This window comes from Tiliqua scincoides, chromosome 1 (assembly GCF_035046505.1).
Source record: "Tiliqua scincoides isolate rTilSci1 chromosome 1, rTilSci1.hap2, whole genome shotgun sequence".
Lineage (NCBI taxonomy): Eukaryota > Metazoa > Chordata > Lepidosauria > Squamata > Scincidae > Tiliqua > Tiliqua scincoides.
In genome coordinates, this window is record NC_089821.1 from 69376127 (window position 1) to 69447887 (window position 71761).

A 71761-nucleotide genomic window follows, 5' to 3' on the forward strand; every position below is an offset into this window, starting at 1 on the left:
AAGCAGTTGGCCCTCTGGATGGTGAGGGAGGGAAAGGGGAGATAAAAGGAGACTTAGAGATGGCAGAGAAATTAAATGAGTTCTTTGCATCTGTCTTCACGGCAGAAGACCTCGGGCAGATACCGCTGCCCGAACGGCCCCTCCTAACCGAGGAGTTAAGTCAGATAGAGGTTAAAAGAGAAGATGTTTCAGACCTCATTGATAAATTAAAGATCAATAAGTCACCGGGCCCTGATGGCATCCACCCAAGGGTTATTAAGGAATTGAAGAATGAAGTTACAGATCTCTTGACTAAGGTATGCAACTTGTCCCTCAAAACGGCCACGGTGCCAGAAGATTGGAGGATAGCAAATGTCACGCCTATCTTTAAAAAGGGAAAGAGAGGGGACCCGGGAAACTATAGGCCGGTCAGCCTAACATCTATACCGGGTAAGATGGTGGAATGCCTCATCAAAGATAGGATCTCAAAACACATAGACGAACAGGCCTTGCTGAGGGAGAGTCAGCATGGCTTCTGTAAGGGTAAGTCTTGCCTCACGAACCTTATAGAATTCTTTGAAAAGGTCAACAGGCATGTGGATGCGGGAGAACCCGTGGACATTATATATCTGGACTTTCAGAAGGTGTTTGACACGGTCCCTCACCAAAGGCTACTGAAAAAACTCCACAGTCAGGGAATTAGAGGACAGGTCCTCTCGTGGATTGAGAACTGGTTGGAGGCCAGGAAGCAGAGAGTGGGTGTCAATGGGCAATTTTCACAATGGAGAGAGGTGAAAAGCGGTGTGCCCCAAGGATCTGTCCTGGGACCAGTGCTTTTCAACCTCTTCATAAATGACCTGGAGACAGGGTTGAGCAGTGAAGTGGCTAAGTTTGCAGACGACACCAAACTTTTCCGAGTGGTGAAGACCAGAAGTGATTGTGAGGAGCTCCAGAAGGATCTCTCCAGACTGGCAGAATGGGCAGCAAAATGGCAGATGCGCTTCAATGTCAGTAAGTGTAAAGTCATGCACATTGGGGCAAAAAATCAAAACTTTAGATATAGGCTGATGGGTTCTGAGCTGTCTGTGACAGATCAGAAGAGAGATCTTGGGGTGGTGGTGGACAGGTCGATGAAAGTGTCGACCCAATGTGCGGCGGCAGTGAAGAAGGCCAATTCTATGCTTGGGATCATTAGGAAGGGTATTGAGAACAAAATGGCTAGTATTATAATGCCGTTGTACAAATCTATGGTAAGGCCACACCTGGATTATTGTGTCCAGTTCTGGTCTCCGCATCTCAAAAAAGACATAGTGGAAATGGAAAAGGTGCAAAAGAGAGTGACTAAGATGATTACTGGGCTGGGGCACCTTCCTTATGAGGAAAGGCTACGGCGTTTGGGCCTCTTCAGCCTAGAAAAGAGACGCCTGAGGGGGGACATGATTGAGACATACAAAATTATGCAGGGAATGGACAGAGTGGATAGGGAGATGCTCTTTACACTCTCACATAATACCAGAACCAGGGGACATCCACTAAAATTGAGTGTTGGGTGGGTTAGGACAGACAAAAGAAAATATTTCTTTACTCAGCGTGTGGTCGGTCTGTGGAACTCCTTGCCACAGGATGTGGTGCTGGCGTCTAGCCTATTTAAAAGGGGTTTGGACAAGTTTCTGGAGGAAAAATCCATTATGGGGTACAAGCCATGATGTGTATGCGCAACCTCCTGATTTTAGGAATGGGTTAAGTCAAAATGCCAGATGTAGGGGAGGGCACCAGGATGAGGTCTCTTGTTATCTGGTGTGCTCCCTGGGGCATTTGGTGGGCCGCTGTGAGATACAGGAAGCTGGACTAGATGGGCCTATGGCCTGATCCAGTGGGGCTGTTCTTATGTTCTTATGTTCTTATGTTCCTTGCCCACTGCCACCAACGCCTGCCTGGGGGCCTTTGCAGAGAAAGGAAGGCTGCATGTTCTCACCCTGGCCCTCTGAAGGCCTTTCGAGGGCTACAGAAGGCCAAAAATCACTACTGGTTTACAGCCTTCTGGAGGCCTCAGAAGGCCTTCGGAGGTCCAGGGAGGTGGTGTGTGGCCTCCCTGTCGTACACTTCGTACACTCCCAGGGTTTTGTGGTGCTCAGAGTTCTTGGTTCTCGAACCCTAGAGCCCTCAAGGACCCCTGTTCAGTAGTACTGCCACCACCCTGTATGTGCCAGTGTCTCAGTCCAGGGACACTGAGACCCTCTAGGCTTAACTCTATCCCTTGCAGGCACTGAGCACTTTCTTTAATTAAAGCCTCAGTCCTCAAGTTACTAGTCCTCAATGAGTATTTGGTAGCTTGCTGAATGGCTTGGCAGGATTCTGAAACTTTGTCCCCAACAGACAATGAAACAACTTAGTAAAAGGATTTTTACTTTATTAAGTACACAAGGTTACATAAAGTTACAAAAGGCAGCAAATGCTAGAGGCATAAAACTTCTAGGAAATATCTCAGCATTAAATTAACAAAGCTAACTGGCTATCTCTATTATTCCCTAACTCTCACCTGGGTCAGCTTCCCTTTGTAGATCTTTCAGCCAGGTTACCTAAGAGGCCACATGGCCCTGGTGGAGCAGGCTCTCTCTGCAGGATGTTGCACCCACAACCCTTTTCTACCAACAAAGACCAAGACCCAGACACACCCCTTGGGCTTTGTTCTTATACTTCTTATGCTAACAGGTCTGAGGTGACTCTGTACTCATTTAAACTGTCCAATCAGAAGCTCTTGGGGACAGAATCTTCCCAAAGTGGGGCTGGATGCTAGCCCTCTCAGCTCTCCCTTCCCCACTGGAGGTCCATGGGCGCCTTTCTGTCTGCTACATTATCACCTTCCATGGAGTTGTAAATTCAGTTGGCTGTTGTAACTCACATCCTTGCAGCTAGGAACTGCAAGCCACTTCTTTGTTACTGGTTTAGCTTGGTTCAGGCTTTACATGCTATTAGGCCTAAACGGGACATATTCATGACACTTCCCAGCTCTCCAAAGGCCCCCAGATGGCAGTGGTGGTACTTGACAAGGGGGCAGCACTTTGTAGTCCTGGACCCAGGTGACCCAGGGATCAGCATCACCAGTGGATGGCACCCTCCTGCACTTAGTCACAGTGGCGTAGTTAGCAGGGGGTGGTCCGCCCTGGGAACCACCTTTGGGGGTGTGTAACACCACAAATGCCCCAACATCGCTAACAACGCAAAGGTTAGGAGTAACCCCATCGTGCTATATACCGTTGGATGCAGAATTTCTGGAGGAATGCAGTGCAAACAACTGGACTGAAATATCTCCTTTCCATCAAAAGTTATTGCCAGAAAACCAGAAACAAAACAATGCATTGAACCCTAAAGAAAACGAAACTGAGTCATATTGCACGTTTACTCGTGAGTAAGCAAACTTGCCATAGTTCATCGGAAAGGGTAGGCCGAGAGGAATCCAATGACACCAGAATGGTTCCTATCCAATGAAAGTAGCCCCCAAAAAACACCCAAGAAGAAAGTCCCTCCCCCAAGCAGATGGATGTATTGAGCCCTACGGAAAGCGAAAGGAAGCCACACGGTTGCGTTTATTCGTGAGTAAGCAAATGTGCCTTGGCTCCTGGTCAAGTCAGGCAAAGAGGAATGCAAGGCTAGCAGCATGGTCCCCCGCTAATGAAAGTGGAGCTCAACAAATGCTCCAGAAGGCAGCACCTCCTCTCCCCAAAGAATAAACCAGAGGCTTGAGTTGGTAAGGTGGGCACTGGGGAGGGCTGAAAACCTCACTGCTTTATTTGTGAAGGGGTGTTATTGCAGGTAGCAAACCCCCCCCCCCCGCCCAAAGAATAAACCAGAGGCTTGAGCTGCTAAGGTAGGCACTTGGAAGGGCTGAAAACCTCACTACTTTATTTGTATATGTGTGTGTGTGTGTGTGTGTGTGTGTGTGTGTGTTGGGGGGATGTTATTGCAGCAGCAATGCCCCCACAAAAAATAAAACAGGCTTGAGCTGGTAAGGTGGGCACTAGGGAGGGCTGAAAATCTCACTGCTTTATATGTGTGTGTGTGGGGGAGTGAAACCGGCACTTAGGCTGGCATGGGTGCCCTGGGAGGGTCACAAATGTACCTCCGGAGTTTGCACCTCCGTGGGAGGAAGCTGCATCAGCGCATCTAGATGCGTCGATGCACGGAGGCTAGCAGAAGCCTCCGTGGCGGCTTCCACGCCACCGCACCCACGCCAACACAAGCAGCGAAGGTAGGTGTGGGGGTGTGTGGAGGAGGTGGGAGGGAGGCGTTTCTGGGTAGGGGGAGGGTGCGCAGGGAGCTGGGGGCGGGGCTGGGACCCTGCGGTTATGCCAGATCCCAACCCCCATCCCCTGGGAGAACAGAGTGGCTTCAAGCCGCTCCGCTCTCCTCGGACCTGCGCCACCTCCAGACGTGGTGCAGGTCCGAGGAGACCCATTGGGGCAAGCAGCCCTTACCCAGGGTAAGGGGAAGAGCTTTATCTTGCCTCTGGCTGAGCTGCTGCAGCCAATGAACCTGCGTTGGATGCAGCACAAGCCCCTTGGCTTGCTTGCTCCAGCACAGGTTTGGATTGTGCCCTTGGTGAAACAGGGCTGGCTTCCCCTTATTTATGTGTTTTTCTTTAATTATTTATAATTTTTTTTTGCTTGATGATGTCACTTCCAGCCATAACATCACTACTGGTGGGTCCTGGACAGATTGTCATTCTAAAAAGTGGGTCCCAGTTTTCAAAGTTTGAGAACCACTGCCTTAACTCAAAACAGGCCAATGAGACATCAGGGGTGGGGGTGGGTGGGGGACATCCTAGTGACCAAAATTCTGGAAATCGTGGCTTTTAGGAATAATACCATCATGTTATATACCATTTCATGCAGAACTTCATCCATTGCTTGTGCGGAAATATTCACTGCACTTATTTTTCTGGCCATTATTATTATTCATTCCATGTCATGACTATTTCTATCTCTGTCTCACCTACCTCACAGGGTTGTTGTGAGGACAAAAGAAGGGGAGGAACCATGTACACCACCCTGAGCTGCTTAGAGAAAGGGCGGTATAAAAAGTGAATTAATTAAACAATATAATTAATCATTAATTAATAATCATTAATTAAATCATGTGGAGTGACACAAATTTATGGGCCCTGGGTGTCAAATGACCTAGCTACGCCTCTGCTTAGTCGAGCCCTTCCTCTTTTGTGGTATTCACTTCAGCTAAGCCTCTCTTACTGTTGTTTTAAACAGCCCCTGTATACCCTGGAGGAATTGGACTCTTTACCTCCCCTTCCAGCTTCTTTCTAACTAGTCTCCTCATTTCAGGGAAGTCTGTCCTTTGGGTTTTCCTTTCAGATTTGCTTGGCTCTCTTCCTCCAACATACAGGGCAAAACAGATCACAGCACAGTCACAGCTCCCCAATGGCTCAGTAACATTTACATCCCTAACCAGTCCTGAGTGCCACACCATATCAAATCCAGAGTCACCTGACTTCTGATGGGTTCAGTGACTAGCTGCTGTAAGTCACAGCCATTTAGCTTACCAAGAAATCCAGACTTTCTTTCTTGACCTGAGCACAAATTGACTCAAGTGATATAAGGATAATCAAGACCCTCAAGATTACGAACTTTGTCTCTCACTGACACCTCCCTTACTTCTTTCCTCATCTCAAGCCTCCCTTCAGGTTTTTTTATGAGGAAGATGACTTTGCTCCTTCGGCCTGGTAAATTAACCCACAATTTAATATCTGAATAGATTCTAAACTTCTTGGGGCAAGCCTGGTATTTGGCTAATGCTACTGTGTAAAGCAGTATGTGCACTAATGGTATTGTGTTGATAATAATAAACAAAACAAGTACTTAACTGTTATGAAGGTTTGGTGCAGTATTTTTATTGCAGAAGTAAACATTTACCTGCCAAATATTGGACTGTGCAAGCAATGTCAGTAAAGCTGCAATCCTAAGCATACTTACTATGAAGTAAACAACTTGGAACTTGGGAACATTCTGGAGTAAGCATGTTTAGGATTAGGGTACAAGTTGCCAGGCTTAAAGAGTATTGATAGGAGGAAGAATCTGATTTAAATATATGACTACTGTGCAGAAACAGATGTTGGAAAAACATTGGCTTACCAGCAGGGGTATATTGAAGATGGAATTGCTGCATGGAAAGTATATGATTGGCAGAGGACTTGTCCATAAAACATATTGCACTGGTTTAAGTTTGAATCTTTTTGGAATTAAGCTGGTTTAAAGGACCTAGCATCTACACAGTCACTCATAAATACTTTAATCATGCTTTAGAGCAGGGGTGTCAAACATTAGGCCCTGGAGCTGAATGCGGCCCCCCAGAAGCTTTTTATCTGGCCCTCAGGCTCTCAGTTGCTGAGGTGTTACAGCTGAAATGGCAGCCCACATGAAAATTGGGCTTTCTTGAAATATGATCTTGAAATATGATCAAAATTTGCGTATTTTCTCTTCTGTCACTTGCAGTTAATGAGTTTCTATATGAGAACAAGGTCTGGCTTCTGGCCATTAGCTGCTTAATGATGTCACTTCCTGTGTAATGACATCATTTCCGGCCCTCAGCAGGAGCCCTGAATGCTAATTTGGCCCTCTGTATAAAACGAGTGACACCCCTGCTTTAGAGGCTATTCAGTAGTTACACTTTGCTTTTATTGTTACTTAGGATAGTGTAGTGGTTCCAGAGTCAAGACCTGGAAAATTCAGGTAGAAATAGCGGCTCAGCCATGAAGCTTCCTGGGTGACCTTGGGCCACTCACTATCTCTCAATCTAACCTAGTCCACAGTGTTGTTGTGAGGAAAAAATGGAGAGAAGGAACCATGTACACTGCTCTGAGCTCACTGGAGGAAGGGCAGCTTAAGAATCTGATCAATAACTACTCCAGTGTACAAGTGAAGCAAGCTTCTCCATTCTTTAAAAAAAGGACATGAAATCTGAAATGGCTTTATAAAAGTGATTACAAAGGAAGTTCAGCTAGGATCTTAACCCAGTGCAAAAGCCTTATGCATCCCACATCTGGGAGTAAGTGGTTCCAGTTAGAGAAAATTCAGGGTCAGAAAGGGAAGACATGGTGTCCAACCACATCTGGCCAAGCTTACTAACTTTTTCTTATCATTTCAAACAACTATGCAAAGGGAGCTGAAGAGCAGCACAGAAGGGTTTCTAATCACTACCTCATCTTTCTATATGCAGGTACTGGACCCACCAAGATTCAGCATGGAAAGAGGAGAGGGCACGTGGAAAACAGCCAAGACAGGGAGGTATGGCTTTTTCAGAAGGCAGAGCTTTCTGCAAAGGTGAGGCAAGATCTCAGGGCTAGCAGCTGAAGGAACGATCCTCCTTGTCACCAGCAGTTAAGTTCTTCTGAGAAGCTCCTGGTGGCACAAGGCACATGAGACTGAAACAGTTCACAGTATGGCGCAGAAGCCTCTGCGCCTAACCTCGAGAGTGGAGCTCATCAATGCCAGCTTGGTGTCATTATAGGGTGGGTAGCGGATGGTGTTCAATTTCTCCAGACCTATGCAGCGCAACAGGGTGCCGCGATGGTTAGTGAAGGTGTCAAAGCTGAACTTGCCATGGTACTTGCCAAATCCACTGCATCCTGCAACAACAAGAAAAAAGCATATAGATCGAACCCGACTCACAGGTAGCTGCACAGCCTGGGCATATATCTTCAACACCTAGGCAGGGAGCGACCAGCCAGCTCTTTTCAGGCAACATCATTTTTAGGTAAATGGGCCTTTGCAGGTAGCAATAGGAAAGGGATCCCATCGCACCACTCAGGCATCTTCCACAGCACTCTAACCTTTGGTACTGCATTTCTGCCCAGGCACTTTAGATGCATACCCATCCACTGATTTTCCAGGAATATACATCCCTGGACAAGCCAGTGCATTTTGCAGTACAGAGATGAACATTTCTGAATAATCAGTTGATGTCTATGGAACCAAAGTGCATGGGGAGAAACACCCCAAGTACTATACCTGAGTAGTACCTCTTTTTAGGGCTGCACTTCTAGAACTTGTCACTGGCAAATAAATACTTTGTTAAAGTGGTATTCATTTCCCCCACAATGTTTCTTATGTTTGAGCCAACATCATTCATGCTAGGAATCCCGTCTCCAGCAAGCGTGTTTGAAATGGCGATCTAGGTGTAGAGGCTTCTTTTGGGTAGTCACTCCAACAAGCCATTTCAAGCAGCAAGTTGGTTGACTCTTCCACACTGGTGGATCTGCTAAAGAATGAGAATTTAAGCCTTCCTCAGAAGCCAATATTCACCAGAAGCTTCTACTCTAGTTGGTGTCATATCTAAAGTTAAGAGAATTGTTCTCAGAGCAGTAAACTAGACGAATGCTATTCGCTATAATTTGCGTAAGAAAGGGTTCCAAGCCTGCTGTGTCAAACTGCAGGTTGGAGCTTGGCCTGGCAGAAAAGGTACTCACAAATCTACCCTGCCTGCTGCTTGGCAGGGCAGGCTGAGATGCTTACATGCAATGAGTTTTTATGTTGCACTTTGTGCATGTGAACTGCAATACAACACAAGCAGCATAGAAGCCAACAAGAAAAAGACTATCCCACTTGTCTCGGAAACACTTGAGAGAGGATAGCTGCTGCACAGACACAGTCTTAAAGGCTGCCTATGACACTGGAAGAAGCTTAAGAGAAAGAGTGAATACAGAGGCAAGGGGAATAGAGGCCTAGTCATACCAATGCCGCCATATGGTAGGGTGATTAACAGAAGCTGCATTGCGCAATCATTTCCACAAAAGCCACCACTGCTGGTGCAATCCAATACTTGGTGGACAACCTAAAGTGAGGGAAAGTACACAACAGTATCAGAAACCCCATCCCTGCTGTTCTATATTTAGGATTTATCAGATCTTAGTTTTATAATATGGGGCACTATGTAGACATAGCTATCAACAGTTTCTGTTTAGCAGAGCAATACCAAGCCGTGTTGTTCCTACACAAATGTCATCCCATCAGTGTGTGGTGAGGAAAGTGAAGCAACTTCTGCTAACTTTGACTAAAATGCCTGTAATGCAATACTCAGAAGTCCCACTGTGTTAAGTGGGGCTAACTCCCACTTAAAGTATATATAGCAGTAGTTCTTTTTAGTACTGGGACCCACTTTTTAAAATGACACTCTATCAGGACCATCTTGCTTTATGAGCCTTAAGAAAAAATTCTCACTTTACCAGCCACAAGCCTGTTTTTATTCTTTTTCCTATGGTGGGGGAGACAGCCTTCTAGAGCAATCATTGAGCTCCATGTTCATCAGATTGGGACTGTTCTGGTAGCATTACATTCCCCTTGGCCTGGCCTTCATTGAGAGCTGAGGCTTGGTTGCCTACTCATGAGTAAACACAAACGTGTGGCTCAGTTTTGCTTTCCATAGGGCTCAATACAGTTTCCTTCTCAGCTTGGAGATGGGCTTCCTTCTCAAGCATTTTTTTGGTCTCACATTCATCAGACCATTCTGGTGGTGTTGCATTCCCCTTGGCCTGCCCTTTGAAGTGCACCAAAGCACATTTGACTACTTGTGATTAAACATCCACATGCAGCTCAGTTTCACTTTCCATAGGGCTCAATATACCTTCCCTGTCAGCTGTCAGTTTTGCGACTCTCCAAAAATTGAGTCACGACCCACAGTTTGGGAACTGCTGATGTATAGGACTGCAATGCTAGTCACTTTGAGTCATCATCCCTCCAAGCTAATCTCACCTATCCAAAGCAAAATGGCACCCTAATGGCTGGCTGGCATGTTTTCTCCTGCCTTCAAGGTACAGATGGATACAGTACTTCTTTCTCAGGCTGCAGTCCCATGCAAACTTACTTGGGGACCAAGGTTGCAATCCTAAACATAGTTACTAGAGAGGAAGCCCTACCAACACAGTGGGAATTACCTATGAGCAAGCAAGCACAGAAGTGAGCTGTACATGTTTCTCTCGCACACACTTTTTAAATGAAAAGCAAAAACAGGAGATACAACATGCCCAACAGCAATTTACAATGCAATTTGTGAGCCACTTAAATGGTAAAGGCACATAGAGAGGTATTTTCAGAAATTACTCCATACTTCCAGAACTTCTCCTATGTTGCATAGAGCTCAGCCTAGTCTAAGCATATTCCGGAAGCAATGTAAATCCTTCTTGATCACATGCAGTTAAATAAAGAGACATGAGTTACTGCTGACCATCTTTGGTAGTGTGAACTATAATTCTTTAGCATACCTTGCTTTTACAGGAGAAGGCATAGACTGCCAACGGGCGTGGCCTGCAATTGATGAATGCGATGGCTGCATCCATATCTGCCACAGTGACAATGGGCAAGATGGGTCCAAATATCTCCTCTTGCATGACTGGCTCCCATTCCTTCACGTCAGCCAGTACAGTAGGAGCTGTGGGCAGAAGTTCACATCAAGACATATGCTCATACCTTGCTGCCACTTCCAGCCATTCAACCACAGCCTTAGCTTGCCCCAAAGCTGCCCTCCCAAGTGCTTAAGCACAGAACATTCCTCCCCTTCTGTCCACCCTCACTGACGCAGCCTGAGAACTTCATAGCAAGTCTTCTACTTATCAGTAATTGTTGGACTCTCCGTCTCTCCCCCACACCAGTCCATTTGCTTACCAATATAAAGGTCACACTCATCTGTCTCTCCGCCAATGGCCACTCGGCCACTGTTGAGCAATGCTTTGACACGACGAAATTCATTATCGTTAACCATGCGGCCAAAGTCAGGCGAGTCCTGGGGTATGCATCCGTAGAACTCACGGATAGCTTGGCGCAGGCAAGGGATCAGTTTCTCCTGTGTTTCCACAGTGCAGAGCACATAGTCTGGTGCAATGCAAGTCTGACCTGCATTGACAAATTTCGCCCATGCTATTCGGTTAGCTGCATTCTGGAAATCGCAACAATCATCCACGTAGCAGGGACATTTGCCCCCGAGTTCTAGAGTCAATGGTGTCAGGTTTTTGGCCGCTGCAGACATGATGATCTTTCCCACATGGGTACTCCCTGCAGAAGTACAGCAAAATGTGGGCAGTCATAGTCACATACTTGGAACTAACATCTTCAAAATGCCCCCACAAAAAATTCTGCACTAAGAAACTTTTCGTATTTGGGTTAAAATTATGGGAATCACAGTCCTATGCATGTCTGGTCAGATGCAAGTATTCAGTGACGCTTACTCCCAAGAAAATGCTGCACTTCCTATGTGCAACATTGTAGCCTGCGTAAATTAGCCTATATTTATTTTATATTTATATTTATTTATATTTACACCGCCTCCTCTTTCCTCTGCTCCTTTTCTGTATATAGGGAACCCTGGTATTCAGAAACAAATGAGGTGCTCTCAAAGGAGTGGTTTCTCCCTTCTCTTTTCCCCCTTCCCACTATTGGAAGTGGTCCGGTCCAGTCTTGCCTTTCCAGTTCAGCCTGTTTCCATCTCAGCCAGTGGTTCTCAAACCTTTTAGCACTGGGACCCACTTTTCAGGATGACAGTTTGTTGGGACCCACTGAAAGTGATGTCATGGTAATACATGTCATTACCTGGAAGTAATGTCATGGCAAGAAGTGACATCATCAAGCAGGAAAATTTTTAACACCCCCCAAAACGTCAAAATCCCCAAACATCCCAAAGGTTGCAGTCCTATCCACACTTACTCAGGAGTAAGCCCCATCGACTATCATTGTTAAAAGCATGTACTTAGCCTGTTCAAAGTATAGATCTGCAACATTTCCTCAGATACAGTCGCATACTAGGGTAGCAGCAAGTCTAATAAATTAAAAATAAATTATTGAAATAAATTGGCTCATGACCCACCTAGTGAGTCCCGACCCACAGTTTGAGAAACACTGAGCAAGGCAAAGCTCTATATTAGTTTCTGCTTCTGAAATAACTTGCTTCTCTTTCCTCCAAGCTTATTTTCTGCATCTTGACCTGTTTTTTCATCCTCTCTGTGTTCAGAGCATAAGACCTTTTTGTTCAGGAAGAATGAAATATAACTTTACGCAGCATGTCACTAGTCTGTGGAACTCCTTGCCTCTGCCCTAGATGCCTTTATAAGGGGATTGGACAGATTTCTGGAAGAAAACTCAGTTTACAGACAGGATAAGGATGAAAAAGCTGAGATTTTAATTGAAATGGTTTAAACTCTTAATCTGTAATTAATCAGTGGAACTCCCTGCTGCAGGATGTGGTGATGACATCAGGCTTAGATGTCTTTAAAAGGGTTATTGGACAGATTTCTGGAAGAAAAGTTCATCTCAGGTTACAAACTGTGATGGGCATCTCCTGGTTTTAGAACTAGCTCAGAATGTCAGATGCATGGGAGTGGCAACAGGATGCAGGTCTCTTGTCTTCTGCGCTTCCTGAGGCATCTGGTGGGTCACTGAGAGATACAGGAAGCTGGACTAGATGGGCCTTTGGCTTGATCCAGCAGGGCTGTTCTTATGTTATTGGTGTTTGTATGCACCATTCAAGCATTTAGAGTGTACACATGCATTATTTGGATGTTATACCCTGCTAATTGGGTAAGAGGCACTTTTTCAAGTGGGTGCTCCCTTTTTTAGCACGGGGAGAGTAACTGGCCCACCTCACCCCAGCAGTGTCTGTTCTAGTGGCTGTCTGCTGGTATTCCTTGGCATCTTTTTAGATTGTGAGCCCTTTTGGGACAGGGAGCCATTTAGTTATTTGATTTTTCTCTATAAACCGCTTTGTGAACTTTTAGTTGAAAAGCGGTATATAAATACTGTTAATAATAATAATAATAATAATAATAATAATAATAATAATAATAATAATAATAATATTTTGCTTCCAATAAAACAAAATTTGAACACTGAATTACCTAATGCAGAGCCCAATCCTATGGTTGTCTACTCAGAAGTAAGACCCATTACAGTCAATGGGGCTTACTCCCAGGAAAGTGTGGATAGGATTGGGCTGGCAGACATGCAATGGATAGAGTGCTTTATTAGTATTTTGTACATATATTAATTAGAATAATTGTCAACCTGATCATTAAAAAGCAGAGATCACCTGTAAAGAAGATGTAATCAAATTGGTTCTCCAGTAATTTGGTGACGTGTTCAGGGCCACCTGTCACCACAGCAAAAGTATCCTGCAAAACAGGAGAGGAGGCTCATATTTCATTACTTCCAGTCAGGCCTTCATCTGCCTTCCCATCACACACACTTCTCCAGATTATTTAAGGGGTTAAATATACGTACATTACATGCACACAATTGAGCCCTGATACTCTTTCTTAAAGGCCACTTTGCAAAAGAAGAATGCGCAAAAGGGATATGCTTAACCTTTTTCATGCCTGTTTGCAGCAAGTTGCATGCAAGCACACTTGGGTACATATATACACTTTCCCCTCTTCAGATTCCCATGAGAGAAAAAACGGATTGCATGTGTGCGGGGGAGGGGGGGATTTAGAGCAGGGAAACAGCAGAAACCGAACCCAGCATTGTGACTTAGTATCATGAAATTGTGCTAGCCCCTTACTGTGCCTTCAGATTTAGGAAGGAGTAAATGCCTGGCCTTTGCCAAAAGGAAATTTAAGTTCATCAGCTCAAAGTGGATTCTTCCCCTCCTTGTACAATAGGAATTCTCCTTGTACAATAATGTCACTTGACCACTATTTTACTCCTGCTAAGTGAATCTGTAGTAATGGTGATCTTATACTTGCAAATACAGTGGCTTACTAAATGTTATCATCATTTAATGATAGATGAGATTTTTAATAGATGAGATTAATAGATGAATTATTATAAAATAATCATCTATTTTTAATAGAAGAGATTAATGGATGAATCATTTTAATAGATGAGTTTAAAACCAGAAATGGTCCTTTCCAGCTTTGAAACAGCAATTGGAGAGGGGGGCAGAATTCAACCCAGGAGCACAACATGCCATGAGAGTGGGGTGTAGTGCTTCTGCTTCCACAGCAAAAATCCCTACTTGTCTTCCTATATATGCCTCTTTGGTGGCAATTTGCAGAAATTGCCACTTGGGAGCAAAGTACCATTTCTGGGATATGGATTTTTGCTGTGCAAACAGTGGAGGAGAAAAACATTTTGGGCGCAATCCTACCCTGCGCTGAAACAGGCAAGCCAAGAGGCTTGCGTTGTATCCAGCGCAGGATAGGGGCCCAAAGCAGCTCCGCCAGATGTAAGGGGAAACTTTTCCCCTTACCCCGGGTAAGGCACCCTTGCCCCAATGGGACTCCTCGGACTTGCGCCACCTCTGGAGATGGCCCAAGTTCGAGGAGAGCGGAGCGGCTTCAAGCTGCCGGATAACTGCTGGATCTCCACCTCCCACTCCCCGCCCATCTGCCCGCCCCCAGGGCCACCCACTGCTTGCCTCCTACCTTCCCCCTGCCAAGGAAAACCTACTTCCCACCCACCCTACAGCCTTGTATTGGCCCAGCCGAGCAGACGCAAGGCTCATGGAGTAAGCCGCCAAGGAGGCTGGATTCAGCCTCTATGTGTCAGCGCGCCTTCATGCGCCGATGCAACTTACTCCCGAGGAAGTGCATACACGCATTACAACACATTTGCAACCTTCCTGGGTTGGCACAAGGGAGTTGCACCACCCCAAGTCATTCTCAGGATTGCGCCCTTCATTCCCTTGTGATTACTGAGCTCTGGTCACTCCGTTTATTATTGCCATAAAGCTGAGGTATTCAATCTGTGCGTCCCGCCTCCCTAGTGAGGCGTGGCTAGGCTCCAGGGTCATCGCCAGGCATCTCAGGGAGAGAGGTGGCCGCAGCTGCTCTGCTCTGCTCAGCTGCTGCCTCCTGACTTGTTGCTTTTCTGAGGCTGAGGACAAGGTGGGTGGGGCAGTGTGAAACATGGTGGGGGGAGGTGGGAGAGAAGGCTGGCTGGGCAGGCAGAGGTGCTGCATCTCATCATGAAGCTCTCTCCATGTGCAACCTCGCCCCAAGGACTACATTTCCCAGTGTGCCCCTTGCCCTGGGCATCCTGGGATTGGTCAAGGCTGGAGGAGAGAAGAGTGTGGAGGTGCTGCATCTCATCAGCACAGGGGTGCTCCTGGCAGGCTTCAAACTGGGAGGGAAGAGTAAGTGCAGGCAATGCAGTGCTTTCCTCTGCTCCTAGTGGGGGTGTGTGCAAATGCCCCACCCTGCATCCCTCCGTCTTGCCTGGGAGAACAGGGGTGGCATCTGCGTGCTGGGCATATGTGTGTGAGCAGCCCCCATCTACTTTGGGGTGAGTTGTAATCTTGCTGTATGTGGCTGCAACCCTTTCCACACTTTCCTGGGAGTAAGCCCCATTGACTCAAGTGGGGTTTACTTCTGAGTAGACCTACATAGGCTTGGGGTCTGTGTCAGCTTAACCCAGGATCTTCACCTTTCTCTTCCCCCCCTTCAAAAAAGAAAAAAGCCACTCTTGATGGCTTTGTCTCCAAAAATTGATTAAAAATAAAAATCCCCATTCCTTTTTAGCCATTCCTCTTTTTCCTCCTGCCTCCTTTTTTTTTTGGGGGGGGGGGAGGTACTCTGTTGGCTGCCATTGTAAGACAAAAGGCACAATCCTAGCTAGGTCTACTCAGAAGTAAGTCCTATTGTGTTCAATGGGACTTACTTCCAGGAAAGTGGGGTTAGAATTCCAGCCTCAGTGTGCTGGCAGCCTTGTTTCTCGTGTATAATTATGACACCTTCATCCCCATTTTGGGGGTAACTGAGGTGAGGTGTTGTAATGGGGAGCCGTGGCCAATGGCTACAAGGATGGCGAGCCAGAAAAGTTTGAGAACCACTGCCATAAAGAATAAGTCTCACGGCAGGGTTAATGAGGGACACTCCTTGAAATAGGCACGATTGCAGAAAGACTGCATGGTCAAGCAGACAGGCTGTTTTCTGGATTCCGTTTCTTCTTCATCTGGTCCAGTCAGGACAATAGTTCTAGCCAGCCCACCTGCTGTGACAGGCATGCATCAGATTACTGGGCACCAAAGCACACCTGACCAGCTCAGAGATCAGGTAGAGATGCCCAGGCAGTCATATACTACCCAATTGGACATCACTGGATTTAGGTTTCTTAACATGATGGGTGTTCCAGCTTGGCTTCTTCTGAGAAAGCATCTGTGTGTGGTCAAGTTCTTATCCACTTTCACGGGGATCAGAGAGGTGTATGCTGGAAAGCTAAGGCCCTGAGTAACTACAGATAGGGACTAGTGAGCTAACATTATGGAACATTATGGAATTCTTTTGCTTTTCAGTTTGCCTGTAATTGCTTGCTTGTATTTTTTCTGAGATGCATACCTGGGCACTGCCAACACCCAAGGTATTTTCTAAGCTTGCTCATTTTATTCTTTCCTTCTTGTTTTATCCAGCCCCAAACCCTATTTCATTTTAAATAAACTCTCATTTTGTGTTTAAATTCTTTACTTACCAGTGCTTGGTTGAACTTGGAGCCTTGACCTGGTCCTCCTCAACCCTTGGCTACACACCATTGGTTAGATTTGGGGAAAACTCTCCATGTAACTGGGAGGGAGACTTTTGATACTGATCTGTCTCTGACTTTGTCCTCATGGTGGCAGTGGAGTGTACTGATTCTGGCCCTAACACAGGGCAGATCAAGGGAATGAAGCACTGGTTTCAGGGTCCCCTACCCCCCTCTCCGCTTATTGCATCTCTCTGATAGTGTGCTGTGTACCAAAACATGCCTATACCCTCCATGGTCATTTAGCAGTGTCAAAGGAGCACTTCCGGTCCACTTGGGTTTCATATGTGTCTCCTAAAGTGTAACGTATTGTCTAGTTTTGTCCTTAACAAGCCTCACTTCACTCACAGGCATGCAAAACAAATTTGCAACTGGCAATCTTCTGCATGTGCCCATTGCAGCTCACATGGGTCACACTAACACACTCCACATTCTGAATGCTGTCTCTGCCACCAGCATCCTTATCCTGATGGGATCAGTGCTGACCACATACACACCAAGGAAGTGCAACAGCCACAATTTTCAAAAGCAGGAAGCGGGTATATCATGAACTACTGTGAACAGGAGTTACATTTTGAAGAGAAAATAAAATGGGTTGAGGACCTTACCGAATCAAGATAGCATGGCAGACATTCGGCAAGGAGCCTTGCAGTGCAGGGGCTATGCTCTGAAGGTTTGATAATTACACAATTCCCTGATGAGAAAGAAGAACACATTACCATGGCAGTGAGAGATACACAAACCCACCACCTGCCTGGATCAGGCCAGCAGGAGCCACCATCAAAAGAACAGCAGAACAAGAGGGTTCACAGGTAACAGTTGCAGCAGGATTTTGGGTGGAAGCTTCTCACTTACCAGCTGCAATAGCCCCCACCAGAGGTGCCAAGATGAGATTGATGGGGTAGTTATAAGCTCCAATGACTAGTACCACACCAAACGGGTCCTTGCGAATAAAGGCACAGTCAAGCTGCATGGCCTACAAGAAGATGAGGACAGGAAAATTCCATGGATCAGAGTGAGAAAACAGCAAAGCAAGTTCAGAAATAAAGGTGCTTGTTTTGCACTACTGTGTAGGCTCACCAGTTGTGGTCTTTCCTTTCACTTAATACTGGGCTTAGCTAACCTAATCATTCATTTGTTTTATGTTCACTTTATGTTCAAAGGGCCTGCAAGGCCCAAATCATATTGGTGATGAAAAGATGTAATCTTACTGAGTTTTTAAAACCATTTGTTCCTAGAAATTTTTCAGTGCCTCATTTAAGTTCATCAAGATTAGCCAATATGTGCATCAGAGCAGATCAGGTGTAAAAGGGTTGAGCTCCCACTGTTGGATTAGGGTTTGGAGAGCTTGATATTCCTAGAACAGTGTTTCTCAAACCATGGGTCAGAACCCACTAGGTGGATTGCGAGCCAAGGTCAGGTGGGTCCCCATTCATTTCAGTATTTTATTTTTAATATATTAGACTTGATGCTCTCATGGTATTTGACTGCATTTGGGGAAATGTTACAGACCTGTACTTTTAAACAGCTACTTTGTATATTCGCTTAACAATGATAGTAAATGGAACTTACACCTGGGTAAGTGTGGGTAGGATTGCAGCCTAGGATTGTGAAAAATCTTCCTGCTTGATGATGTCACATCCAGTCATGACATCACTTCTGGTGGGTTGTGACAGATTCTCATTCTAAAAAGTGGGTCCCTGTGCTAAATATGTGAGAACCACTGTCCTAGAAGATATGCATATTAAGCTTCAGGACGTTTTCATACAGGATGCTAAAAGCACTTTCAAACTTTTTGTGCCCTATTTGGGTGCAAGTGAGAATGTTAATGGAGGATAGAAAACAAAGGAATAAATCCCTTATTAAACTGAAGGGCTATTTCAGTCATTGTAGGTTTTGCATTTATACAACAGACTCGTGAACAGCAAAGGAACTTTCAGCGTCTTGTATGAAATGCACCAAAACAATATACAGTAGTAAAATGGCTTTACAAAGGCTGCAGATGTAATCTTATTAAGAGCACGATTCTGAACTTCCCGCTGGAGCAGCAGTGCCAAAGTGGCTACCGCTAAATCCAACGGGTGCTGAGAAGCAGCCAGAGGTATTCTCATGGGAAGGGGATTTTGTTCCCTTCCTCCGGGGAAAGCCCAAAGTTCTGAATGGGTCAGCTATTTTGCTCGAGCAGACTTGAGAGACTGTGTGTCCGGCTTTGCAGCCTGACGCAGAGCTCAGGATACGGTGGAGCTCGATCCCACCCCTTCTCATCCTGTTTCCTCCCCTCACATCACCCTCCCCCTCCCCTCGTTCTGTCCTCCCTCCGCCACTCTGAGGCTGCACCACTGTCCGGTGACTTCACTTAACTCTGGCTGAGGCTATCCTATCTCTTCTACTGGGGCCGGCTCCTGACTGGCACAGGTCTGGTGCCAGTGCTTCCTACTCACCGCTTGCCATAAACATGGTTTACAGCATCTTTATGGCACCCAGCACCGGTGCTAGAGCTCAGCGCCATGTTGACTCAGTTTAGGATTGGGCCCTAAAGCACCTGAACTACTCCTCAAAGTGAGCATCTGTCCAACACGTTTGAAAGGGGAGAGTTACCAGATCCATCTTCAATTTGATTAGACAGTACAGCCTCTGGACCCTTTTTCCCTTCAGGCAGAGACCCATCCTTCTTTTTCCCTATAGGAGTTAACATTTCCTCCCATCTTAATTTGTCCTCCTTACTGCGGTTTTTTCCACGCATTCATCCTTCATCCAGCAGCACAGGTTGTTGAGTGCAACATTCACTTCATTCCTAGTGGCGACATTCTCAAGCTCACTTTCAAAATGGGGCTGTAGGGGAAGACAAAAAGACATTACTGTAGCCCACACCAGACTTCAGACAGTATGCTCTCAAGCAGTACACCTCCATACACCAGGTGGTTCTGGCTCTTCTAACATGGAGTACCAAACTGTGGTCTAATTAGAACCTCATTCAGACCACCACACTCACCTTACGCATATCTTGATATTGGGCATGCAGGATATCCTCCTTCTTCTCATCTAGGAAGCGGCCAATTGCCTCCAGCTGCTCCTTCCGATACTCCATTGGACGGGTCTTTCCTGTCAGCCAGGTGGCCTTCAGACTAGTGACCAGGTTAGCGTAGGGGTTCGAGCTGGGGAGAAAGCAGATAGACGCTCACAGAATTGAAGGGTTTCGCAGGTATTGTTGTCAGCATCATCCCTTAAGGCAGGATGATATCCTCCTTGATGGAAATTTATTTCAGAGCTAGCATAGTGGTTAGGAGACTTACAAAATACTCCTAGGCATGTCTAAAGGAATAGGTAAAGGAATGTCTGCTCCAACGTACATGACACTGAACTCAATGGGACTTGCTCTCAGAAAAGGATTGGAACCTAAACTACAAATCGGGACTCCCCTATTCAAAACTCCTAATTCTCCAGTCTGACTCTCACATCTACCATGAACTCACTATGTCAGCAAGCCACTCCCCCTCAGACTCAGCTCCCCAGCTGAAATAAAGCTTACCTTACAAAGCTGATGTAAGAATTACAACACAATAATTCACGTGAAGCACTTTGAACACTTAAAAGCTCTATACAGATACCAAGTATTAGTATTATTTTGCCTTTCCTTGAAAACCTTGAAAACTGGAAAAAATCCAGTTGAAAACTGGAATCCTTGAAAAATAATAATAATAATAATAAAACTTTATTTTTATCCCGCCCTTCTCCCTAACGGGACCCAGGGCGGCTAACAACATATTAAAAAAACAATAGAATTTAAAAAACATTAATACAAACAGATAAAAACATTTAAAAACACACTACAGGGCCATAAAAACAGTAGTCAGATTAAAAGAGTAGATCACCGAGGAATCAAGCCTGTAAAACTAAAAGATGTATAAAAAGTTAAGAAGGCCAGAAATCAGAAGGCTTGTTTAAACAACAGTGTTTTCAGGCCTCGCCGAAAGCTCTCAAGAGAGGGAGCCATTCTCAAGTCAAGGGGAAGGGAGTTCCATAATGTTGGTGCCACTACCGAGAAGGCCCTATTTCTTGCAGCCACCCCCCGGACCTCCTTGGGTGGCAGCACTTGCAAAAAGGCCTTCTCTGATGACCTGAGAGGACGAGCCGGATTGTACGGGAGTAGGTGGTCTCTAAGATATCCTGGCCCAGAGCAGTATAGGGCTTTAAAGGTCAAAACCAGCACCTTGAATTGGGCCCGGAAACAAATGGGCAGCCAATGCAGCCCCCGGAGAAGCGGGCTGACAGAGTCAAACCGCCTGGCTCCGGTGACCACACGGGCCGCCGCATTCTGTACTAATTGTAGTTTCCGAACCGTCTTCAGGGGCAGCCCCACATAGAGCGCGTTACAGTAATCTAACCTCGATGTCACCGTGGCATGGATCACCGTGGCCAGGTCTGCACGATCCAAGTACGGTCGCAGCTGGCGCACCAGCCGAAGCTGAGCAAAGGCCCCCCTAGCCACAGCCGCCACCTGGGAATCCAGGAGCAGCTGCGAATCCAGGAGGACCCCCAAGCTGCGAACCTGCTCCTTGGAAAAAAAATCCTTGAAAAAAACTGGAAGAAATCTGTGCACGCAATGACTGCCAAAGAGGAACGACTGTGTTGGCTAGTTGTAGCAACCACAGCAGGGTACCTGAATAGAAATGCAGTGGGGGGCCTTGACTGGATACTGCCCCTTATTTCCCTGAAGCGGGAAGGCATCAGCTGTTATGTTTTCCTGAATGGAAGAATTCCATAAGAAAGGACACACAGTGAAAATAAGCATGCCCATGTGACCAGTGACATGGCAGAGAAAACAGTTGTCAAAGGTTTGTGAGTTCTCTACATACAAGGCCAAGTGTGCACTGTGCCAGAAATTCAACATTTTCTTCTAAAGAAAGTATAAACTTGCACATCGTATTCCAGCTGCAGTGTTCTGTGGTGATGGTGGTGGTGGTGTAGTAGTGGTTTTTCTCTTCCAAAATAATACTGAAGCATTTTGATAAACAACAAAGAGAGTTGTTGGTTTGTTCAGTGCAGAAGTTGAGAAGGAAATTCTGAAGCCATAGAGAGAACTTACTGTCCCCTTGCTGTTTCTGATGTTCTGAGCCATCTCACAAACTCTGCATATTTTCAAATGCTTTTCCACAACTACAAGGGTTAGAAACTAAACTTTTTTAAAAGTAAGATTCCCAGGGAGCTAACTTCTGGGCCAGAGTCTAGATTCTATCTTGTGTGGGACATGTTCAATATTTACAGATTCATATATATTACCACTTTATTAATAATGTAGAGTGCATCTAGATAGGACTGTTATAGTCGAATCCTAAATAGGCTTTCTTAGAAAAAATACCGTAGTTGCACAGAGTTTAGTGGCATATATTTAATAGTACATATGTTTCGGATTACACCTTTAAAATACGAAGTATTTCTACAATGATTACATTGTTCATCCTCACAATCACCCTATGAAATGGATGGTTGATTCCATTTTACAGATCAGAAACTAGTCCTGAGAGAGGGTGTATGTATATAGCTGTGCGACACAGTTGCTACACGTTTCTTGTCAGAGACTCTGTGTTTTTTCAGTGCCTAAGGGCACAATCCTATCCTGCACTGACACAAGCAAGCCAGTTTCCAGTGCAGATTGGGGGCCAGCAGCAGCTCAGCCAGAGGCAAGGGGAAACTTTTCCCCTTACCCCTGGGTAAGGGCTGCTGGCCCTTTGGGTCTCTTTTGACTTGCACCACTCTGCAAGTCCGTGGAGAGCAAGTCCGTGGAGAGCGGAGTGGCTTGGAGCTGCTCCATTTCACCCTGGAACGGGCAGCTCCCAAAACCTAGTATTAGAAGTAAGTGGTGTTGAGCCATTTAGTTATTTGATTTTTCTCTGTAAACCACTTTGTGAACTTTTAGTTGAAAAGCGGTATATAAATACTGTCAATAATAAGTAATAATAACAACGATAGAACAGTGATCATCGTGCTATCCAGTAACAGGAAAGTTTCCAAGGAGGATCAATCCAGGCACACTGGACTTCAACAGAGGGGACTTCTCAAAGATGAAGGGACTAGCAAAATGGAAGTCAGAGGGAAAGTCAACAGGGTCAAATCTCTCCAGAGTACAGAGAAGTTACCGTATTTTTCGCTCCATAAGACGCACCTGACCATAAGACGCACCTAGTTTTTAGAGGAGGAAAACAGGAAAAAAAGTATTCTGAACCAAATAGTGTAATAAAATATTTAATAAACTATAACAGAATAACATTTGAACCATGTAAAGTGAACAGCAGTCAACAGTGGCATTAAGAACCATTATCACTGTCATTAACAAATGGAGAGACTTAAAGGCTTGAGTACTCTAGTTTTCTGGAAACCAAGAACTCATCATTGTTAGAGTCAGAATTTATGAAGCTCACAAAAGCAGGTGCACGCAAATAGGGGATCACATTATCTTTCTGCTACAATGATGTTCTGCCAAATCCCAATCCACTGGGCCTTGTGCCCACTTAAGGCTGATCAGTCCCCCTTGTGCAACTCACCAGTGCAGCAAGCAAAAGTGAGTCCAGTTCCAGTCCACAGATGCCAAGTAAATCAGTCCCATCAATCACAGTTGTCAAATCAGACCAATAAGCCAAATTACAGTCCAAGGTCAGTCAAATCCATCAGGGTATCCAAGTCCAGTCACAATCCACAGTCAGATTCCAAATTCAATAAACTCAGTCAGTCTCCTCTCCTACCTCCAACCTGCACTCCTTCAAAACCCACAAACCCTTTCTGCCTCAGGTACTCCTTATATCCCTGAGGGCCCTATTGCCTTCCAGTGGCTGCAGCTATGCAGCACACTCTGCTGAATGCCCAGGCCTTACCCTTAAAGGGGCCACTGCTGACACCACATCTACCTCCTCGCCAGTTCTTCCGTGATTCCAATACAAATGAACAAGTGGAAAGTCCAACCACAACTTGAATTCTCAAGACACAACAAACCTCTGGATTTATGGTGCCTTACCTGGGGCTTGTGCAATAAGCAAACAATGGCATTCTGACCAAGGAGACAGTTTTTTCTTTGTGATGGGGGGGTTGGCTTACATTCAGATGCTGGATGAGGTGAGTGAAAATGCCCCTCCCCTGCTGTGTGAGTGAGTGTGTGTGTGGGGGGGGGCAGAGCATCTGTGTGTGTAAGAGAAGGGGGCAGCCTGTGTGTGTGAGAGAGGGGGGAAAGTGTTTGTGTTGCAGAGAAGTTGTGATGCTCCAGGCTTGGGATGGGGGGGGGGGAAGAGAGGCTGTGATGCTCCAGGCTTGGGGGAAGGGGAGAGAGAGGCTTTCCTGGGAGTAAGCCCCCCTGACTCTAATGGGACTTACTTCAGAGTAGGCATGCACAGGATTGGGCAGTGAGACTGCCACCCCACCCACGCTTTCCTGGGAGTGAGCCCCAGTGACTCTGTGACTTACTTCTGAGTAGACAAGCGGGCTTGGGCAGACTGCCATCCCACCCACGCTTTCCTGGGAGTGAGCCCCAGTGACTCTGAGACTTACTTCTGAGTAGCCTCTGACTAGGAAGCAGAGCAGAGCGATCGGGCAGGGGGCGGGGCCAGGGCTGGGGTGGAGGTTTTTTGGGGTTTTTTTTTGCAGTATTCGCTCCATAAGATGCACACACTCCCCCCCCCCACTTTTTTGGGGGGGAAAGTGCGTCTTATGGAGCGAAAAATACGGTATTTAAAATGCCAGTAACAGAAGCTCAAGAAAAACATACAGCACTAAGTGAAAAAGCACAGCTAGATCCAGGAAGATGCCACTATAGCTTATGAGTAGGGGAAAAAATACTAAAAAGACAGGAAGGTTTCAGAGATCCTGAAAGATCCTGCCCAAATAAGGAGAACATAATGAAAGTAGATCTGGCAAAATAAATGTAAGCTGACAATAAAGACTAAAAAAAAAAAAATGGAGCATGCTGCTAAAAACAGCAAACAATAAAAACTTATTAAACAATTTCAAAAGCAGAAAGTCTGCCAGGGAGGCAGCTGGACTCTTAGATATAAGGAATAAAAAGGAAGCTATAAAATAACAACAACAACAACAACAACAACAACTTTATTTTTACCCCACCTCTCTCCCCAAAGGGACTCCAGGCAGCTTACAACAGGTTAAAACAGATTAAGAACATAATTAAAAACAGATAAAAGCATATTAACACATATCATAAAAACAGCAGTCAGATAAAAAGCAGTCAGGTAAAAAGAGCATAGAGCAGCAAATCATAAAAGAATCAGGCCTGTTAAAAATATTAAAAGATGTTGAAAAGATGTTAAAAAGGCCGAGAACTCAGAAGTCTTGTTTAAACAGAAGGATCTTCAGGCCTCTCCAAAAAGTCTCAAGAGAGGGAGCCATTCTTAAGTCAAGGGGAAGGGAATGCCATAGCGTTGGTGCCACTACTGTGAAGGCCCTATTTCTTGCCGCCGCCCCACGTATCTCCCTAGGTGGTGGCACTTGTAAAAAGCCCTTCTCTGATGACCTAAGAGGACGAGCCAGATTGTACGGAAGTAGGCGATCTCTAAGATACCCTGGCCCAGAGCAGTATAGGGCTTTAAAGGTCAAAACCGGCACCTTGAATTGGGCCCAGAAACGAATGGGCAGCCAAAGCAGCCACTGGAGAAGCGAACTGACAGTCAAACCGCCTACCTCCAGTAACTACACGGGCCGCTGCATTCTGCACTAGTTGCAGTTTCTGAACCGTCTTCAAGGGCAGCCCCACATAAAAAGAAATGCAGGTTGCAGTTGAATGTATTATTTGCATCTATCTTCACTACAGAAGAGAAAAGGCAGATACCCATGACTGAACTGATTTTCTCAGGTAGGAGGCTCAGGTCGGAGGGCAGCCCAATCCTAACCTGCACTGGCACAGCCAGGCCTCATGGCCAGTGCTGTATCTAGTGCAGCTCAGGAAGCAGCTGGAGGTCTCCTCAGGGTGAGGGATATATTTCCCCTTATCCCAAGTAACACCCAACCAGCTTCGACTACCAGTATGGGACTACTCGAATCTCTACCAGCTATATAGCAGGCTGAAATACATGCAGCCCGGTGTAATACTGGGAGGACTGGGGGGGTAATTAGGATACAGTGGAGGAGGCCTCCACCATTCCTACCCCTTCTCTGGTTGTGTTCTGCCCCTGTTCTGCCCTTCCCAAAATTCACATGATTAGGCCTGAACTGTCAATGATGAACCAAGAAAGAGATCTTGGAGTTGTGATGGATAGGTCAACGAAACGTCAGCCTGCTGTATGGCTGCTGTGAAGATGGCAAATTCCAAGAGTTCATTAAGAAACAGATTGAGAATAAGACTGCTAATATTATAATGACCCAATACAAATCTATGGCGTGATCACTGTTGGAATACTGTGTATAGTTCCGGTTGCGTAACTCCAGAGACTGGAAGAAGTGCCTAAAAAGGGCAATCAAAATGCCTTTCTTGTAAGGGAAGGTGCTTTATAGCTGGAAGGAAGAAGATTGAAATGTACATGATTGAAATGCATTTCCTTTTTTCACCCAGTCACAATACTGGAATCAGGGGTCACCAGATGAACCTGACTGGCAGGAGATTTAGGATAGAAAAAATAAGGCCCTTCTTTGCGCAGTGTATAATTCGTCTGGGGAACTCATTGCTAGAAGGTATGGTGATGACCAGAGATGGGCCAATCCAACACAGCTTGACTTGAGTCGAGTCACGAGTCTCTGCCCCCTTTAATTCAACTTGAAAACAAGTCCTAACAGGCAGACTTTCCAAGTTGACCAGAGCATTATGGCAACTCTAAAAGACTTGAGGCCCAAGTCTATTATTTCTTGCCACAAAAAAAGGAAGCAGTCAAACCCTGATATAGACAGACTCCAGTCTGCATGCATCGAAAATCAATGCTGAGTCAGTGCTGGAGTCATTGATGCAGGTGACTTGAGTGTACACGAGTCAGCAAAAACACGTGTTTTTGCAACTTAGACTTTGTGCAGGCAGTGCTCAAAGTGCAGACCGTTGCACACTGGGAATGCGTTCGTCGGCATGGCCGGCACTTTTGGTTCCAGAGCGCCACATGACTGCAAGTTCCATTGTGTCTGCTCTGGCCTGTCATGTCTACGGTCAATGCCCCAGCTGGCATTGCGCCCAGACTTCCACAACAATGCAATGGGACTTGCAGGGGACTTGCAGTCGCGCGGTGCTCTGGAACCAAAAGTACAGGTTATGGGAGGGAAGGATTCGGCTGAATACTAGACCCTGCCTTTGGGGTTTGCCCTGCCAGAGTTTGCCCTGCCCTGCTCTATGCTTTCAGATTACTCATAAGTAGAGTAATCTTTACTCATACCCTGAAAAGAATAGAACAAAGAAGCTGGTAATCATTAGTCTTAGAACTTTTCCTTACCTACTTGGGCACTGCTTGTCTCCGCTCTGCTGAGGAATGTCCTCGAGTTTGTGTTGTTGTCTTGGGTTCTGCTGTCCTGTAGAGGTCGTGTCCTGCTGTTGTCTTGGGTTCTGCTGTCCTTTATAGGTAGTGCCCTGCTGTTGTCTTGGGTTCTGCTGTCCTGTAGAGGTCGTGTCCTGCTGTTGTCTTGGGTTCTGCTGTCCTTCATAGGTAGTGCCCTGCTGTTGTCTTGGGTTCTGCTGTCCTTCATAGGTAGTGCCCTGCTGTTGACTTGGGTTCTGCTGTCCTGCACGGGCAGTGCTCTGCCTGTCTGTGCTATTGAGAGGAACATCATAGAGTTTGTGTTTCGGTTTCACAGTCTGCTGTCCTGCACAGGTAGTGCTCTGCTTGTCTTTATGGTGGAAAGAGTCCTCCAGGAGTTTGCATTTTTCTTTCACACTTTGCTGAGTTACAAACACAGTGCTCTGTTTCTCTTCAGATTGTTTGGGGAACTCTGGAGCTTGGCGTTCTCTTCTTATGTCACTCTGTCCTGCAAATAGACTTTGCACTATTTCTTGAGCTAGAAAAAGATACAAAAGTCATCAATCAGGTGTGCTCTGGTTGGTAGAAATTCCTACTGCTTTTAGCTTATATTATAATTGATTCTCTCCTATGAATTAAAAAAACTGTTGCATTTATCTTCAGTGCTGGTTTAGGAACATCTAAACCTGTTTCAAGGTCCAGTCCTATGCTGCCCTGATGCTACAGAGTACAGTGGCACCAAAATGGCCACCACTGTATCCTGCGGAGTCAGAGCAGCAGTCAGAAGACTCCTCGGGGTTAGGGAATATTTGTTCCTTTACCCCATGTAAAATTCCAGTGTCCACAATGGGTCTACTCAGATCTGCACCAGCTATTTAACTGGCTCAGAACCAAGGAGATATATGTTGGGCTCTGCGGCTCGGGAGGGAGAATAGGATTCAGTGGCAGCCTCTGCTACTATCCCTGTCCCCCTTCTGGGCCCAATCCACTCTCTGGCCTGCCCTCCCTCAGCCCACTTTTACCTCCTCCCTGCCGTCTCCCTGCCTCCACCTTCACCCTCCCTGCCTGCCTTCACCTCCTCCCTGCCAATGAGGAAAGGCCCTGGAAGTTACAAGTTGTATGTAGCCATTATGCTGAACCAAAATATTCCAGATTCAGATACATCTCACAAAGAAGACTCATGAGAGAGCATTTTGGGCTATTAGAACTTATGTTAATCAAATGTTATGTTATGTTATGTTAGAGAGAAAATATGTATGTTAGCATGTTCACAAGCACATTTGCTTAGTAGATATAGGGAAATGTATATTTGAGTTTAAATCCATGTTTGTACAGAAGCAGTTTTTGCCTGATGCAGAGATGTATTCTTTGTTCTCTGCTAAAAGTTCAGGCAGCCATAAATTGAGCAAAAGAAAGTGGCTAAAGAGACATTCCTTTGAAGGAATCAAAGATACATCCCCAATTGCTCTTTTATAAGAACAAAATTAAAGGAGAAGTTTAATACTGTAGATGCAATGGGTAAATAAGTTTGGAAATAGGGAATACAGGAAAATCAGAATGAACTGCAAATGAACTTAAATTTTAGACTCTTAACAAAGTACTGGGCTAGCACAGCACGAGAGGCCCCGAGTAACAAATGGAGATAGTTAATTGCTAAGCAATAAAACACTTTGACACATTAAGATAACAGCTAGTAGCTGTCCAGCTAATTAGTTGATATATAGAATTCTGCCTGACTTCAAAGAATGGAATGTAAAACCCCCCTCAAATCTATGAGGCTGCTTTTAGACAAAGGAAAGTTAGAAATGCAATTCCAGACAGCATTAAGCAGAGAAGGGAAAAACCCACAGAAGAGCATATTGGATTATTTTAAAACCAAAAGACATTGTTAAACCAGAATAAAGTTTTAAAATAATGTATTTACAAAGAAACAGTGTAACACCTAAAATAAAGTTAGGCTGCAGACTGAAATGCCTACATTTAGACAAAGAGAGCCTTTTATGATCTCTAAAACAGTAGCAAGATTAGCCAGGCAATAAACTGATAAACCCTAATGGGGGTAATTAGGGTTAACTGATGAAGTCGTAAACAGAAGCAAAATCATTCTAAAGAGACACTTGATTTCTGCACAGAATGCACAGCCAGTTGGTATTCAAGTTTGCCTGTAAAGTAAAATGCAGCATGAAAGCTTAGTGTTATTGAATTATTAGAAGCAAACTGCCAGCCATAAGAGTTTAACAAAAAGCCAGCAGCTCTGTAACTTCAATTAACAGATCTAGATATTTCAATTAGAACTTCTAATTGAGAAATAAGAATAGCACCTAAAGCAAAATGCAATATGTTTGCATGCATTCTTTAATAGTTATAGCTTTAGATCAATGTTAGTAGAATTAAGTGAATTTAATAATAAGAAAAGACTTGGGTCTGCCTTAAAGTGAAGCTTGAAAATAAAGGCAACACAGCTAATTTGGAATGTAGAAATCTTTATCAAAGCAGAAACAAGCTTGCTCCCTGTCAGCTTGCAAACTTGTCAAAATTTATTGCATCTCACGGATAAGAATTAAAAGTCAGCATGTATGATAGAATTCTTCACTGCTTAATAATTAAAGAATACCAGTAACAAATATAAATAAAAGGTAGAATTGTTAAAATTAAAACATAAAATAAGCAAAAAGCTAAAGAAAATAGCTAAAATCAAAAGACTTAGGTCTCAGATATGTTTTAAACTACAAATGCCAGCCTGGAGTTAATTAAGAGTTTGACAGGAGACTCTAGAAAAGTTATAGTTTACAGATAAGACACAAGACAGATAAAAAGCTAAGGAGGAGACCAGACAGAGAATAACTTTCCTAGGCGCCAGAATAGATAGTGAACCTAAGAATATTTCTAATAATAAGAAATAATTAATCTTAGTAGACATGGACTCATTAGCAAGAGATCTGTTCCATATCAAGAGGCCCAGGTTAAACCAACATTCCAGAGACTGGAATGTTTGCATTTAATATGCTAACATGAACAGAGTGAGCTCCAACAAGAAATCAGAAATCACTTAATAACTCTGTTTAGAAATAAGATATGAAATATTTGAAATCAGAATAAGAAAGAGGATAAAATAAGGAATAAAAGAAGTCTAAACATTAATTAAATAAAAGCATAATTAGAGAAATAGGAACAAGTAAGAGAATAAAGATAGGTACACACTGCCCCCTGAAGAGTCCTGAGGACAGTGCATTCTGGAAATATGATAGCACTAGGAAGGAGGAGCTATCCAAATATGGCAAACACAGTAACCTGAGATATTTAAATGTATGTTCTATTTATGGCACAGCCAATCAATGCTAGAGGCCTGTGGCCAATTAGAAGGAAAGTTCCATTTCTGACATCATGGGCTCTAACGAATAGCAGTAGGACTTTTCAGACAAAGAACCTTAGGGGTATTTAAGCTGGAACATGCACTGGAAAGTGGCCTTTTTCTCTGGGACACTGAGAGACCACAGCTCTCTGTGTTCCCCATTTTGAACACCAAGAGAAGCCCATTGCTGGCAATGAATAAAGACTTGTCACCACAGTTTCAGTCTGCTGAGTTTGTTTTGAACTCTGAAGACACCTTGCAACACCTTGGGTTGCCCATCCTATGACCTTGGGCTCAAAATATTTCTCACTTTATTTTATTATTTTTGTTGGTGAGGGGGGTTGAAGCCTGTAGGCTGAAGTTTTACTGCTTGTTCTATTATCTCATTCTTTTGGGTCAACACATCCAGTCAGAGTCGGTTCTGGAAGTAATAACAACAAAACTGCCCAGTATAATTCACTGAACATGAGAGAGATGTCCACAGTGGTGGAAATGGACAACTACACAAAATAAAAAGTCACACTAATTCAATGTGAAGCACTTTGTAGCCAGGGCCAGGAAGTAAGGTTTGGAAGTGATGGGGACAATTACAGGTGTACAGGTGCTCGACACAGCATTCCCACTAAGCTGCATGGCCGTGCAGCTCAAATTGGAGCCCCACACAGCTTCTGGTATGGCACTCAGCAATCCAGAGCACATCTCTGAGCACTCTGGAGCTGCCACTGCTCAGTTACATTAGGGCTCTGTACAGGGAACTCTGTCGTGAGCTCCACTGTGTTCAGTTGTGCTCAGTGGCATCACTAGGATTCATGTCACCAGGTGCAGGAGGCCTACGCATCACCCCATGCAGTGGGCAGGGCAATGCCCCAGGTGGTGGGCATGGTGATGTACCATTGCCCCGCCCCCACTGATTTTTTGGCTGTACCTTTCATTAGAACACACACTATTTCAATGTGGTTTGTTTCATTGCATTCTGCATGAAATTACGCATTGATTGATATATATAACATGATGGTCTTATTTCTCCAAATTCTGATTTTAGTGATTTTGAAAACTTGTAGAGTCACACACACCCACGTGACAACTTACTAACACCTTATTGCAGCAGTTCTCAAACTTTTAGCACTGGGACCCACTTTTTAGAATGACAATCTGTCCAGGACCCATTCGAAGTGATGTCATGGCCAGAAGTGACATCATCAAGCAAATTAAAATAAATAATTAAATTAAAATAAAAGAAATAATTAAATAAGGGGGAGCCAGTCCTGTTCCACCAAATGAATCTACTCTGAAGTAAGTCCCATTGTGGTCAATAGGGCTTACTCTCAGGAAAGTGTGGGTAGATTGCAGTCTGTGAGCCCAATCCTGTGTGTGTCTACTCAGAAGTAAGTCCCATAGTGGTCAATGGAGCTTACTCTGTAGTCTGCCTGCAATAACAACCCCCCAAAAAGAATCAGTGAGATTTCCAGCCCTCCCCAGTGCCCAGTTTAAAGTGCTTCTATTTCAGGCATATCAAGATAAGGACCCACCTGGCTTTTCAAGTGCAAAATAGAAAACATCCCCCTTACCAGTTCAAGCCACTTTTTTATCCTTTTTAGTGGGGGGGGGGGGGGGGAGGCTGCCTTCTGGAATATTTGTTGCACTCCAGCTCCATTGGATTGGGACCCTCCTGGTGGCCTCACATTCCCCTTTGCCTGGCCTGCCCACCAGCCAAGGCACGTCTGCCTACTCACAAGTAAACGTGACCATGTGGCTGAGTTTGCTTTCCATAGGGCTTCATAGACTCGCAGCTGGGAGGGAGGAACCTCCTCGGGTGTTTTGGGGGGGCTGCATTCATTGGATGAGGACCATTCTGACATCCTTGGAGTCCTCTCAGCCTGCCCTTTCTGAAGGACTATGGCAAGTATGCCTACTCGCGAGTAAACGCGTGATAAGGCTCACTTTCACTTTCCATAGGACTCCATGCATTTTTTCCTTCTGGTTTTTTGGCCATAACTTTTGAACAAAAGGAGCGATTCCAATTCTGTTTTTGCATTGCACTCCATTGGACATTCCACATCCAACGGTGTATGGCATGACGTGGTAGCTCCTAATGCCACAGTTTTAGCACGTCACCCCCCAGGGCGTGTCACCCAGTGCGGCCCGCACCCCTCTCTAAAAGTTAGGATTTGGCAATTCAGCCTGGCTTGTAGAAGAAGTTCCTACCTTAGAGCTTTGACTCTACAAAAAAGAAATGTTGTGCCTGTCATCATGTTCACTGGTTGCTGGTTAACAGAGCTGACACACAGAACTGCAAGTTCAAGATTGCAGGTCCTATATGCACTTTCCTTGGAGTAAGCCTCATTGAACACAGTGGGACTCATTTCTAAGTAAACATGCATAGGATTGTGCTATCAGGCAGTTTTTTGAATATTTGAGTCCCAGAGTGAAGTACTTGGGGCTCAGATATTCAGCATGAAGGGAGGACAGACCAGGTTAGACCCTGCACCCAAGTATGGAGATTCCTGACTCAGCTTCTGGTGCCTGGATGTGTGCCTAGCCTTTGGCTAAAGTCAGAGACTCTCATCAGTGGCATAGCTAAGGGGGTGCAGGGGGGTAGCAGTTGCACCGGGCATCAAGCTTTAGGGGGGAAAACAAGATGCGCTTGACACTAGTAACCAAAATTGTGAAAATCTTGGTATATATGATTAATACCATCATGTTATATATAATTGGAAAGGTAATTTAATGTAGAATGCAATGAGACAAACCCCATTGGAATATCTGTATTCTATCAAAAGTTATGGCTAATTAACCAGAAAATGAAAACACAATTGCCTTATAGAACAAAAAGTGGATTTTCTTAACGCAAAACTGATCTATGAGACTGACTGTTGTTCAAGAGGTGCCCCTCTTATGTTTAGTAAGAGAAGAATAACCATCCCTCTTCACCCCAATTCAGTGTCTCAAACCTATCAGGGGCACACTTTTTATTTATGTACTTAATTTGATTTTGTCTTAATTTGATTTTGTCTGATTTTGTCGGGGGGGGGGTAAAAATCTTCTTTGACCACAGATAGTAGATAGATGCCTTTTCACTTTTTGAAAAAACCCATATGTGACATCACTTCCGGTTGTGACATCACTTCTGGGGCAACATTTTGAGCTTGGCACCAGGCTACACGATCATTAGCTAGGCCACTGACTCTCATCTTCTACAAGTAATCACTTTACTTAGGGCTGTTCATTAGGTTAAATGCATAATTTTGTCTGGTATGTGTATATTAAGCTTAAAGCAGCCAAAGTGAGAAGGCAGCCAGAATAAGAATCATCATCATAGTGTACAGTGAGGGTTATTTAACTTTTTCCCCTAATGCTTCATTCTGGACAAAAATCGCCCCCTCCCAAACTACTGTGTGCCTCCAGAGAGAAACTACTGGCACCATGGCAGCTTCTCTCCTGAAACAATTATCAGCGGGGGTGAGGGCTCTGGGGGGCTGGCTGGGTCTTTAATCAGGTTGACAGTAAGAGGCGAAAGAGTTAAATACTCTCTCCTCACATGTGTCACAGTTCTGATGAGTGCTATTGAAGTAAAAAGAATACTGCTTCAAACTACGCATGCAACAGCCCTTATACATATAAACACAATTACATGTGTAGATCCTGAACCTGAAAACCAAGTAATAGCAACTGTCATACCCAAGTGAAGGGTAAAGAAAGTCACTGATAGGCCCTCAGGAATTTGCTTGCGTACCGGGCTGGCTCCGAGTAATGAGTGTCTTGGCTTTGCATTTAAACAATGTGTCCCATTGTACATCACAAAAACACTGGCCTGACTACATTCTCAATTATTGTCTCTGTATCTGCTCTTGAGCAGACTAAACTGGTCTGCAGCAAAGACATATGAGTGAGAGAAAGCAGTTGGAATAGAGGAGATAAGGAAGGGTATTCCTCCCCCAATTCTGGGGATATTTAACCCCCCAAAATGGGTATGCTTGGCTCAGTTGCTCTGCATTTATGTAGAAGAGCCATACCAATGTCCTTCCCATCCCAGGAGGTCACGGTCTTCAGCTTGAGTAGCAGTCATCTTTGACTCATTCAGTAGGTTTTCTCACATGCAGTCACAGAATCCCATTAGTTCATGTTCATTCCCTGGGATCTCCAGATAGGGATGGAAAAAGACCCTACCCTGAAATCAATGTAGCTAGATGGACCAACACTTGAACTTACAACACTTACAGCCCAATCCTATGCATGTCTACTCACAAGTAAGTACCATTGAATTACTCCCAGGAAGCATGCATAGGATTACAGCCTAAAACAGCTGCATGTGTTAATCTATGTTCTCTGTAATCTGCTCTTTCCCTTCTACAGCTACTGCTAAAGCCCTAGCCCAGAAGTTATAACCTGAAAGCAGTGTGCATAATCGAGCAGTTAGTGGTCCTTCATCCCACTGTATCTTACATTTCTGGTTAATTCTGAATGCTTCTGCTAAATTGCTTTTTCATTTGTTTCAGTGGTCTAGGTCTGGCCCAAGACCTCCTGCCCATTTGAATACGGTACTAAATGCTGCCCCTCCAATACCTGGTGATGTGCCAGCTTCTGCTCTTCCTACTCTGTGGACTGGAAAAGGAAGAGGAGAAGTCTTCCTTCCTCTTCCACTCTATCATCCTCTTACTTTTCCAATCAGGACATGGGATAATGAACAGCAGCAAAGGAGGTGAGTGGGTGGGTGCCCCCCTCTCCAGTCTGCTGCCTGAAGCAACTGCCTCAGTTGTCCGCATGGATGGGCTTCTGTGCTATGATCCCATCAATTCTGTCCTTAAGCCACTTGTGCCCAACGTTGCATATATGGGCCTGGGATCAAATGTGTACACCTGTGGACTGGGAGGATATGGGTTAAACCTTTTTCTAACAAGGATGGGGATGATATCCAGCATCTAGTCCTCACTTTGAATGTATTAATGGATAACTTTTACATACACATGTTCATCACTCAATTTTTGGCAAAACACATGAAACGTCTTGATTTGAAAGTTGCTTTCATTGATGCTGGATATTTGAGACATGTGCCTGCAGTCACCCCACTGTGATGATTAATTCCCATAAGTAAGTTATAATTTTGAGCTGCAGAATAAAGGAAGGAGGTACTTATTTACATAATTAACTTATGAAATGTGTGACACTAAATGGTATAATGGCTACTAGCTTGGATGGCTTGGATGGCTTAAAAATGTTTTACAAATCACTGGAGATCAGGTCTACTAATAGCTCTTTGTTATGTAACTAAACGGAAGAAATCATTTCTTGAGAGGCGGTATACCTCTGCACATATTAATAACATGCTTGGCCCTGGCATACTTCATTCCTTACTTAATCGCAATGATTCCCCCTCTGGGAGCTCTTAGTAGTTAACCAAAGAGAACATAGTGGCTATGAGAATGACCTGTTATTTATCTCCAAGTAGCCTCATATTTTTATTCGTTGCATGCTTATCAAAAAAAAGGAGAGCTTTCTCCCTTGCTAGATTTAATGTGCTCCCGTCAGCCGTACTTTTTGGGAGATTTTATAAGATAGCTCGTTCTGAAAAGCGATGCCCTTGTGGGCCGGGTTGTGTTGAGACCATTGTCCATTCCATTTTTTATTGTCCCTTCTACACCAAGATCCATCAAAGATATTTGAATCCTATACTGAGAACAAGAGGAGGACTTACAGACGTGGTAAGAATAAGCTACCTCCTAACTGATTCCTCTGTGGAAATAACAGACTCTGTGGCAACTTTCCTATATCAGCTCATTGAGTTGTGCAATGGAGAAGTTGATTTGTTATCTGGCTGACCAAATGTATATAGTGTAGATTTGTTTGTTTTATATGTCAATAAAGGATTCTACATCTATCTTCTCTCCAGCCTCTGACCAATCTACATTTGAATACAGGCTTGACTTTGACATGCTTGCTTTTTTAACAGTGGCTGGGTTGGGATCTTGATTGGTCCTTCTTAATCAGGACCATGACAGAGGCAGAGTTAACCCTACACACACACACACACACACACACAGAGAGAGAGAGAGAGAGAGAGAGAGAGGTCCCAAACAACATTGCCTTCCCATGCAGCTCATATGGTTTGGCCCTGAGTACCAGAAGCTGAAGACAAGTATCGGGAGATGGCTATCATGTTTCTACTCTCTGTTTGAGCTTCCGGTGGCATCTGATTAGTTGTAGCAAACAGAATTCTGGGCCTGATGGATTATCATCTGATATGGGAAGGCAGTTTTCTTATTTGAATGTAACAGCCAATGAGCAATTAGCCTCCCATGTGAAATTGCACTCGCTGCCCTCTGACCAAGTTATATCTCCTTTCTTTCTTGAGTTTTCTCACATCTATTGCTGTCTCCCATCTCTTCTACCAGCCTCCTTTCTATCCTCTTCTCTGATCTCCATGCTTTCTGTCATGCTCTTCCCTATGCATAGAAAACCTCCTCCCTCTTACTGATCAAGTCTTATCTACTCCAATTGGAAGCAGTTTTCCAAACAGACAGAGGTCTTTTCAGGTCTCCTTCCTTTAACTGGAAGTCTTGGGGATTCAGGCTGGGATATTCTGTGCTCGTTTTCTGCCCCATGTTCTTTAGCACAGTATATTATGCTAAACATGTTATGCCTACTGCTAACTGGGCAAGGAGGCATTTTTTCAAGTGATTTCCTCTTATATTTGGTAGGGGGAGCATAATTGTCCTTATTCACCCCACTTGATATGAACTGACAGATCAGAATGAAACCTTAAATGGGAACAAACTAATTTTCAGTCTTCCAGGGTTGTTTGCTGGTATTTCTCCTGCATCTTTTAGATAGTGAGCCCATTTGAGGCAGGTAGCCATTTAGTTATTTCACTTTCTCTTAAAACAATTTGTCAATTTTTGTTGTTGACAATTAGTATATAAATATTCTTATTAATAAACATTGAAAAGTAATGCTGATGCTGGCTGAAGTTTTTTTCTGCTTCATATGGAAGCCAGTAATCTGCAGTTCTCTTGCTTCTCAGCAGAGAAAGGCAGTTACAAGGGGGAAACTGCTAGTGGAGGGCTCAGAGAGCAGCATCCAGGGTGAAAGAAAGCAGGTCTTCCCCTGCCAACTTTATCATTGTTTGGCCATTTCAAGAGTAAAAGGCATGGTGTGGTGGCATCGCACAATAACAATAACAATAATAATAGGAAGAGAGTTGGATAAGAACATAAGAACAGCCCCACTGGATCAGGCCACAGGCCCATCTAGTCCAGCTTCCTGTCTCTCACAGTTGCCCACCAAATGCCCTAGGGAGCACACAAGACAACAAGAGACCTGCATCCTGGGGCCCTCCCTTGCAGCTGGTGTTCTGACATAGCCCAATGGGTCCAATGACTTAGGATGAATCCCTGGTGATGCATGCCCAATCAACCGCCACTATGAGGCAGGTCCCTGCAGGTTTTGATGTTGTCAGGTTGTTTTACATCCAATTGTAAACCATTGAACTGGTTAGAAGGATGTAGTCATTAGGTCCAAGAATGTCCCACCCATGTTTTCAGCTTTCCCCCAGGCTCATAGCATTTATGCTCTGCTGCTGGTTTTAAGGTTGCTAGAAATGTGTTTTGAACACATCATCCTGAAAATAAATCCCATCCATTTCAAGCCCAAGTCAAACAGCCTCAAGTACAAAAACATCACAAAGGAGAAGCATGGTTAGAGGTTCAGTTGTAATTAAATAGATGCCTTCCTGGAGCACATGGTAACCAGAATATCTCCCCATCAAAGGACTCACCCTGCCTCATTGTGAAAGAGGTAGCAGTTTATACACTGCTAATAGCTCCTGTCAACAGTTTCTTGATAGTGTTCTTCCCTGAGGGAATTGCAACTGCATAGTAAGCAGGCATGCTGCTGGGACACTCTTGATAACAGGTGTTATCTTTTCACTTAAAGCTATTCTCTTTACAAGAATATTCTCTTTTCACTTAAAAGAGTGAATTCTCTTTCACTTAAAGAGTGATTCTCTTTTCACTTAAAGAGAAAAGAGATTCTATTCTCTTTTCACTTAAAGCTGCCTGACCTCCAGGGTGTTACTGCCAGATTCTGTGGGGTAGAATGTTAATGTGTGCCATTTATATACAATTAATGAACACTAAACATCAGGCTGTTTGTATACATTTTGTTTGATGTTTTGAAGGAAAAAAGATATATTACTGAAAACTTTAACATTTCATTCAAACCAGTGTTTCTCAACCAGTGGTACTGGTCTCAACAGTGGTACTTTTAATATGTTTTTATATGTTGTTTAATATCTTTTTTAATATGTTGTTAGCCGCCCTGGGTCCCGTTAGGGAGAAGGGCGGGATAAAAATAAAGTTTTATTATTATTATTATTATTATTATTATTATTATTATTATTATTACTTGAGGTCCATCTGGTGGTACATGCGGGACCCCAGGACCCCTGCTGCCCAGCTGTGAGACCAGAAACATCACAACAAACAGTGGTAGAATGCTCCAAAGTATGCCTTTCCATGCTTGAAAAAGCCCTCCTGTCCACCCTGAGCCTCCTACTGGTGTTTGTTGTATTCCATCTGGCCTCCCAACTCAGAAGTAGCTGGGCTATTTGTAATGTCATCCCCAGTTACTTCTCATCAGGGTTGGGCAAATCCAGTGGGGCTTGACTTGAGTGGAGTCACCAAGTCACCACCCCCCAAAACTCAACTTGAAAAAGAGTCATAATGGGACACTTTCTGAGTCACCAAGTCACCCTTTAGTGATTCTAAAGGACTTGAGTTGAGACCCCCCCTTTAAAAAACCTGCTGCAGAAAGAACAGGGTTGCTGCTGGGGGGTGTGTGTGTATGTCAGAGTTCTCTTTAAACACTCCCCTGAAGTGGGAAATAGTGCGAGAGAGCAGGGACAGAAGCAGCAAGAGGGAGAAGCATCACATGCAGCAGCTGCTAGGCTTACCAGGATGATCCAGTCCTTTGCAGCCTTACTCAGAAGTAGTCCCACTTTAGTTGGTCATTCAAAGTGGCTTCCCCCCCCCCCCATGCAATGCAAAGCATGATCACTATGACCATCCCTACCTCCTCTCCCTCCCTGGGCTTCTCAAGCCAATTGTAAGGCAGGAACTCCCCATTGGCTCCTTCTCCTGCTCTCAGCCAATGAAAATATCAGAATGCCCATCCTTTGTCCAATGATCATCCTTTCCTACCTATCAGAGAAGGAAAAGAGAGCCCAGTCCCACCTCTCACAATTTATTGCAACATTAACCCTTTCCTGCCTCCCAGCTGAAACCTCTCTGCTGCTCTCTGCTGCTCTGTTGGAATGCTGCCCCATGAGGTTTTTCACATCTCAAAAATAGTAAGCAAGCACACCCAGACACAGGTAGACTTGAGTCAGCACATGTGGAGATGAGTGCCAAGTCAGGAGGGCCCTGACTCAAGTCTTTCAGAGTCTTCCACGTGTGCGACTCATGAATTGCTGAGTCAGTGAAAAACATGCATTTTTGCAACTCAAGTCTGAGTCACTGACTCAAGTTCCCGTCCCTGCTTCTCATGGTACTTCAAATAGGAGAACCATATTAAGTTGTACAGCAGAGGAAAAATGTTGGGGAGCACTGATTCAAACCATCAAAGTAATCCATTATTATCTATGCTGACAGCTTCAGAATAGGTTTTGTAAATGTGTGAACAGAAGTCACCTGTGTTCTAGCTAGACCTATGTTGAATGCCAGCCTGTTTAGATTACAGTATAAAGTTAACTTGTTGTTGATGTGACCCCAGACTTTCAAAAACTGCAGCTGACCAGGTCATTTGGTTGAAATCAGTGGGCCTTTGATTGTTGTACAATTGAGCAAATTAAACAGGTTTAAAATTAATACTCAAAAATGAAAGAGTCCTGCTTATGCCATCCAAGATGGAGGCACACATTGTATAAAGGCTACCATTTCCCCCTTTAAAATTGAAAACAGGAACCCAATCCTTTCCCCATGCATCTCTCCAACGTATTTTAAAGGGAAATAAGACTTATCTCTGCATGTGCAAAAGTGTAAAACCTTGCCCAGGTGCCTGAGACAGATCATGTGACATCACTTTTGGGAGGGGAAGCCCTACGAAGGAGAAGGAACAGGAGGTGTGAAGCCACCAGGGCCTCCTCTGTAAATACGGCGAAGCCTGAGGGCAGTCATGCATCCTTTTGGCTTAGCGCTTGGGGCAGATGTCCTTCAGGTTCCGCCCTAGTTACACTTCTGTGCATGTGCCCATCTTATCTGATACAAAGTGTCAGCTTTGTATGAGTTTTTGGGAGTTATCAGCAATCAAGTACAGCATGTCATTTAACACCCCTCAGATTTTTATCATCTACGTGAACTCTAAAAATGCCCATGAATCGGTCAATTGGGCTTCCACCTTTGCCCACGCTGAAAACAAAACTTTTTGACATGAGTCATTATACTTGCTAAATCCAGCTTCTGTCGCTGCAGTCCAGCCAGCTAGCACAAGCCGGAAACTGTCTGGATGTCAGAGTTAGTTTGATTTAAACAGAAATGGAAGCATCATTTCTAACCGAGAAATATTAGCTACAGTAAATTAAATTTAGTTAATATTTCATTAATATTAACTTGGATTGCTAAATAAACCATGTATTAACATAAATGCTAAAATTGTTCTCTTCCCCTCTAGGTTTGGCCACATGGAATTACCCAAGCGACCAGATTTGCCCCAAGGACCACAGACTGCTTATTCTTGGAATATGTACAGGTTCCATTGAGACTCTTTTATGTATGTCCATAGGTTTTCACGGCCAGCAATAATCCAACAATTTAACATTTCTGGGTGGGAAGACCACGGTTGTGTTCAAAGATTAAAATCCATGTTGTCAAAAAGTCCAATGTTTAGTTGTGTAACTTTTTTAGAATTTTGTCAGAGAATGAGCCTAGATAGGACTTGTTCTAGAAAGCAGTTAAGAAGCAGCATCCTCCAGGTGCCTAATGAGGAGTGCTTAACTCTTTTATGTTTTTTAATTTAAAATAAGTACACCAGTTTTCCAAAAACCAATGACAAGATTGCTATAATTTACCTTTCTGTAGAATTAGTTTAGTTTTTTCCCCTTTTGTGTAAACACCAGGAAAAAAAATCTAAAAACCAAGTCATTATTGATGCCTTGCTACTTGTTTTTCCTGAAAAATTGCCTGTTCTGCTCAATTCACAATGGGAGCTTTGCCTGATATTCCTAATGATATTCATTAACTTTGAGTCTGGCACTAGTCCCTGTGCCTAGAGACAAACAGGGTTGATCTTTGATGGGTCTCCAGCAACATTTATTCCAAGAGTTCAGAATGCTTTCAGAATCCTCAGCCCCACCTCCCAGGCAAGAGAATGACATCTAGTGTCTTCTGATGGAGAAATTGAGGTACAGTAGCACAAGAAACTTGTAATGCAGCATTTGAAATCATCAAGCCCCAGAGAACTTTGTAAAGTCTAGAACTTAAATTCCACTGGAACTGTAATTCCAAAACCAGCAGGCATCCTTTGCATCTTACTATCTTTCTGTGTCATTGTCCTGTGCAAAGAAAACTCAAACATGAGGGGAATACAAAACTTTGACATCATCATTGCTATCCATTAAGTTGAGCCACCACCAACTAAGGTAACATTCCTAACTTATTTTTCAAAATACAATCCATCTTTCCCTTGACTCACAGAAAAACAACATCTATTTTAAACGTATGTATTCTTACAAGGATCTGTGGAGAAGTTCCTTGTTGTTCCCAATTTTACAGACAGGGAATGGAGGCTACAATGTAGTGTCATTAAGCCTGAAGTCCCATAGCTGAGCTGAGATTGGAACATGCATCTCCCAGGAACAAATATAGTATCTCTGGCTCCTGCAGTACACAACATGCACACCACAACTATTAACTATTTCTCAGATTGCCAACTCTCCAGATTTAGCCTGGAGTGTCCAGGAATCAATATCTATCTCCAAATGACTACAGAAAGCAATCCTGAAAGATTTTAACAGGGGCCCAATATTCAATAATGTCGGAAAATAATATCCTGGAATAACTGTGATCAGCATTGGCAACCATACCTATACCAGTCTGGATCACTATTATACAAGCATCCAAAATTATGCTGAGGGGCTAGAAGAAGCACCCCTTGGAGAGAAGGATATTTCCCATTCTACTTCCTTGTCCTGTACCTCTTTCCATAGTTCCAGCTGTATTCCTCAGCCTGTACGTCTGCTTCTTCACCTCCTACTGGCTCTGGGTGCAACTGGTGGATGGAAGTCTCAACACTTTATTTGTTTCTTTAGGAGCCTTGGACTCATCACATTTGTGTTGACTTATTTGTTTTGCACTTCATCCTTGGTAATGATGATTGGTTGCTGGCCAAAGCCATCTAAGAGCTGATTGGCACTGCAAAAAAGGGGTGGGCTCTTCACCTCTGCCAAAACCACAAGGTTAAGAAGAAAATAGTCTGTTCAAAGGGTTTGACTGGGAAGGAGGAAATAATCCCTAAGGGGCATGTGGAGGCTGAGTTGTCCTTATGGAACTGTGGACGAGGCAGGAGTACTCAGTGAGGTCAACAGGCCCATAATATAAGAGGAATGCCTTTTTCCATACACTAGTATTTTTCTTTGCTGAAAATTCTTGAAAAGAGGAAGTAGCATATAAGAGAGCATTTCCTTTCCTCCCCACACATCAAGTTTGGAACATAATTTTCTTTAATAATTTCTCATGGCCGGCCAACATTGGCAGTGTGTCAAGTGCTGCCCCCCTTACTTGGTGATAGAGTGGCCTCTAGCCCTTCCACTCCGTGGTCTGGAAAAAGAAGAGGAGGTGGAACATTAGGGAGCGGATTGTGGTCAGCTGCAAGAGCACTGATTTCCAGCTTGTGGTCCATGAGACCCTGAGAAGTGGCCACCTTTGAGCACTTCAAGTATCTCACCGAGCAAGTGATCCCCCACAGACCACCAGAGAGGGTGGAGAACAGACTGTTTATAGCTGTCAATGAAGTATCAGCTGCAGCTGTGGGCAGTCCATTTTCTGCCATCTCTGGTAGTCCATGGGGGGGGGGGGCATTCACTTGGGAGATGCTTCCCCACAGAGCACTAAAGAGAGCAGACCACCTGCAGCCACAGCTGGCAACAAAAGCAACAACCCAGAAATCTTCTCTATAAATAATAAATCTAATAAAGCTCTAATAAATATTCTCTATTACAAATTTAATTGTATTTTTTGTAGGGGGGGTAGCGTGCTCCACGATAATTCCACTTTTTCCCTTAGTGGTCCATAAGCGCCTAAGCTTTGGGAACCGCTGTGCTAGAGTATCTAGCTGAATGCTGGAATGAGTGGTGATCTTGAAACCCCACACTCCAGCGTAATCATTTGCATGACACAGGAAGAAGGCCTGTTACCAGCTCAAGCCCCTTCACGCACATGAAAATAATTAAGCTACCTAAACAGTAGGAATGTAATAAGAGAGTTAGAGCCTTCATCCTGTTGAGGAGCACTGTTAATGAGCATCCTGTGATGAAGGAAACAGATAGGACTGGAAACCTTGCAACACGTGCAGCCACCAAGAATCTGTCTTATGACATTTGCGGGGAAGCGTAAAACTTGGATTGCTTGTGATGGGTGAGGTATAGCAACTCAGGCAAATTTGGAAACTGCTCAGTCACACTGTCTAAACAATCTGAGGTCATCCTGGAACACAACCTAAAGAGTTCATACCAAAGCACATGCCAAGCAGGATCTAGGCCAGAATAGCAAAGAGAGAGATATTGATACTAATATTGATATTGGTCACCCCTTAGTTTATCCCTCTTACCTGTTGTCTGGCTTTTAAAGAGAAATCCCTCAACAGAGTCACTTCAGGACACTAGACAGTAGCAAAAGTGAATTTTTTCAGATTCAGACTGAAAATTTTGCCCTCCTAGTGGGAAAAGAAGTTCCATTTTACAATTTTCTGAAAATCTGCCATCCCACCCAAGCTCTAGCATGGATGAATTAGGTGGTCAGGTGTTTCCTGAATGCTTAGTTGGAGACAGAAGCTGAAGCCATCTATTCGGTGGTGGGATTCAAATAAATTAACAACAGGTTCTATGTCCTAATGACAATGTCCGGTCCCCCCAGTATCCCCCATCAGGTGTCCAGTAGCCCCCCCCCCTGTATTCTCATCAATTATCCAGACACCCATGGGTACACATGGGACGGGGTCAGGCCTGCTTGGGTCGGGCTGTTTAGGGGAGGGGGGGTCAGGGTTGCATGGCAGAGGGGGTCAAGGCTGCTTGTGGGAAGGAGGGTCAGGGCTGCATGGGGGTCAGGGCTGCTTGTGGGAAGGGGGGTCAGGGTTGCATGGGTGAGGGGGTCAGGGCTGCTTGGGGGTCAGGGCTTCACGGGGTCAGGGTTGCATGGGAGAGAGGGTCAGGGCTTCATGGGGTCAGGGCTGCTTGTGGGAAGGGGAGTCACAAGTACCACCAGAAAGTACCACTCCAGGTACCTGTACAATTGGTTGAGAAACAGTGTCCTAGTCACTGGTCTCGCTGCCAGGCAGTCGATATCAGGAGGTCCCACAAGTACCACCAGAAAGTACCACTCAAATACCACTGGTGGTACCCGTACCACTGGTTGACAAACAATGTACGAGTGTAAATATGATAGTTTCACCCTCATACATTTCACTGCAGATACAATATTAATTAACTCATTTTTGCCCAGCCTACAGGTGTACACATTTGTTCCCTGCTGCAAATATGCAACATTGGGCAGAAATGGTGTAACTACTCAAAACATTCTCCTCCAATTAGCATGAACCGAACTCCTGAGGACTCTGTGAGATGAAACCAACTTCATCTGTATAAGTTATTATGCTGTAAAGAGGCATGACGCTACTCACATGGTTAATCTGAGTTTGCTTCACATGTTGTCTATATAGTTAAAATCAGAATACAAATGCCCCTTTAACCATAGATTAAGGGACACCCCAGATTTTAAAAAATGAGGAAAAATACTGTGCCTACCACCAGATGCATAAAAATACAATTAACACCCTGAGGCAACTCTGAGTATAATTCAAGGATGCTCAAAGGAGCCAATCCCCTTCTGCATTTCATTAACAAAACTCTCCCCCACAGCTATTGCTGGAGAAGGAAGATGCCTGCAATAGTAACAGGACTGGGTGGTGTGTGTGTGTGGGTCAGTCACCTAGAGTGAGGCACAAGAAGCAGTCTCCCTCCCACTGCTCAGCCCTTCTGCAAATCAATGGGGGGGGTTAAATGGGGCTAATGGAGCCCACCCCAAGAGCTGACAGGAGCAGGGGTGGGGGAGGAAGCCCAAGAGGAGCCTGCGGGGTGCTGCTACCTGCCTACTGCAGAAGACAAGTAGGGACTCTGCTCCTCTCCTCAGCGCGTTGCCCTAGTGAGGAGGAGGAAGGCAGCTGCCCGTGTGAGGCGCCCGCCCTTCCCAACTGCTGTGGCTTCCCCTCCTCCTTCTCCTAGGAGAGGAGCCGGCCAGGCGGGCAACGCAAAGCAGAGCAGAGTGGGGGAAGCCGCAGTCCCCTGAGGGAGCAGGCAGGGCTCTCCTTCGCCAGAGGGTTTCAGAAGTCAGTCCCATTCTACTCAATGGGGCTTACTCCCAGGGAAGTGTGGACAGGATTGGTAGCCTCACAGCCCCAGCCTAGCCAATGGGGCTTTCCACCCCATAGCATCCTCCCCTGGGCAGCTGTGTGCGTGCTGACCCCGATGGTGTGCATCTCAGGCTGCAATCCTGTCTACACTTACCTGGGAGCAAGCCCCACTGACTATAAGGGGGCTTACTTCTGAGTAGGTATGCTTAAGCTGGGGCTCTCAGTTCTCCCTGGGAAGAAGCCTGAGAAGATGCACTGGTGGGAAGTTTGCCTCTCCCGCTCCCAGCCCTCCCCTTCCCCCCCCAGGTGCCCCCAGAGCCACTTCCTTTGCTCACCTCCGCCAGCCGGCCAGCCAGCCAGCCAGCCAGCGCCCTCTGCCTGCCTGCCTCCCTCCCTCCCAGCACTGGGACTCCCCAGTGGGTCCCAGCGCTGCTCGCGGGGGTCCCTCTGGCGTGGGGGGAGCCGTGGCTGCCTCCAGCTGGACCCCGCGCAGGCTGCAGGCGCCTCTGCGAGGAGTGCAGCGTGGGAGGCGCAGGGGCGCGTGGCAGCAGCCTTGGGTGGCGCTGGGCGGAGCGGGCTGGGGGCACAGCATCCCGCGGGGCTGCCCCAGCCCAGGGGGAGCCGAGAGACCCACCTCTGCCCAGGGTGAGCGGCTGCCGGAGCAGCAGGCTGGAGAGCGAATGGAGAGGGTGGCGCTTCGGAGGGGGCGCAGGAGCAGCCACGCTGTATGTTGTGTGTGTGTCCCGTCCAGCTCAAGCCAGGGGCAACCCCACTAGCAACAGCTCGTGCGCGCTGCAGAGCTGGCGCCCGCCAACAGCCCTACAGGCTGGCAGGCGGGGCGGGGCTTGAGAGGTGCTCCGGAGCCTGCGCCGTGGGCAGGTGCAGCGAGGCTCTCACAGGGACCTGTCAAGGCGCGAGCTCCCCGGCGCGCCTGCACGAGGCCACATGGTGCGCAGCTGCCGCTGGCCGCTCCAGCCCCTGTGAGCAGCGCAGCCGGCGCTCTTTAACAAACGGTTCGCAGAACCAAGACCTACAATAAGAAACGGTTCTACAGAATAGGCGCGAACCGGCTGAATCCCACTACTGCATCTATCCCATCAGGGCTTCTGTGTCATTTTCCAGTTGTTATAAAGTGGAGATAATAAGCATTCTATGTCAACAGAGCTGTCCTGTAATGTGCCCTGTGTACTGGCCGTCTCTAGTGAGGTTGCTTGCTGTATAGTCTTCATCAGTGCTGTTGCCAAGTTGTTGGGGGATGCCATACTCTTTACAGACACAGTTTGGACTAGTTAAAACCATGCCAGTGAAAACGAATTTATATTTTGGCTAGATTAAAATCAACTTTGGAGGTTGGGGTCTGAATCGCCAGACAATCCAGGTAGGTAGTCCATAAGTATACAGTATGTGTTCAGTACATTGGGTGATGCATAACAACATCTCCCATGTTAGTAGAAGAAATAAAGAAGTAAAAAGTGGCTCTTGAAGCCCGAAGGGGTAATGCTTTGCGGAAATGGCATGAAATGATTAAGATTTAATTACAGTTTATTAAAAAGACAAAATAATTCATTCTGTCCTTGGCTTCCGTGATATGTTTGCTTTTTAGTCATATGGTCACATTAAGCCATGCTGGGGCCATAAGCTATGTCAGGGCCAAGAGGCCCCATACATTATCTCTGCCCCCCCCCCATTTATTATTTTAACAGAAAGGGCAGAAAAAATAATATTTTATAATATTTGCACGTATTCATATATGAAGGTGCAACAAGGAACTCATTGAACAAAAAAATCTTCCACTAAGCCTTTTTGCAATTATAAAGTACAGTAAAATTAAAATGTACTATGATCTGTATACACTACACACTTTGTGCTTTTTAATTAGCATATATATATAAACAACTGTTAATCTACAGCAATGTAAGAGCAAACACAAAGATTAGCAGTTCTTAAACCACAACAGGCTCAAGCAGGAATACACCCTGACCAGTAACATGCCTGTTTCTACATCACGTCACATTTAAAACATTTTTTTCTCAATTTTTCAATCACCAGCACAACGTTTCATAACAGGTGAACTGGAAAGCACAACACAGACTAAGACACAAGGCATGTTTTTATTTTCCTACCACACTTCACTTGAATCATGTGTGATTGCTGCTCCTCAGTCACAACCATCTGCCACAAACCAAAATAGGAAATAGTGTCTGACCCTGACATGAGAACCAGAATTCGAAATACAGTGCGGACAGTTCTAACTTTTAATGCTATACAGGTGTATTTTAGTTATGTCAGAATGAAAATAGCTGTTGTAGAACATCTTTTGTTCCCTAGTCTCTTGTTCATGATAGATATAGATATAGAATCCTTTATTGGTATAAAAACAAACAAATCTACAACTATATACATTTGGTCAGCCAGATAACAAATCAACTTCTCGATTGCGAAGCTCAACGAGCTGATATAGGAAAGTTGCCACAGTATCTGTTATTTACGCTGAAGAATCAGTTAGGAGGTAGTGTATACTTGCCACGTCTGTAAGTCCTCCTCTTGTTCTCAGTATAAGATCCAAATATCTTTGACGGATCTCGGTGTAGAAGGGACAATAAAGAATGGAATGGACAATGGTCTCAACACAACCCAGCCCACAAGGGCATCACCTTTCAGAATGAGCTATTTTATGAAATTTCCCAAAGAAGACAGGAGCACATTAAATCTCGCAAGGGAGAAAGCTCTCCTTTTTTGATAAGTGTGCATCGAGTAATGTATGAGGCTACTTGGCCATACACTATAGGAATCTCCAGACTTAACAGGGAACATGCTCTGTTTGCCATCCTATAAAGATCCTGCCTTTCAATGTCAAGAAATCTGCATTTGATGCACTGATATGCCTCTTGATATGGAAACGAGCCTAAACATTCAAAAGACAGCCCGATTGAGTTAGTTTTCTTTTCCAAAATGGTTATGGCAAGGGGCTGATTAGATTCAAGGAACATCATGTACAGCAGGGGTGTCCAAAGTTTTTGGCAGGAGGGCCACATCATCTCTCTGACACTGTGTCGGGGGCCGGGGGAAAAAAAAGAATTAATTTACATTTAAAATTTGAATAAATTTACATAAGTTTACATAAATGAATATATTAAAGATGAACTTATATGAATGAATGAAGGTCTTGCAATAGCTCAAGGCCTATAAAAGCCCTTGCACAAAGCAAGGCTGGCCTTTCCTTTGCTGCCACTATTGCATCACAGACGTGAAACAACAAGCAATGGAGGAAGCCCTCTTCCTATAGCACGTGAGAGGTCAAACAGTTGTCCTCATGCTGAGAGCAGTTGTGTCAGGCCAGTGTGGGTTCCAACAAATCTCTGGAGGGCCAGAGGCTCATTGGAGATGGGGGGCTCGCTGAGGATCGCATTGAGAGGCCTCGAGGGCCGCAAGTGGCCCCAGTGCTGGGGTTTGGGCACCCCTGATATAGAGCAAGCTTCAAGGGTCATAGTTGTAATATATTCGCAGCCAATATTTGATGGCCATCAGCCAGGCCCTTGTTTCTAACAATGATTGGCCCATTTCTAGACATAGGGCTGCATAGGCAACACAATTTGGAAGACCCAAGATTTTTTGCAGAAATTTACCTTGGACAGACTCCAGGGCTTTGTTTAAACCTCCAATCCAAAGGAGAATTCCATAAAATAATTGGGGAACCACCTTGGCATTAAATGTCTTCAAGGCTGCTGGCATCCAAAGATTACCTCTCGCATTGAAAAAATGTTCTCCAATAGATTATGTAAAACGAAGTCTAGGTTTTTAGAGATGGTCCCTCATAATGTCAAGGCCTATTGAAAAAGCCTTGTTGAATGTTGAAGGCCATAATGTTGACAAGGTCAACAGGCATGTGGATGCGGGAGAACCCGTGCACATTATATATCTAGACTTTCAAAAGGCATTCGACACAGTCCCTCACCAAAGGCTACTGAAAAAACTCCACAGTCAGGGAATTAGAGTGCGGGTCCTCTCCTGGACTGAGACCTGGTTGAAGACCAGGAAGCAGAGAGTGGGTGTCAATGGGCAATTTTCACAATGGAGAGAGGTGAAAAGCGGTGTGCCCCAAGGATCTGTCCTGGGACCGGTGCTTTTCAACCTCTTCATAAATGACCCGGAGACAGGGGTGAGCAGTGAGGTGGCTAAGTTTGCAGACGACACCAAACTTTTCCGAGTGGTGAAGACCAGAAGTGATTGTGAGGAGCTCCAGAAGGATCTCTGCAAACTGGCAGAATGGGCAGCAAAATGGCAGATGCGTTTCAATGTCAGTAAGTGTAAAGTCATGCACATTGGGGCAAAAAATCAAAACTTCACATATAGGCTAATGGGTTCTAAGTTGTCTGTGACAGATCAGGAGAGAGATCTTGGGGTGGTAGTGGATAGGTCGATGAAAGTGTCGACCCAATGTGCGGCGGCAGTAAAGAAAGTGAATTCTGTGCTTGGGATCATTAGAAAAGGTATTGAGAACAAAACAGCTAATATTATAATGCTGTTGTACAAATCGATGGTAAGGCCACACCTGGAGTATTATGTCCAGTTCTGGTCACCACATCTCAAAAAGGATATAATGGAAATGGAAAAGGTGCAAAAGAGAGTGACTAAGATGAGTTCTGGGCTGGGGCACCTTCCTTATGAGGAAAAGCTACGGCGTTTGGGCCTCTTCAGCCTAGAAAAGAGACGCCTGAGGGGGGACATGATTGAGACATACAAAATTATGCACAGGAAGGATAAAGTGGATAGAGAGATGCTCTTTACACTCTCACATAACACCAGAACCAGGGGACATCCACTGAAATTGAGTGTTGGGAGAGTTAGGACAGACAAAAGAAAATATTTCTTTACTCAGTGTGTGGTCAGTCTGTGGAACTCCTTGCCGCAGGATGTGGTGACGGCATCTGGCCTGGATGCCTTTAAAAGGGGATTGTACAAGTTTCTGGAGGAAAAATCCATTATGGGTTACAAGCCATGATGGGTATGTGCAACCTCCTGATTTTAGAAATGGGCTGTGTCAGAATGCCAGTGCAAGGGAGGGCATCTGGTGTGCTCCCTGGGGCATTTGGTGGGCCGCTGTGAGATACAGGAAGCTGGACTAGATGGGCCTATGACCTGATCCAGTGGGGCGTTTCTTATGTTCTTATGCCTCAGCTGCAGCTTCCTTAGCTTGTGCATCTGACCCTTGATAGCAAGAAAACATGTGGCGTATTTAATTGACTTGTTTAAATGTTATTTTTCACTTTTTTGACAGACTCAGAACAGTTTATGGTCAGTCAGTAGTTTATTTATTGGAAACACTCCTTCATAAAGGACAATCGTTAGTAGTAGTTAGTATTATTAGTTAGTACTAAAAAAACTAATATAAACATCTTCTAATAAAAATATAATTTAAATTTGATGCCCATTAAACATTAATTGGCAATATAAGGGAAGGCTGAAGGCAACTCTGGTGCAGTGCCTACTGGTTGGCAATAGCACACATCTCCGTGCTTCCCAGTTCATCATTTTTTGGGTAAAACTGGTATTGCACTGGGGAATTATAATTTTCTCTTTCACCACCTAAACTAGAGAGTCTAGGCAGAAGGAGGTAACCTTGGAAAAACTGGTTGATGGAGCAGCAGATACTTCCACTGTGATAAATCTAGCTGCCCACAATCTTTCTAGCTATTAGGGACTGTATTGTTCATGAATAAGATACAACCTGGAAAGTTGATATGTCAGCAGCTGAATCATTTTATATTGTGATTCTTGTAGCGGCTGGAGAACAGAAATCTCCAAAGTAGTTTGTCATCTTTTTGTAACATTTCTCCAAGGCAGGGGTCGGCAACCTTAAACACTCAAAGAGCCATTTGTATCCGTTTTCCAGAGGAAAAAAAAACCTCGGGAGCCACAAAACCCTTTTGACATCTAAAATGAAGATAACACTGCATATATAGTTTGTTGTTTTTTTTACCTTTATGCTCTTATAGGTCCCATTTTTATAATGTAGCCCCCTCTTGTAGCTTTTAGTTAGTTTTGTCATACATTCTTGTCCTGTGTTTTCAGACGCCCGATCCTCTATGGTGTTTTGCCCGATTCCAAGGCCATTCTCTGCCTGGAGAATTATGCCCACTTTAAGCAAATTAGTTCCCCTTCTTTCCCCCAACAAATGACCCTGGTTCTGCCCTGCAGTCCTGCTGGACCCCACCTCCAGGGTAGCTCACCTGTTCAACCTGCAGAGGTCCTCTCTCCTACCAGCAGCCTCCCACCACTACAGCAGATCCTCAGCAGGTCTTGGGCACAGCAGCCACACTTCAAACTCCAGTGTCTCCAGCAGTCCGTTAGTCACAAAGTCAGTCAGAGTATCCAGGGCAGAGTGCAAAGTCAATAAGCCAAGTCACAGTCCAAGGTCAGATTCCAAAGTAAATCAGTCAGAGTATCCAAGTCAAAGTCAATCAGCCCAGTCAGTCAGGTCTCATCCAACCTGCACTCCTTCTACAACCCACACCCCCCTTCCTGCCTCAGGTGCTCCTTATATAGCCCAGGGACTACAGCGGGGCTTGCTCGAGAACAGACCTGCCCGGCAGGCTCCCACTCACCCTTGCGCTTGCCCTAGAGCAGGCTCCAAGGCTGCCATCCTAGGCACCCTTTCCTGGGAGTATGCCTCATCTGCTGTAATGGCGCTTACAACTGAGTAGACATGCACGGGAGCAGGCTCCAAGGCTGCAATCCCAGGCACCCTTTCCTGGGAGTAAGCTTCATCCGCTGTAATGGGGCCTACAACTGAGTAGACACGCATAGGACCAGGCTCCAAGGCTGTCATCCCAGGCATCCTTTCCTGGGAGTAAGCTTCATCCACTGTAATGGGGCTTACAACTGAGTAGACATGCATAGGAGCAGGCTCCAAGGCTGCCATCCCAGGCACCCTTTCCTGGGAGTAAGCTTCATCCGCTGTAATGGGGCTTACTACTGAGTAGACACACAGGATGTCTCCTCAGCTGTGGAGGAAAAGCCTCTCCTTGCACTGAGTGGGGGCCTGCTCAGGGAAAGGCGGGCTGCAAGGACTGGCAATGGCTGAGGAGGAGGGCATCCTGCTGGAGAGTTGGGGAAGGGAAAAACAGGGAGCTTAAGCCTGTAGAGCGGGCAAAATTGAAAAGGGAAACCAATGCGGGGCAGGTGAGGGTGAAGGGAGAGGAGGGCAGTGAGCTCAGGGGGCGGAGGGAAGCAGCCTGCCCTCCCAACACAGGTGCCTCCTGTCACCCCCCTTGCCACTTTCACCCAGAGGAACCGCAGCAGACAGCTGAAAGAGCCGCATGCGGCTCCAGAGCCGCGGGTTGCTGACCCCTGCTCTAAGGTGAGAGTATGAAGAATGGAGTTTCTCCTCTTCTGTTTCCCAAAGTAAATAGAGTTTTATAAATGAATGATAATATTCATGTACCTGTTTATTTAAGAAAATGCTGTACTGTCCTTCTGTCCCTGCTGAGGCCACAGGCTATTTCACAACCATTAAAATAAGAAAACATGTAAAACAAAAGCAACCTTAAAAACGTTAAAACAGTAGCAATTTAAGAAAGCACTGTAGTAAAAGCAATTTAAAAGGATCAGGCTAACACAGGCAGGGCAAAAACCACTGAGAAAAATGACATTTCTCCAATCAGGCCAAAGGATGAGAATGAAACAAGCCCTTAGCAGAGATTGCTACAGAAGATAATGTGGTAAGAATTGGTCAATGGGCAACTCCTCTGGTTGAGCGAGTTCTGTTGCTTCAGTTTAAAGAAATGCAGTGTAATCTCTTCAGCATCAATATGCTGTGTTCACATTAGCTTTTTTCCAAATTATAACATTTTGTGACCTGGTTGTAGCAGAAAAAAATTAATGATACTCTGTGACAGCAGTCGGTGAGAATCCAGGTGGCACTGTGTCTTCTTTCAGGCATGCAAAATTCACAGTGTGAATATCATAACATCATGGGGTAATCTCTAAAGCTCTGTCTCTTCCCAGAAACTCGAGTGGCACAGCGAGGGAGGGGGTTGATGTCTTCATCTGCTCAATTTGTAATCCTGAACACTGGGCACAATGGATGGAGTATCATGCCAACAAAGCTTTTGACTGAGTTGCCTTGCCACATTGGAGTGTTCTAGACCAAGGAGCTATAGTCCTCCTTTTTTAGTCATTATAACTTTTTTAAAATTCTTGGCCACTTACCTGTTAACCAAACTAAGGTTAGGTTTTATCCCAGAAAGTGTTTTATGCCCGGGAAGGGGGGGGGGGGACACCAAGAAAAACAACACACACATTTTCCTGGTTGCCTGGTTGGAAAAACACCAATTTGCCTGTTTGGCTCAAACAGAGAATGGCCCAAAGGAACATGATACAGTTCTACCACTGAAGATAAGCAGGGCTGACTTTGAGCTCCAGATTCAGATTGGCAGGAAGAGGGGTTAACCAAACTGTGGTTTGCCCCATTGAAGAAAACATACTGTGTTTGACTAACAATTTTTGCCCTATAGGACAAACAGTAGGGTTTTTTTGGGGGGGGGGGGATTTTTGGCAACACCTTCTCCCAGCATCACAGTACTGATCCAAATGGCTCCTCTCAACTACTACTAGCCCTGTTAAAAAAGGAGGAGATTCCTTTTGATCTCCAAATGCAAGAGATCCATTGTCTATCTCTACCCCACAACATTTTGATCCTGAGAAACCTACAAAATACATTGCAAATCAGGATATAGAAGACACTTTCTAACTCTAGGGAGTGACTGAAAAGTGGTAGGAAAAGACACAACTGGGAGAAATGGTGGGTAGGATAGTTAACTCTTCCCCTGCCTACTGCTCCTCTATGCCCCTCTCCCCCTCACAAGTTGCTGAGATGCATATTTGTTTTAAATGATTGGGGATAAAGTTGTGTGCCTGAACCCTCCTCCAAGCAAAAAATTATCTCAGAGAAAAACAAACAAATCAAGGAGAGGTCTGTGCTGAACCTTTCCATTAATGTGCTTACTTATGACATGTGGAGTTGCATGAAGCATTCTAACGTATGCTGCAATCTTGCAGTCTGAAGTGAAACAGCCCAGAATTTTACCATTTCAGTCTCTGTGTTATTTGGATTATGTAGATATTATTTTTGGTATGAAGGAGGAGGATGGAAGAGTTATGCCCGGTCTATACCATACGATTCACATGAATGCCACGGATTTTTAAAAGCTGTCAAAATAATCATGGACACTGTAACTTGAGGTGAAACACTGCAGAAACTGTTCAAGATATTGTATGAATTGAGAACCCGATCCGAGATATTGTATGAATTATGAACTCACCTTACACTGATTGTATCATTTAGTCCTGGTTTCATAAACACTGCCTATGATGGTGCTCCTTATATGGGGAGCCCACTAGAGGGCATCTTGCCTATAGTCTCCCCAAATGTGGAACATTCTGGTGTACATCTCTGTGAAATTCCTGAGAAACAAGGTGAAATGAGGGATGAGGGAGCTGATGTTGAAAGAGGGGTTTGTATCTTTACATCAATGTTATTTTAAGTAAAGGTTAAAACAGGGGTGTCAAACATAAGACCTGGGGGCCAGATGTGGCCCCCAGAAGCTAACTTTGGCCCTTTGTATAAAACGGATTTGGCACCCCTGGGTTAAAAGGAAGACAAGCTCCTTGTTGATTTCTGTTTGGCACACTCAACATCCCTTTCTTCCAGGGCTGAGTACTGATTTTCAGGTTACAACATGGTGCAGGTGTGAGCTGTATCACAGGCAACGTTCAACAAGTGCTTATGAGACGCATTTCATGGTACATTCCAAACCACAATACTCCTGCAAGCTGAAGAAAGAATAGAATTTTTCAAGGGACAATATATTTGTGTCCTGAGACAGACAATGCAATGATTTCAGAACAAATTCTAGCAGATAAATCTGACTCCCATCCAACAACTGAGTTACATTTGCTGCTTTATAAGCTCATCTGGAAGGAGGCTGAAAGCAAAGAGCTTTACTAGTTTGAAAAGCCAAACATTGCCTTTGGAAATGTGGATACCTGAGAGGCTAGCTGTAGTGAGAAATGACAGAAAGAGTGATCATTTGCTGGCATTTTTTAACTGCTTTGCCCAGGAAAGGGGGAGGAGGAGGAGAAGGAGAAGGAGAACAAATGGAAAATGAGCAAGGAGACCCTGAGAAAGAGAGACATTTGGGAAATGAAGAAAAGGTGGACAGCAGGAGAGGAGGAGTGAACAATAGCATCCAGGAAAAAGGAGACTGTTGGAGAGTTGACTGGGATGAAGGGAAGAAGGCAGGGAAGGAGCGTTTGCTGGACTGGCACCAGTAGTGCTTGTCTACACTAAGGATGGGCTACCCACCTCCTTCTACAGCTCTGGGAAAGTGGTGTGGAACGTAACTGGGAGAAGCACACCAGAGGAAATTACAAAGCAAGTGCCAGGTAAGACAGCTGATACAGAGAAGTGACACAGGCTTGGGACGAAATTGATGGCACGGGACTAAATTCGAACTAAACTGATGGCACAGACAAGTCGGAATTTTATGCCAACAGCTTTATTGTAAATAATTCCCATCCCTTGTGAGCAGCACACTTGAAGTCTTCTGTCTAGTCATTTCTTAAAGGGCTTGGTTCATGAACCAGGATGACACGGAAGACCCCCTTTAATGCAGCACTGTCCGCTTGAGGAGATCCCCTTAGGTATGTTCCCCTGTGTTCAGTGGCATTGGCTAGCCGACTCTCAAGGAGGCGCAAACGTTCATCACGGCACATTTGCTACCCTCATGGGCCGGCACAAGGGCCAGTCAGGATTGTGCCCTTAATTGCTCTGCAATCTCCAATTCCCCTTTTATCACCCCTTCCCCTTTCTCATCACCCAGCAGACCAGCAGCTTCTCTGGCATGTTTCCTGCTTCTAACTTATTTGAAGAAGTTTCTGTTACTCCCTTTAATGCTGCTGGCCATACACACCTCAAAGTCCTTCTTGGCCTTCAGTATAATCTTACTACGTTTCTTTTGTCAGAGTTTGTGTTTCTTTCTATTTTCCTCAGGAGAGCAAGACTTTCATTTACAGAAGGAAACTTCCTTGTCCTTTTAGCCTCTCTAACTCTGCTAGTTATACGTGCTGGCACTAGTGGAGTTCCTGGGGGGGATAAATGTCCCAGGATGCCATGCCTCTAGGGGCAGCACCACCTTCCTTGCCCACTGCCACCAACGCCTGCCTGGGGGCCTTTGCAGAGAAAGGAAGGCTGCATGCTCTCACCCTGGCCCTGTTGCAAGGTGTTGCAAGGTTCAAAAGCAAACTCAGTAGGCAAGAGTGGTGATTGTCTGCAAGCTTTATTTCGTTGCCAGCAATGGGCGTCTCAAGGGACTCCTGTCCGAAGCAGTGAGAGCAATTTTCCAATCTGAGCCTGTCCCTTAGATTTCATTTTGGGTCCTTTGTTTGAGGAGTTCTACACTTTTCATTGGCTGGAGTTTGACATCATAGATGGGGCTTACTCTGGATTGACCAGAGATCGCCTTTCAGACATTTGATTGGTTAGCTTCAAGTTACAGGTTTCAAATAAGGCAATACCATACATTTAAACATATAGAAAACTTTGTTTTCAAGTACCGGTAGAGAGCACTGTAACCTCAGTTTTATTCAGAACTGGCCTTTTGGCATGTCCTTGTACTTATTTCTTGGCATCCTTAACTTGGATGGCCTTGGTAAGAGCCACCTGTTTATCTCTAACATTCTTCCTACCAGACACCGTGGGGCTTTCTGCCAGCCTTTGTTTAAGCTGAGCCAAGTCCTTTCTATTCCATGCTGTGATCCCATATGTGACCTGTTACCTTTGGATGTGTAGTGGTGTAATTTATTATATTTAATACAAGACAAACCAACCTCTTATTGTAAAAAAAGGATTTCTTTTAAGGAGTCTTTTCTTATTTACTTTTAACCAAATTACATTTCATGTCAGGCAAATTCTCATCCAGGGACTTTCTCAAGAATGTTTCTGCTTATATTCTGTCTAGCTGTTTGTATCTTTGTTTGTTAGAAATTCTTATTTTAACTTGCCAAACAAGATAATGCTGTCCTTGCATTGTTTCTCCACCACCAAAATGTTACAAATTTGTGTGTTTTCAGCCTTATAACATTCCAATTTTCCTGCTTTCTGGTGCCAAGACAAGAGTCTTATCTTTGAAAAGCAACTTTTCCCTCTTGCTTTCCCCATTTGCTGTTGCCAAAAGTCTATCTGAGATGCAACAATTCCAAAAGTATCAAGCAGGACTTTGAATCCTCAAGGTCTACAGATATACAGGCTTAGGAATGCTTTTGCCAAGGTATCTGCCTCTGTCAAGGTTACATTTGAGACTTTAGGCGTAAGCATCTTTAATAGTAAAATCTAATAGCTTTTAATATTCTGTGTGTTTTTATTAAACATTCTAAGAGATAAAACTCATTTCTAATACTACCATGCCTTTATATATATGTTGATTCCACTTTTAAAGACAATAACGATTAAGGCATTGAAGAATTATTTGGCAAGCAAGCAAACATTGTAGCTCTCTTAGTGTTTAATATATGTAACACCGTCCTTCTGAAAAATTATGATTTTAAACTGCAAATTGCCTTTTTGCCAAGGGTTTTCTTCTGTTCACTTGTTTTGACGTACAAGCAGGGAGCTTAAGATGACTTGGATGCTTTCCAGCATCCTCCCTGTTTTCAAAGCCTTGTATTGTTCTAAACCATTATCTCTTGTTTTGCTGCCAAGCATTCTTGACATTTTGCCAAATCTAGCTGTCAGCTTGCAATTTTCAGGCCTCTTCACAGAGACAGTGAAATGGCTTTTTTAAGTTTGTTTGTGAGCTACTAAGCACTTGCTCTAAACATTTGATTTGTTCTATAGCATAGCATAAATGCATTCTATATGACCCTGTATCAGCCCTCCGAAGGCCTTCCGAGGGCTATAGAAGGCCAAGAATCACTACTGGTTTACGGCCTTCTGGAGGCCTCAGAAGGCCTCCGGAGGTCCAGGGAGGTGGTGTGTGGACTCCCCAGCTCTCCAAAGGCCCCCAAATGGCAGTGGTGGTACTTGGCAGGGGGGCAGCACCTTGTGGTCCTGGACCCAGGTGACCCAGGGATCAGCATCACCAGTGGATGGCACCCTCCTGTACTTAGTTGCAGTGGCGTAGTTAGCAGGGGGCGTGGGGTGGTCCGCCCCGGGAACCACCTTTGGGGGTGTGTAACACCACAAATGCCCCAACATCGCTAACATCGCAAAGGTTAGGAGTAACCCCATCATGCTATATACCGTTGGGTGCAGAATTTCTGGAGGAATGCAATGCAAGCAACCAGATTGAAATATCTCCTTTCCATCAAATGTTATTGCCCAAAAACCAGAAACAAAAATACATTGAACCCTAAAGAAAAAGAAACTGAGTCATATTGCACGTTTACTCGCGAGTAAGCAAACTTGCCATAGTTTGTCGGAAAGGGCAGGCCAAGAGGAATCCAATGACACCAGAATGGTTCCTATCCAATGAAAGCAGCCCAAAAAAAACACCCAAGAAGGAGGTCCCTCCTTCCAAGCAGATGGATGTATTGAGCCCTACGGAAAGCAAAAGTAATCCACATGGTCGCGTTTACTCGTGAGTAAGCAAATGTGCCTTGGCTCCTGGTCAAGTCAGGCAAAGAGGAATGCAAAGCTAGTGGCATGGTCCCCCTCTAATGAAAGTGGAGCTCAACAAATGCTCCAGAAGGCAGCACCTCCTCCCCCCAAAGAATAAACCAGAGGCTTGAGCTGGTAAGGACCCTCATGATTACAACCTTGTCTCTCACTGACACCTCCCTTTCTTCTTTCCTCATCTCAAGCCTCCCTTCAGGTTTTTTTATGAGGAAGATGACTTTGCTCCTTCGGCCTGGGAAATTAACCCAAAATTTAATATCTGAACTTAGATTCTAAACTTCTTGGGGCAAGCCTGGTATTTGGCTAATGCTACTATGTAAAGCAATATGCACACTAATGGTATTGTGTTGATAATAAATAAACAAAACAAGTACTTAACTGTTATGAAGGTTTGGTGCAGTATTTTTATTGCAGAAGTAAACATTTACCTGCCAAATATAGGACTGTGCAAGCAATGTCAGTAAAGCTGCAATCCTAAGCATACTTACTATGAAGTAAACAACTTGGAACTTGAGAACATTCTGGAGTAAAGCATGTTTAGGATTAGGGTGCAAGTCGCCAGGCTTAAAGAGTATTGATAGGAGGAAGAATCTGATTTAAATATATGACTACTGTGCAGAAACAGATGTTGGAAAAACATTGGCTTACCAGCAGGGGTATATTGAAGATGGAATTGCTGCATGGAAAGTATATGATTGGCAGAGGACTTGTCCATAAAACATATTGCACTGGTTTAAGTTTGAATCTTTTTGGAATTAAGCTGGTTTAAAGGACCTAGCATCTACACAGTCACTCATAAATACTTTAATCATGCTTTAGAGCAGGGGAGTCAAACATTAGGCCCTGGGGCCGGATGCGGCCCCCAGAAGCTTTTTATGCGGCCCTCAGGCTCTCAGCTGCTGAGGTGTTACAGCTGAAATGGCAGCCCACATGAAAACTGGGCTTTCTTGAAATATGATAAAAATTTGCGTATTTTCTCTTCTGTCATTTGCAGTTAATGAGTTTCTATATGAGAACAAGGTCGGGCTTCTGGCCATTAGCTGCTTAATGATGTCACTTCCTGCGTAATGACATCACTTCCGGGCCTCAGCAGGAGCCCTGAATGCTAATTTGGCCCTCTGTATAAAACGAGTGACACCCCTGCTTTAGAGGCTATTCAGTAGTTACACTTTGCTTTTATTGTTACTTAGGATAATGGTTCCAGAGTCAAGACCTGGAAAATCCAGGTAGAAATTGCGGTTCAGCCATGAAGCTTCCTGGGTGACCTTGGGCCACTCACTATCTCTCAATCTAACCTAGTCCACAGTGTTGTTGTGAGGAAATAATGGAGAGAAGGAACCATGTACACTGCTCTGAGCTCACTGGAGGAAGGGCAGCTTAAGAATCTGATCAATAACTACTCCAGTGTACAAGTGAAGCAAGCGTCTCCATTCTTTAAAAAAAAGGACATGAAATCAGAAATGGCTTTATAAAAGTGATTACAAAGGAAGTTCAGCTAGGAAATTAACCCAGTGCAAAAGCCTTATGCATCCCACATCTGGGAGGAAGTGGTTCCAGTTAGAGAAAATTCAGTGTCAGAAAGGGAAGACGTGGTGTCCAACCACATCTGGCCAAGCTTACTAACGTTTTCTTATCCTTTCCAACAACTAGGCAAAGGGAGCTGAAGAGCAGCACAGAAGGGTTTCTAATCACTACCTAATCTTTCTATATGCAGGTACTGGACCCACCAAGATTCAGAATGGAAAGAGAAGAGGGCACGTGGAAAGCAGCCAAGACAGGGAGGTATGGCTTTTTCAGAAGTCAGAGCTTTTTGCAAAGGTGAGGCAAGATCTCAGGGCTAGCAGCTGAAGGAATGATCCTCCTTGTCACCAGCAGTTAAGTTCTTCTGAGAAGCTCCTGGTGGCACAAGGCACATGAGACTGAAACAGTTCACAGCATGGGGCCAAAGCCTCTGTGCCTAATCTCGAGACTGGGGGTTATCAATGCCTGCTTGGCATCATTATAGGGTGGGTAGCGGAAGCTGTTGAATTTCTCCAGACCCATGCAGCGCAAGAGGATGCCGCGTTTGTTAGTGAAGGTGTCAAAGCTGAACTTGCCATGGTACCTGCCAAATCCACTGCATCCTGCAACAACAACAAAAAAGCATATAGATCGAACCCGACTCACAGGTAGCTGCACAGCCTGGGCATATATCTTCAACACCTAGGCAGGGAGCGACCAGCCAGCTCTTTTCAGGCAACATCATTTTTAGGTAAATGGGCCTTTGCAGGCAGCAATAGGAAAGGGATCCCATCGCACCACTCAGGCATCTTCCACAGCACTCTAACCTTTGGTACTGCATTTCTGCCCAGGCACTTTAGATGCATACCCATCCACTGATTTTCCAGGAATATGCATCCCTGGACAAGCCAATGCATTTTGCAGTGCAGAGATGAATATTCCTGAATAATCCGTTGATGTCTATGGAACCAAAGTGCATGGGCAGAAATACCCCAAGTAGTATACCTGAGTAGTATCTCTTTTTAGGGCTGCACTTCTAGAACTTGTCACTGGCAGATAAATACTTTGTTAAAGTAGCATTCATTTCCCCTACAATGATTGTTATGTTTGAACCAACATCATTCATGCTAGGAATCCTGTCTCCAGCAAGTGTGTTTGAAATGGTGATCTAGGTGTAGATTTGGATGTAGAGCCTTCTTTTGGGTAGTCACTCCAACAAGCCATTTCAAGCAGCAAGTTGGTTGACTCTTCCACACTGGTGGATCTGCTAAAGAATGAGGATTTAAGCCTTCCTCAGAAGCCAATATTCACCAGAAGCTTCTACTCTAGTTGGTGTCATATCTAACGTTAAGAGAATTGTCCTCAGAGCAGTAAACTAGACAATTGCTATTTGCTATAATTTGCTTAAGAAAGGGTTCCAAGCCTGCTGTGTCAAACTTCAGGTTGGAGCTCGGCCTAGCAGATAAGCTACTCACAAATCTACCCTGCCTGCTGCTTGGCAGGACAGGCTGAGATGCTTACATCTCAAAATAAAGTTATTATTATTACATGCAATTAGTTTTTATGTTGCACTTTGTGCATGTGAACAACACAAGCAATATATAAGCCAACAAGGAAAAGACTGTCCCTCTTGTCTCAGAAACACTTTTGAGAGAGGATGGCTGCTGCATAGACATAGTCTTACAGGCTGCCTATGGCACTGGAAGAAGCTTAAGAGAAAGAGTGAATACAGAGGCAAGGGGAATAGAGGCCTAGTCATACCAATGCCGCCAAATGGAAAGGTGATTAACAGAAACTGCATCAAGCAATCATTTCCACAAAATCCACCACTGCTGATGCAATCCAATACTTTGTTGACAACCTAAAGTGAGGAAAAGTACACAACAGTATCAGAAGCAAGTCCCACTGTGTTAAGTGGGGCTAACTCCCACTTGAAGTATGTACAGCAGTTATTCCCAAACTTTTTAGCACTGGGACCCTAAAACAACACTCTATCAGGACCACCTTGCTTTATGAGCCTTAAGAAAAGCATTTCACTTTACCAGCCAAAAGCCTGCTTTTATTCTTTTTCCTATGGTGGGGGAGACTGCCTTCTGGAGCAGTAGTTGAGCTCCATGTTCATCAGATTGGGACTGTTCTGGTAGCATTACATTCCCCTTGGCCTGGCCTTCATTGAGAGCCAAGGCTTGGTTGCCTGCTCATGAGTAAGCACACATATGTGGCTCAGTACAGCTTCCTTGCCAGAGTTTGTTTGTTCCTACGTTCATCAGACCATTCTGGTGGTGTTGCATCCCCCTTGGCCTGCCCTGTGAAGTGGACCAAAGCTGATTTGACTGCTTGTGACTAAACATGCACATGCAGCTCAGTTTCACTTTCCATAGGGTTCAATATACCTTCCTTGTCACCTATCAGCTTGTCAGTCATGACCCACAGTTTGGGAACTGCTGATGTATAGGATCGCAACCCTAGTCACTTTGGGTCATCATCCCTCCAAGCTAACCTCACCTATCCAAAACAAAATGCCACCTGAATGGCTGGCTAGGAAGTATTCTCCTGCCTTCATGGTACAGATGAAAATACAGTACTCCTTTCTCAGGCTGTAGTCCATGCAAACTTACTTAGGGACTAAGGTTGCAATCCTAAACATAGTTACTTGAGAGAAAGGCCTACCAAACACAGTGGGACTTAGCTCTGAGCAAGGAAGCACAGAAGTGAGCTGTACAGGTTTCTCTCACACACACTTTTGGAATGGAAAGCAAAAACTGGAGATCCAACATGCCCCCTTCTCACGCCCAACAGCAATTTCCAATGCAATCTGTATGCCACTTAGGGCACAAACCAATCCTGCGCTGGAGCAGGCAAGCCAGGAGGCTTGTGCTGCACCCAACGCAGGTTCATTGGCTGCAGCGGCTCAGCCAGGGGCAAGGGGAAGCTCTTCCCCTTATGCCTGGGTAAGGGCTAATTGTCCCAATGGGTCTCCTTGGACCTGCACCACCTCTGGAGATGGCACAGGTCTGAGGAGAGGGGAGTGGCTTGAAGCAGGGCTGCCCATCGCCCGCCCTCCCCCATCCAGAAACGCCCCCTCCTGTCTCCTCCCTGCCCCCCCATGCCTACCTTTGCCACTTATGTCAGCGTGGGCGGGAAGTTTGGGCCAGCATAAGGCGCAGTTAGGATTGCGCCCTTAAACAGTAAAGGCACATAGAGCTGTATCTTCAGTAACTGCTCCATACTTCCTGAACTCCTCCTATGTTGGTTAGAGCTCAGCCTAGTCTAAGCATGTTCTAAAAGCAATGCAAGTCCTTCTTGATCACCTGCAGTTATATAAAGGGGCATGGGTTACTGCTGACCTTGTTGGATAGTGTGAAGTATAATTCTTAAGCATACCTTGTTGTTACTGGAGAAGGCATAGGCAGCCAGTGGGCGTGGCCTGCAATTGATGAATGCGATGGCTGCATCCAAGTCTGCCACAGTGACAATGGGCAAGACAGGTCCATAGATCTCCTCTTGCATGACTGGCTCCCATTCCTTCACATCAGCCAGCACGGTAGGAGCTGTGGGCAGAAGTTCACATCAAGACATATACTCCTACTTGCTGCCACATCCAACCATGCAGTCACAGCCCCAAAGCTGTCCTCCCAAGTGCTCAAGCACAGAAGATTCTTTTCCCTTCTATCTACCCTCACTGACTGTAATGGAAGTGCGCACGGTCCCTTGAGGAGATGGGGTGTGGTGTCAACAGTGACCCCTTGCTCTGGCAGGCAAGCATAGGGTTAACCCCAGGGCAGTGGGTATGCTGCACAGCTACAGCCACTAGAAGGAACCAGGTCATTAAGGGATAAAAGCAGGACCTGAAGAAGGGAGAGTTTGGTGGGTGTAGAAGGAAGGAGCTTGGAGTGAATGAGAGAGTAGAAGGAAAGGGCTTGGAGGAGAGAGAACTAAACTGATGAATTAATGGACTGAGCAACTAATGGACTGGCTGATGGACTACTTGCTTTGCTGACTGATGGATGGACTGACTAATGGAGAGATAGACAAATGGACTTCTGAGGATTGCTGGAACAGAGACTGCTGGAGATTGGTGCTCCCATGACCTGCTGAAGACAAAGTTGCTGCTGTGGTGGTTGGAGAAGCTGCTGGCAGGAGAGGGAAGGAAGGAGGACTTCTGCAGGCTGAACAGGCGAGCTACCCTGGTGGGGGGCCCAGCAGTGTGGAACTAGGGCCATTGTGGGGGAATACAGGGAGCTAATTAGCTTAAAATGGGCATAGGTTCTCAAGGCAAAGCTTGGACTGGGAATTTGGCAAAACACTGACGCAACTTGAGCACTTCACAGATATCCTCCTAGATATCAATGATAGTGGGACTCTCCATCTTTCCCCCACACCACTCCATTTGCTCACCAATATAACGGTCACGCTCATCTGTCTCTCCGCCAATGGCCACTCGGCCACTGTTGAGCAATGCTTTGACACGACGAAATTCCTTATCGTTAACCATGCGGCCAAAGTCAGGCGAGTCCTGGGGTACACAGCCGTAGAATTCGCGGATAGCTTGGCGCAGGCAAGGCATCAGTTTCTCCTGTGCTTCAACAGTGCAGAGCACATAGTCTGCTGCAGTGTAACTCTGGCCAGCATTGAAAAACTTCCCCCATGCTATTCGTTTAGCTGCATTCTGGAAATCACAACAATCATCCACGTAGCAGGGATTTTTGCCCCCCAGTTCCAGAGTCAATGGTGTCAGGTTTCTAGCCGCTGCAGACATGATGATCTTTCCCACACGGGTACTTCCTGCAGAAGTACAGCAAAATGTGAGCAGTCATAGAAAGTCACATACTTGGAACTGCCATGCTCAAAATGCCCTCACCCCAAATTCTGCATTAAGTAACTCAAATTTTGTATCTGGGGAAGAATTATGGGATTGGCATTCCTATGTATGTCTGGTCAGATGCAAGTATTCAATGATGCTTACTCCCAAGAAAGTGCTGCACTTTCTATGTACAGTATTGCAGCCTGTATTAGCCTATATTTATTTTGCTTCCAATAGAGCAAACAAAATTTGAACACTGAATTACCTAATGTGGACATGCAATGGGCAGAGTGCTTTGTTAGTTGTATGGTACATGCATCAATTAGAATAATTGCCAACCTGAAAATTAAAAAGCAGAGATCACCTGCAAAGAAGATGTAATCAAAATGGTTCTCCAGTAATTTGGTGACGTGTTCAGGGCCACCTGTCACCACAGCAAATGAATCCTGCAAAACAAGGGAGAAGGCTCATGTCTCATTACCTCCAGTCAGTCCTTCATCCACCTTCCCATCACACACACTTCTCCCGATTATTTAAGGGGTTATATATACACAGTGCGCGAACTGTGTACTCTGTGTAATCTGTGTACTCTGTACTCTGTGTACTGTGTAATCTGCCAAGATTTTGGACTGATGATCATCCTTAAGAAAACACAGGTCATGGTTCAGGATATGGACTCACCTCCCTGCATTACAATCTCTGCGCATGAAGTGGAGGTTGTCCATGATTTTGTGTACCTTGGCTCAATGATCTCTGACACTCTTTCTGTCGATACCAAGCTAAACAAACACATCGGTAAAGTAACTACCATGTTTTCCAGACTCACAAAGAGAGTCTGGTCCAACAAGAAGCTGACGGAACATACCAAGATCCAGGTCTACAGAGCTTGCGTCCTGAGTACAATTCTGTACTGCAGTGAGTCATGGACTCTTCGCTCACAACAGGAGAGGAAACTGAACGATTTCCACATGCGCTGCCTCCGATGCATCCTCGGTATCACCTGGCAGGACAAAGTCCCAAACAACACAGTCCTGGAACGAGCTGGAATCCCTAGCATGTATGCGCTGCTGAAACAGAGATGCCTGCGTTGGCTCGGTCATGTCGTGAGAATGGATGATGGCCGGATCCCAAAGGATCTCCTCTAAGGAGAACTCATGCAAAGAAAGCACCCTACAGGTAGACCACAGCTGCAATACAAGGACATCTGCAAGAGAGATCTGAAGACCTTAGGAGTGGACCTCAACAGGTGGAAAACCCTGGCCTCTGAGTGGCCCGCTTGGAGGTAGGCTGTGCAGCATGGCCTCTCCCAGTTTGAAGAGACACTTGGCCAACAGACTGAGGCAAAGAAGCAAAGAAGGAAGGCCCATAGCCAGGGAGACAGACCAGGGACAGACTGCACTTGCTCCCAGTGTGGAAGGGATTGTCACTCCCGAATCGGCCTTTTCAGCCACACTAGATGCTGTGCCAGAACCACAATTCAGAGCGTGATACCATAGTCTTTCGAGACTGAAGGTTGCCAACTATATATACACATTACATGCATACAATTGAGCCATGATACTCTTTCTTAAGGGCCACTTGGCAAAAGAAGAATGTGCAAAAGGGAGTGGCAGGGAGGATATCTTTAACCCCTTTCATGCCTGTATGCAGCAGATTGCATGCAAGTACCTTGTGTACAAATATACACTTTCCCCTCTTTGGATTCCTATAAGAGAAAAAACTGATTGCATGCGTGCGGGGGGGGGGGGATTTAGAACAGGGAAATGGCAGAAATGACATCCAGGATTGTGGCTTAGTATCATAAAATTGTGCTAGCCGCTCAGCAGTGTTTCTCAAACTGTGGATTGGGACCCACTAGGTGGGTTGTGAGCCAATTTCAGGTGGGTCCCCATTCATTTCAATATTTTATTTTTAATATATTAGACTTGATGCTGCCATTATATGTGACTGCATTTGGGGAAATGGTACAGATCTGTACTTTTAACAGGCTACTGTGTATATTCTTTTAACAATGATACTTACACAAAGGGACTTACTCCAAGGTAAGTGTGGATAGGATTGCAGTCAAGGAAAAATGTTCCTGCTTGATGATGTCACTTCCAGTCGTGACATCACTTCGAGTGGGTCCTGACAGATTCTCATTCTAAAAAGTGGGTTCCGGTGCATGCTAAATGCGCAAGAACCACTGCCTTACAGTGCTTTTAAATGTGGGAAGGAGAGAAAATGCAATGCCTGGTCTCTACCAAAAGGAAATTTAAAAGTTCATCTACTCATAGTGAATGCTTCCCCTCCTTGTACAATAAGAATTCTCCTTGTACAATAATGTCTCGTGTATACTATTTTTACACCTGGTAAGTGAATCTGTAGTAATGGCGATCTTATACTTGCAAACACAGTGGCTTACTAAATGTTATCATTAAATGTTTTAAATAGATGGGATTAAAACCAGAAATGGTCCTTTCCAGCAATGGGGGGGGGCAGAATTCAACCCAGGAGCACAACATCCCATGAGAGTGGGGTGTAGTGTTTCTGCTTCCACAGCAAAAATCCCTACTTGCCTACCTATGACAATATGCCTCTTTGGTGGCAGTTTGCAGAAATTGCCACTTGGAAGCAAAGTACCACTTCTGGGATATGGATTTTTGCTGTGCAAACAGTGGAGGGGAAAAGCATTTAGTCCCCTTCTGATTACGGAGTTGTGGTTGCTCCCATTATTATTCCCATCAGAGATAAGTCCCAATGCAAGATCAATGAGGGACAGGCCTTGAAATAAGTACCACTGCAAAAGACTGCATGGTCAAGCAGACAGGCTGTTTTCTGGATTCCCTGTCTTCTTCATCTAGTCCAGCCAGGACAATAGTTCTAGCCAGCCCACCTGCTGTGACAGGCATGCACCAGATTATTGGGCACTGAAGCACACCTGATTAACTCAGAGGTCAGGTAGAGATGCCCAGGTAGTCATAAACTATCCAGTTGGACATCATTGAACTTAGGTTTCTTACAGTGATGGGTGTTCGCTTGGCTTCTTCCATGAAAGCATCTATGTGTGGTCAAGTTCTTATCTACTTTCATGGGGATCAGAGAGGTGTATGCTGACTAAGGCCCTGAGTAACTACAGATAGGGACCAGTTTGCTAAGATCATGGAACATTATGGAATTTTTTTGCTTTTCAGTTTGCCTGTAATTGCTTGCTTGTATTTTTTCTAAGATGCATACCTGGGCACTGCCAACACCAAAGGTATTTTCTAAGCTTGCTCATTTTATTCTTTTCTCCTTGTTTTATCCAGCCCAAACCCCTACTTCATTTTAAATAAACTCTCATTTTGTGTTTTAATTCTTTACTTACCAGTGCTTGGTTGAACTTGGAGCCTTAACCTGGTCCTCCTCAACCCTTGGCTACACACCATTGGTTAGATTTGAGGGAAACTCTCCATGTAACTGGGAGGGAGACTTTTGATACTGATCTGTCTCTGACTTTGTCCTCATGGTGGCAGTGGAGTGTACTGATTTTGGCCCTAACACAGGGCAGATCAAGGGAATGAAGCACTGGTTTCAGGGTCCCCTACCCCCCTCTCCGCTTATTGCATCTCTCTAATAGTGTGCTGTGTACCAAAACATGCCTATACCCTCCATGGTCATTTAGCAGTGTCAAAGGAGCACTTCCGGTCCACTTGGGTTTCATATGTGTCTCCTAAAGTGTAACGTATTGTCTAGTTTTGTCCTTAACAAGCCTCACTTCACTCACAGGCATGCAAAACAAATTTGCAACTGGCAATCTTCTGCATGTGCCCATTGCAGCTCACATGGGTCACACTAACACACTCCACATTCTGAATGCTGTCTCTGCCACCAGCATCCTTATCCTGATAGGATCAGTATTGACCACAAACACACTAAGGAAGTGCAACAGCCACAATTTTCAAAAGCAGGAAGACAGTATATCATGAACTACGGTGAACAGGAATTACATTTTGAGGAGAAAATAAAACAGGTTGAGGACCTTACCGAATCAAGATAGCATGGCAGACATTCGGCAAGGAGCCTTGCAGTGCAGGGGCTTTTCTCTGAAGGTTTGACAATTGCACAATTCCCTGGTGGGAAAGAAGAATACATTACTGTGGCAGTGAGAGATACACAAACCCACCACCTGCCTGGATCAGGCCAGCAGGAGCCACCATCAAAAGAACAGCAGAACAAGAGGGTTCACAGGTAACAGTTGCAGCAGGATTTTGGGTGGAAGCTTCTCACTTACCAGCTGCAATAGCCCCCACCAGAGGTGCCAAGATGAGATCGATGGGGAACTCATAAGATGCAATAATGAGTACCACACCAAACGGGTCCTTGCAGATAAAGGCACTGTCAAATTTCATGGCCTACAAGAAGATGAAGACAGGAAAATTCCATGGATCAGAGTGAGAAAACAGCAAAGCAAGTTACAGAAATAAAGGTGCTTGTTTTGCACCACTGTGTAGACTCACCAGTTGTGGCCTTTTCCTTTCACTTAATACTTGGCTTAGCTAACCTAATCATTCATTTGTTTTATGTTCACTTCTCTCAGCTTTGCCAAAGGACCTGCAAGGCCCAAATCATATTGGAGATGAAAAGATGTAATCCCTTACTGAGGGCGTAATCCAGCCCTTGACTTGAAGTACCAGCCTGCAAAGGCCGACGCAAGCCTCCACGCTGGCTTCCTCCACACGGGTTACGGGTTACGTTGCCCCGGATGGACTGATGCAAGGAGCAAAGCTAGGCGAGGGGGAGGTGGAAGGGAGTCATTCCTAGGTGGGGGAGGGAGGGCGGTGGGAGCCCCCAGGGGCGGGTGGGGAGCAAGAGGCGGGGCTGGGATCCAGTAGTTATGCTGGATCCCAACCCCCATTCCCAGGGAGAAAAGAGCGGCTTCAAGCCACTGTGATCTTCTCAGATTTGCGCCACCCCAAGAGGTGGCGCAAGTCCACGGAGACCTATAGGGGCCAGCAAGCCTTACCCAGAGGTAAGGGGAAATGTTTCCCCTTGCCTCTGGCTGAGCCGCATATGGCCCCTATCCTGCGCTGGATACAGCGCAAGCCCCTTGGCTTGCCTGTTGCAGTGCAGGATAGGTTTGCGCCCTAAGTTTTTAAAATCATTTCTTCCTAGAAAGTTTTTCAATGCCTCATTTAAGTTCATCAAGGTTAGCCAATATGTGCATCAGAGCACATGGAGGGTAGCACATGGAGGTTAATGGAGGGTAGAAAGCAAAGGAATAAATTCCTTATTAAACTGAAGGGCTATTTCAGTCATCGTAGGTTTTGCATTTGTACAACAGACTCGTGAACAGCAAAGGAACTTTCAGCTTCTTGTATGAAATGCACCAAAACAATATACAGTAGTAAAATGGCTTTACAGAGGCTGCAGATGCAATCTTATTAAGAGAACAATCCTGAACTTCCCAGAGCCTGGTGGAGCAGTGGCGCCAAAGTGGCTAAATCCATCGGGTGCTGAGACGCAGCCAGAGATTTCCTCGTGGGAAGGGGACATTTGTCCCCTTCCATCCTGGAAAGCCCCTGCAAGCCCTGCAACAGGCCATCTATTTTGTTGGAGCAGACTTGAGGGACTCTGTGTCCAGCCTTCCAGCCTGACACGGAGTTCAGGATACAGTGGAGCTCGATCCCACCCCTTCTCACCTTGGTTCCTCCGCTCACACTGTCCTCCTGCTCCCCATGTTCTGCCCTCCCCCACCCGCCACTCTGAGGCCGCACCACTGTCCGATGACTTCACTTAACTCTGGCTGAGGCATATCCTATCTCTTCCACTGGGGCCGGCTCCTGACTGGCGCAGGTCTGGTGCCAGTGCTCCCTACCCACCACTTGCCGTAAACATGGTTTACGGCACTTTTATGACACCCAGCGCCTGTACCGGGGCTCAGCG

At 45.1% G+C, this 71761-nt stretch overlaps 2 protein-coding genes across 2 annotated transcripts in view; both read right to left on the reverse strand.

Annotated features, from left to right (window-relative positions):
- Positions 1-7421: 7421 nt before the first annotated feature.
- LOC136644858 (aldehyde dehydrogenase family 3 member B1-like) lies at positions 7422-46470 on the reverse strand. The gene is made up of 11 exons (XM_066621051.1): positions 46214-46470; positions 26894-27208; positions 19480-19642; positions 19212-19319; positions 17343-17463; positions 17096-17181; positions 13060-13141; positions 10647-11033; positions 10247-10413; positions 8721-8820; positions 7422-7615 (listed from the first exon to the last, which is right to left on the reverse strand). Exons 1-11 carry the CDS (start codon positions 46468-46470, stop codon positions 7422-7424), a joined length of 1980 nt encoding a protein of 659 aa, XP_066477148.1.
- A 15012-nt stretch (positions 46471-61482) lies between these two features.
- LOC136644868 (aldehyde dehydrogenase family 3 member B1-like) overlaps positions 61483-71761 on the reverse strand; it is a 21185-nt gene continuing 10906 nt past the window's right edge. Inside the window, exons 5-11 of the mRNA XM_066621063.1 lie at positions 70110-70230; positions 69863-69948; positions 66222-66303; positions 65452-65838; positions 64438-64604; positions 62815-62914; positions 61483-61676 (exon numbers count right to left, since the gene is read on the reverse strand). Coding sequence (XP_066477160.1) covers positions 61483-61676; positions 62815-62914; positions 64438-64604; positions 65452-65838; positions 66222-66303; positions 69863-69948; positions 70110-70230 — 1137 coding nt within the window. The remainder of the gene's footprint in view (positions 61677-62814; positions 62915-64437; positions 64605-65451; positions 65839-66221; positions 66304-69862; positions 69949-70109; positions 70231-71761) is intronic.

What these genes read in the sequence shown, in the direction of transcription:
- LOC136644858 (XM_066621051.1), bottom strand. Translation starts at nt 46,470, where the DNA reads ATGCTGTGCCCCCAGCCCGCTCCGCCCAGCGCCACCCAAGGCTGCTGC. An exon ending in AATATCAAGATATGCGTAAG is followed by an intron (nt 19,320 to 19,479) that starts GTGAGTGTGGTG and finishes CTTCCCCTACAG; the next exon opens with CCCCATTTTGAAAGTGAGCT. An exon ending in GGTGGGGGCTATTGCAGCTG is followed by an intron (nt 17,182 to 17,342) that starts GTAAGTGAGAAG and finishes CTTTCTCATCAG; the next exon opens with GGAATTGTGTAATTATCAAA.